We start from the raw sequence: 72,089 nt of genomic DNA on the forward strand, positions 1-72,089 counted from the left end.
AGAAGGATCATCTACTGCTTCAGCAAAAAAAAAAAAAAAACCTATTGGCGTATCCCAAAACCCTATTTTCGAGAGTCGTGTCTCATCTTAAACTTCTACTTTGTGAGTGGTGGACTGGGCATAAAAAGGTATTATTTAGAATAAAAAACTTAACCCATCTCTTAGCACATCATGTGGGTTGAAATCCAGGGCAGAACCAGTACCAACCAATAGAGACTATGGATAAGTTGGAACCATCCTCAGAGAACACATTACAACAACCACAAGATTTTTTTCACTCTATTTAGGGACATGTAGTTGCTGCTTTTAGATTTTGGGTTTCTTTTGATATTACTATTTCAGAATCACACTTTGTCGTAGCCAACAAACAAATCGAGGTAATAAGCTCCCAGTGGATAAAAGATGTTTGGCTTGCAAAAGAATAGATAGGGAGATTTCTGAACCAAACAAACCTGAGTGTGGTCAAGCGGCTGAGTTTCTGGCATCCTTCGTTGTTTCGTAACCTCATCTACTCAGTGGGCTTATCCATCCTTCTTTGCTTCAGAACTTCGTATACTCAGTGGGGATACCTTCTTAATGAGTTTTCCAATCTAACTTGCGGCAATAAATTATCTTGTAAGCTGACTGTATTGATATGCTAGATGATTGATTTCCTGTCACCATTGCTTGCTTGGATGAGATTATAAGAGCTAGATGAAGTATCGAGAAGGGGCACTTGGCTACATGCAAGTCTCACTTGGTAATTGGGACGTTCATTTTATTTTTTTTTAATTTTATTTAACGTTATTAATAAGTTAGTTTTTATTAATTAAAGTTTTCTAATTTAAATATATTAAAAAAATAAATACCAACAACTTTATTATGGCCCTGCATTACTCAATACGGCTTGCATGTCCCATGCATGTAGGAGACCTATCTATTGTTATGCTAAACTTTCAAAAAAAATTATTTTGAGCCATGTCTTAATAAATTTAATCTATTGGTTTCTTCACCTATTAGTTTATTTTAGAATTGCTTCATGTTGGTTCTTGCCTTTATGACTTGCAGAGGTCAAGTAACAACAAGAGAGCCACTGATTGGAATGGTGTCGGTTGTATGTCAAGGTGAATGGGACAAAATATTGTCTTTGTATCCATGAATCACTACTGAACAAATGTTAATTGTTGTTGTAATTTTTTTGTGTCTAGTTTTGTTTTTTACTGCTATGTGTAATAGATCCTTGCCTATGTTGGGATTGTGACTATTTTGTAAATGGTATAGAAATTTTAGTAGGGATTGTTAGATGCAATGATAAATTCTATCTCTGCATATAAGAAGCATTGCACTAAGAATTGTTATTTGTTGAACAATGTTTCAGATTTTTGTTACATTGATGGTGTGGTTCGTCTCTTTGTTTCATTTTCTTTCTTTTTGTAAACTTCTAAATGCAATCCTTTCCAATTTTTTGTATGACTCCATTATTTTCATGGGATTTTGGATATAGCAATGAATGGGAATATTTTGAAGGAAGTTTCTGCAATAATATTTTATTGATCTTCATTTTCTATGCAACTTTTTTGAAAAAATTTAAAACATGTGCACTTGGCTGCATATTTCTATGTAACTTCTTTGAAAAATTTTAAAAATATGTGCACCTCATTGCATACTACCAGATATGAATTTTATGGAAAAATATGTGTGAAACAAGGATTTCATATATTTCTGAGAGAGATGCATTTGAATACACGAATTAGCAGAATTTTCTACGATTTTTGTTATTTTCATCTACTCCAGGTGGGGAGATTTGGTTTTTAATGTTCTCATTGAGTTCTTGTTAAGTTTCCTCTAATTTGTAGAAGAATCATTGAAAATTATCTGATTTTCCACCTTCTCTCTGCTAGATTTATGGGGAATGCACATTGCTATACATGTTAGGGAGAACTTGGCTGGCATTTAATTTGCTTATTTTCACTTTATAATCTGTTATGGAAATCAAGAAAAATAATTGCAAATTTAACAGTTTTTGGTCAGAAGAGGGTGCCTTAAACAAGTCACAAGACGACATTTTAATTAATTTAATTTTTGTCTCCGTTGTGCTGTATTTACAAGGGCTTAATTTGTTGATTTCTCCCCAATGCCATAGAGATCTGTTTTCTTATGCTTGCTCCAGTTCTCGTTTAGTTTTCTCTGAGCATTGGTTTCTGAAAAAGAAGAGTCACTGATTTTTTTGGTTTCTCGCATTTAGATTTAGAGATCATGTGCATTGTTAGAGAAGTTCCAGAAATTTTAAATAGCATTTGATCCCAAGAACAATGACAACAATCTTAATCCACTGCATTTTTCTATTGTTTTTCTTGGAAATAACTCCCTAGGAAACTCAGGGTACTAAAACCTTCCCTAGGGAAACTCAGGGGCACTTCTTCCCTGTTCTGAGGATGGTACCCAGTCAAAAGTGGGTGGTGTAGACTAGTGCGCTTAGCCCCATGGGAATTGAACTAGGGGCCTGCACAACTTGCTGGATTATCAGCGACATCCTAGCAACAATGGCATCAACTATTTGAGCTAAGAAACATCTTAGAAACACTAGAATCAACAATTTTGATCTAAATCACCAAGACTTACTGTATTCTGGTAACAAGGAAAGCTTAAATTTAATGGTTTTTGGTTGATAGAAAGGGTTTTAACTTCTAAGTAATTTTTTCGCTGGAAATGAATTTAATTGTGAAACAAAATCTTACTGCCAAATTTGAATTGTAGGCTTTATTAAGTCAGGGAAAAATTAGTTAGTAGTTCATTCGCTTATTTCTAGCTCTTCACTCTGTTCTTGAAGTTGGGAAAAACAAGTATCTGATCCTATGAATTTTGATCCTAACTATCTGCAACATTATTTTGTGGCAACATTTATTGGACAACCATTTTTTTGCCTACATTAAGTAATCTACTTCCGTTCTTCCAATTGAAGATGACTCTGCATATTGAAAAAGACTCTAAGGGCAAGAGATAAATTGTTCCCGGATCTCGTATTTTTGGGATACAAGTCCGCTCAAGGCAGGGACTTGTTTCCTTGCAAATTCGTTGGTTAAGTATCAATCCATTTTGGCATACTGCAACATCAAATTCAAGATCATTAACGTCAAATCGAAAATCAATTATTGAGGAATCTCACAACTATATTTTCACAGAAAATAAAGCTGCTTGAGCGAAAATAGAATTGCATATCTAAATTCAAGGAATATATCAATTATATTCATTACAAATTTAATTCGAACTGTTTATACATCATGATCAGCGGTTGAACCAAACAATTCCTTCGAGGGCTTCACATCCTATGGACTACTGTCAACGTCTTCTTCATAAATGTCAACACCTCCCAAACTGCATAACCTTTTCTTCTTAGGAGAAGGGCCATAGCCCAGGGATGAAATTGAGCCACCATTAGCTTCTTTCTCAGGGATTATGTCTGGAGTACAACAAAAGCAATCATAACCTGATTCTCCAGCGAGGGATGAAACTCCGTCGAATGTAACAATAACTTATTTCTCATCGATTTCATTTGGACATCTGGGAAATGAAATTGAGTCATCAATAATGAGACCCACTTTCTCATGGATTTCGTTTGGACCACGAGCATGGATGGATGAAACTGATTCATTATTAACAATATTTTCATTCTCATGGATTTTTTCTGGACTACAAGGGCGGGAATGAGAGATTAGTTCATGATGGATCTCTTGGAACTTCTCCCTTCTGCCAACTAAAAATCGTTCGGCTGCCTCACTATTTCTAAAATAGTCAGTCGTAAAACTCCCAAGTTCCTCGTGAAAGTGTGGCAAATAACTGTATTTTGCTTTGGAAGGCCGACTTATAAGTTGCTCGCCTCTATTATAGGGATTTGATACACTACTCTAATGGCGTTTCTCATCGGCATGGTTTCTACGCATAATTTTGTGGGGTTCCTTGGCCTCATATGACCGTGAGATAGCAACGGTTTTCAACCCTACATCCGTCCTTTTCCATCTGTCACCATCAACCATCCTTCCTGGCATTTTCTGTGCAAATGTAATGATGCCATCATCGTTTCTGACACCATAAATCTCCTGAACGATCAAATTGCATCTTCTTCACTGTAAGACCCTTACAGTCTAAAACACAATTTACCTCATATCTATCATGATGGACTTCTTCCAAGGCTTCAACTATTTGTCTCTTCCTTTCTTTTCTTCTTTAGTTTCCTCTGGCGTGCCATTGTTTTCTTGTTTAATCATGTCCACTCTGAATCTCAATGCCTCTAGCCATTCGTTATAACTAACTATTCGCTCTTATTGACTCCTATCATTTCTTGGAAGGCCTTGAGGAAACACAATTTGAAGACATGTGCTTTCATTCTCCATGTCATTACCAAACAACTTGTGCTAAACCTTCCTCTTCTCCGGAGGACAGCTAGCGTGAACGGAGGAGACTGAGCCCGTTGGAAAATTAATCACACAATTTGAAGACATGTGCTTTCATTCTCCATGTCATTACCAAACAACTTGAGCTAAACCTTCCTTTTCTCTGGAGGACAGCTAGCGTGAACGGAGACTGACCCCGTTGGAAAATTAATCCCAAACACTGCATTAAACACACGGGCAACAACCATACTTGTGATATGGATTTGTTTGCAGGCTCAAGGACAAAAGTTTTGAGCAGGAGTACATGTTCTTCATTCCGCAACACACATCATATAACTAAATTCAAAAGGGTATTTAATATAGAGTTGGTAAATATGCATGGGAAAGATTTCACTCCGCAACTATTACTTACAATCTGTAACATCTACAAGTTCATAAATCATTCATTTTCTATAATCACCCATCCTGTGACTTAATGATTTTCTCTGACATAGATTAATGAGTTAAAAATGTATGTTTCAATAAAATTATTTTTGCATAATAGGGAAAGGGTCAAGGGTGTAAGTCTGATAGGTGAAGAGAGAAAATTGTGGAGCAAATATTGGTGGGTGCGTGAAAAAAGTTTCTTACGGACTTTTACATAGAGTTATATTGCAACCCTTGGTGAAGTGTAAATCACAATATGAATTTTGTTTAAATTGGAGCTGGAGCCTCCATTTATCAAAAGAATGTATTTTCATATCTTTTGATATCTTAATCTAAAGTATGGTTTGTTGGGATATGGCTTTTATCAAGAGAATGTATTTTCATATGTTTTGATATCTTAATCTAAAGTATCGTTTGTTGGGATATGGCTTTAAACTTTCACGTCTAGTTTTACCATAACCACTTTGTTTTACTCTGGTGTACAGTGAGTTATTTTTTGCGTTTTTACAAGCTCCTGTCTAGTTGCGATTTGCTTGCAGCAATTGAAGAATTTGATTTCCACAAGTGTTTTGTTGAAGCACAAACTCCTCTCTTATGCCTTGTAATTTCTTTCACATGGTATCAGAGCCACGTTAAACTTTGTTAGTGTAAAAACAAGTATTTTTACTAAGAATTAAAATAATTGTTTTGAGGGATGATTTTGTTTTGGAGCGTATTTCAGTGTAGTGAGAAATTTGTTTTACAGTGAGAAATGGCAACATCAAGCACAATCTTGAATAATTCTCAGACGCCTCAGTTTAATGGCAAAAATTATTACTACTAGGCTATAACAATGAGGGCTTTATTTTCTTCTCAATACATTTGAGATTTGGTGGAGAATGGTTTTCAAGAACTAGCATATGCAGCAGCATACAATGTCTGGACACAACCAGAAAGGGATTTGTTGAGGGACAACAAGAAGAAGGATGCAAAAGCCCTCTTCTACATCTTTGAAGGAGTCCATGAAAGTATTTTCCCAAAGATTGCAAGAACAACAAAATCAAAGCAAGCATGAGACACCCTCCAGACATCCTAGCAAAGCATGGCGAAAGTGAAGACAACAAAGCTACAAATGCTAAGGAGTGATTTTGAGACAATTTGTATGAAAGAGTGAGAATTTAGACTCATTTTTTACACATGTAATTGGTCTGGTTACTCAAATAATGTCTCATGGTGAGACACTAGGAAAGGAGAATGGTTGAGAAAGGTTTGAGAAGTCTGCTAGCAAGGTTTGATACAATTGTTGTGGCCATAAAATATACAAAGGATCTGTCACAATTTTCAGTGGATGAGCTTCATGCATCACTGATTTCTCATGAACATAGAATTAATAGAGCAACAAGATGCTGATTGGATCATTCCTTTAAGGCATAAGTTTCATTTAGTGGAGGTAGAGGTAGAGGAAGATCAAATGCTAGAGGAAGACGAAGAAGCCCACATAGAGGTGGAAGAGGCATCTCTTCAAGCTCAAATGGAAGGGGCAACAATCAAAATCCAAGTCAAGGCCCAAGCCAAAATCAAGCACAAGGTCAAAAGTATGATAAATCTCAAGTTCAATGTCATTATTGTAAGAAGTATGGTCATTATGCAAATGATTGTAGGAAGAAGCAATATGACATAAGTAATAAACCAAATGTAAATGTCACAAAGGAAAATCAAAACCATGATAGCGTGTTTTTAGATTGTAATGTAGCACAAGAAAAACAAAGTGATGTATGGTTTCTAGATTCAAGGTGTAGCAACCACATGACAAGGAACATAGAATTGTTTTCCAATCTAGATGAAAGTGTGAAATCTAAAGTGACATTAAGGACTGATAGCAAAGTCTCTGACAAGGGAAAAGGTAGAGTCAATATTCTAACAAAGAAGGGGGAGAAAAAATACATGTCAGATGTTTATTTTTTCCCTAGTTTGAAGGATAAGCTCATAAGAATTTAACAACTCATGCAAAAGCGATACAATGTATTTTTCAAAAATGATGAGTGCACAATTTTGGATAAGCCTCCAAGAAGACAGTTGATTGCAAAAGTTTAGATGACAAGCAATAGAATGTTTCCCTTAAAGATAAAATCAGATTTGAAGGACGAAGGTGCACAAGCACAAATGCCAATGAATTCACAAGAGGATGAAAGAAAAGTTGCAACTGTCACACAAGTTAACTATCAAGCAAAGGTCAAAGATGAAAATTGGTTATGGAATTTCAGATTTGGTCATCTCAACTTTGGAGGTTTGAATTTGCTGCATAGGAAAGGCATGGTGAAGGGATTTCCACTCATTGAAAAACTAGACAACCTATGTGAAGGATGTACCTTGAGCAAACAATATAGAGAGACATTTCTATCAAGAAAGTCAATAAGGGCAAAGGCGCCTTTGGATATTGTCCATTCAGATTTATGTGGACCAATGCAGACACCATCAATTGGTGTCAGCCATTATTTTTTTACTTTCGTAGATGATTATACAACAAAGACATGGGTCTACTTCCTAAAACAGAAAAGTGATGTGTTTGAACGCTTCCGTCAATACAAAACTCTTGTGGAAAAGAAATGTGGATACTACATCAAAGTCTTGAGGACTGACAAAGGTGAAAAATACATCTCAAATGACTTCCTTTGATTTTGTAGGGAGCATGGAATTCACAAGAAATTTACAACAAGGTATACACCTTAGTAAAATGGTGTCCAAGAAAGGAAGAATAGGACCATTATGGAAATGGCAAGGAGTATGTTGAAGGAAAAATATTTTCCAAATGATTATTGCGCTGAATTTGTCACTTGTGCAACATATATCATGAATAGGTGTCCAACCCAAAATGTCAGTAATGTAGTTCCTGAAGAGGCATGGATTGGAAGGAAGCATGGTGTCACTCACATGAGAGTGTTTGGATGTGTGGTGTATGCACATGTCCCAAATGGGTTGAGGAAGAAACTAGACAGAAAGGCGGAGAAATGCATATTTGTTGGATATAGTGATGAATCCAAGGCATACAAGCTCTACAATCCATAAACCAAGAAGGTCATAATCAGCAGAGATGTGTAGTTCATAGAAGAGGAAGCATGGGATGGAAGTTTAGAGAAGACAGTGAATGCGAAAACATATATACTATATGAGGAAAAAGAGGAATTGACAACAACAAGTAATTACTCAACCGTGACTCCCTCTATTCCTATTCAAGCGCAACAAAGCAGGCATCAAGTAACATCACCAGAAAATAATAGGACAACGTCGCGCAGTCAAGAAAGTGCTTCTCCAAGCATGCCACAAAGACCCACAATGGCATCTACTTCAAGCGCAACACCAAGTGACATGTGAATCCTATGTTACGCAAGGATAAGAAGACCGAAATTCATAAATTTAAATGAAATTTATGAGCAAGATCAAGTTGATAGTAGGATTGATTTGAATTCTTATTTGCATTGTTTATTTATGTATATGACCCAATCCATTTTGAGGATGTAGTCAAAGAATAAAAATGGGTTGCAGCAATGGACGAAGAAATAGAAGCAATAGAAGTCACAATGGAGGAAGAAATAGAAGCAATAGAAAAGAATGACACATGGGAGTTAGTGAACCTTCCGCAAGGAAAAGAAGTCATTGGAGTGAAGTGGGTCTATAAGACCAAGAGCAACGTTGACGGGAAGATCAAAAGGCATAAAGCAAGGCTAGTTGTCAAAGGATACAAGCAGCAACATGGAAGAAATTATGCAGAGACATTTGTGCCAGTCGCGAGGATGGAGACAGTGCGTACAGTCGTGTCTATTACAGTGCAACATATATTGAAAGTGTATCAAATGGACATAAAATCAACGCTCTTGAATGGCGTGTTTGAAAGAGGAAGTATATGTTGCACAACCACTTAGTTATGAGGTAGAAGGCCAAGAAGACAAGGTGTATAGGTTGAGGAAAGCTCTTTATGGGCTGAGGCAAGTACTTGTGCATGGTATAGTAGGATAGATGCTTACTTGTTGGACAATAGCTTCGAAAAATGTGATGGAGAGCCTATTCTCCACATCAAAGAGAGTAATGGTAAGTTTCTTATTGTTGTCTTACATGTAGATGATTTAATTTTTATAGGTAGTAATGATTTCCTCATCGTTGATTTCAAAAAAATCATGAAAAGTGAGTTTGAAATGACTCACTTGGGGCTGTTAAGATATTTTTTTGGCATAGAAGTGAAGCAAATAGAAAATGGTATTTTTATTTCCCAAGAAAAGTATGTAGCAGACATTTTGGAGAGGTTTAAAATACAGAACAACAAGCCTACACCAACTCCAACTATCATGGGGTTGAAGTTGAGCAAAGAAGATTGCAACAGCAATATCAATCCAACATTATACAAAAGTATGGTGGGAAGCTTGATGTATTTGACCACCAATAGGCTGGATATAATGTATGTAGTGAGTTTGGTGTTGAGGTTCATGGAGACACCTAAGGAGACGCATTGGCAACCAACAAAAAAGATTCTAAGGTATGTCAATGGGACAAAACAATATGGTATTTTATATACTGCTACAAATGATTTTATGCTGGTTGGTTACACCGATAGTGACTGGGCAGGAAGTGTAATTGACAGAAAGAGCACATCAGGATATGTTTTTCATTTGAGTTCTGGAACCATTTCATAGACTTCCAAGAAGCAGCCAATAGTGTCATTGTCAACAACAGAAGCTAAATATGTCGTCACAACAACAACGTGTTAGGCAATTTGGATTAGAAGAATGTTAAGGGATCTATGCCACGACCAAGAGGGAACACCAACTATTTTCCAGGACAACACTTCCACAATTGCACTATCAAAGAACTTTGTTTTTCATAAGAGGACCAAACGCATTGATGCTAAATATTATTTTATTAGAGAGTTAATTAACAATGGTGAAATTGGGTTGCAACAAGTTTGCTGATATTTTCACAAAGCCATTGACACGTGCAAATTTTGTTTATCTCAGAGACTGTTTGAGAGTCAATAGTGGTAGTTGTTATTAAAGGGGACTAATAGTAGCCATATTTTTCAAATAGATTTTTGCAGGTTGCAAATTTGTTTGCAGGCTGAAAGACAAAAGTTCTCGGCAGGAGTAGGAGTTCTTCATTCCGCAATACACATCAGATAATTAAAGTCAAAGGGGTATTTAATACAAAGTTGATAAATATATGTGGGAAAGCATTCACTCCACAACTATTACAAATCCCTCTGCAAGTTCAGAAAATCATTAATTTTGTATATTCGCTCATCCTATGTTTTAATGATTTGCTCTAGCATAAATTAATGAGTCAAAATATATTTAGATAAATATAAATGTAAAAATCCTTTTGCATAATAAAGAAAAAGTGGGTATAATCGTGGAGCAAATATTGGTTGGCTACTGAAAACCATTTCTTAAAGAATTTTACAAAAAATTACTCCGTTAGTTTTAGAGCAACCACTCTGTTCTACCGTGACTCATTTTATGTGTTTTTACAAGCTCCTGCCTAGTTGAGATTTGCTCGCCGAATAATTTGATTTCCGCAAGTGTTTTGCTCGCCGCATAATTTGATTTCCGCAAGTGTTTTGTTGAGGCGTAAACCCCTCTCCTCTGCCGTGTAATTTCTTTCACACATCCATCACTATCTTCTTCATTGGTTCTGTGTGGACTGCGGGGACGGAAGTAAGTACGGCATTCCATAAATATCTCTTCTAGCATTTGCTTTTTATTATCATACTGTTCCTGTTCCGCCAGTGGAGAAAATACATTTTGCTCATGTCTGTTTGCACCGTGAATTTCTTCACGGTACTCATCTCTGCTTGGATTGTAATTCTCCTCGGCTTGTCCAATAAACTCACGCTGCTGACCTCTGCTTGCGTCATCCTTCTTTTCTGGTAGCAATGTGATTTTTATTGTTTTCGGTTATTCTCTATTTTGGAATTGATAGGATCTCCTTCTGCGCTTGCAATTTCTGGGCTGTGAGTGTAACCAACGTCCACCTACACAGTCCAAAGATCCGGAAAGCGAGAAGCAACAAGCTTTGAAATGTTTTCACTAATGACAATGAGATATAAGCAGACGGATGGCCGTGGTTGTCTTCTTCATTTCTGTTATAAACCGTCAATTTCCAGCAAAGTCCGTTAATTCACTTTGGATTTCTAATAAGATGACTAACGGTTTAGTGTAAGAAGAAACATATACAAGGAAAAAATGGCGATGACCACATCCGACACAGTTTCTTAGATATTTTTAGAGAATACTACATTTTTAGGTCTTTACTATTACGCTTAATTTCCAGTTTAGCTATGCTTCATCCATTAATATCGAAAATTAAGTTCCATTCAATACCTGTTTGTGTTTTTGTCTTAGTATATAGTTATTTTTTATTTATAATTTAATTTAAATTTTAAAAATTCTGAAGTAAAAGAATTGAATATAAATTAACATATATCATTTCAAAAATATCTTAATCATAATAATAATAATAAATCAAATATAAATAATGTATTTTAAATGTAAATTATATTTAGTTTTAAGTGGGTAGGGGAAATGTTTTTATTTTCTTTCTTCTAATTTAATTTTAGCAAATAATATGTTAAATTCTTTATCTTAATTCAGTTTTAACAAATATTATGTTCAATTCTTTATCTTGATTCCATTCTAACTAGTAATATATTAAACTCTTACCAAATTTTAGCAAGTAATATAATTCTTTATCTTTATTCAATTTTAGCTAGTAATATATTAAACTCTTACCAACTTTTAGCAAATGATATATTAAAATCTTACCAAATACATTATTTTCTCATTTTAAATTTAATTAATAACTAATAGATTTCAATATCAATCTTTAATAAAATATTTCAGCTTCAACTTTTATATAAGATAATAATAGATTAATTTTTAAAATAAATATATTATTTTTTATTTAAAGTTTAATTATTAATTAATATATATCATAATTTTAAGGTTCGATAAAAACATTTAAAAATAATTTTATATATATATTTTTTAATTAAATTAAATGGGAAAAAATATTATTATATTTTGGAAGGATTTTATATATTTTAAATGAAAGATATTTATAATTTTATAAATTTTAATATAAACCAGCATAGATCTATTTTAAAAATGTATCTAATATAAATCCAAAGAAATCAAATTTCTTGAGGTACAACTTTTTTTTAGAGTGTAAAATACAATATGTTATTTTTCGTTATTTAAATTGTATTTTTGAATGCTATATAGAATATATATAAGACTAAATATAAAATTTAATAAATAATTTCTCCATGTACAAATTTCTTCTTTAGAGTGTAAAATACAATGCGTTATTTTTCATTGTTTAAATTGTATTTTTGAATTCTATATAGAATATATATAGAACAAAATGATATATAATATATACATATTTGACATTAAAATATTTTATATAATATTTACATGAGACATATTATACTGCAAATTTAAATAGTTTTCTATTATTAATATGTTTATGTATATGTCAATATTAATTTGTATTAAAGTAGTTTATTGATAACCCACATTGAATACTTTTTTATATACAACATTTAAATATTTTATTTTAACATATATATATATATATATATATATATATATATATATATATATATGTTGATATCCAAAAAAAGTAGTTAACATAGATCTTCAAAGAGTTTATTTAAATCTACTATTGAAATACTTTTGCAAAGTATAAGATTTAAACATTTTACTCAAACATTTATTTTATTTTATTTTATTCTAGCTGACATTATTTTTCTATTTAGAGCATAATTTTTATTTTTATTTGAAAGAGATAAATGTCAACTTCATTGGGCAGATTGATGTACAAAATTACACATCCCCTCATATTGGGTTGTAGAATGAGTCTCTCAGCTCAATAAGTATAATTTTAAAAAATTGGAAATTGGTAAAATTTGGCACTTGTAAAGAAATAATACATCAAATTCCCCACAATTCAAGGAAATTGATAAGATTTGGCACCTACAAATATAAAGGCCCATATGAGTCAAATATGTATCGTATTTTATTAGTTCAACTTCATGACTATCATGTAACAATTTTTTATTATGAATTGTGTTGTTCTAATCATAATGCACAATGCTTTAATGATATAACAATGTCTCTAGACACCACCTATCATATTTGAGTGTTATTTTATCATGTATTTATTTTCTAATTAGATTTTGTTGTCTAATTATATTGTATACCATAATATATAACATTGGTTTGTTGACTTCAAAGCATGTCCAAACAAGACATGTGGAAAAGAAGGGCCTTACAAGAAATATTATATGTCCATAATTGTAGAGAAATGGAAGGGTTTTTATAATGTTCTTCCATAGAAGAAAAAACTTTCTTAGTTGAAGGAGGAGATTTGTAATTAGATTCTTCAAGTACACATGTAGATCATGAGGTATGATTCACTGACTCATGGGAAACTTTTCATGTCAATCCACAAAGAGAGTGGTTTTTCAAGTATGAAAAATATGAATGCAGTGATGTTTTCTTCGGAGATGACTCAACAACTAGAATCATAAGATGAGAAAAAATCAATTTGAAAATCATTGGAAAGAGGATTAAGAAACTCCTTAGTGTTGTGAATATCGCAAAATTAGAAATAAATTTGAATTCTATAAGTACGATGAGTGTTGTAGGTGTAAAATTCGATTTCTATAAGTAAGATGAGTGATGTAGGTGTAAAATCAATGTTTTATAAGGGTACTTGCAACATGGTTCGACGACTGATAGTATCACTTAAGTGAGTTTGCATTTGAACTCTATAAAAGCTACTAGAAAGCACTTTTAGTGATGGGTGCAAAAGTTCCATGAGGTTGGGGATCTATTGGATTTCTTAGATAGAAGAAAGCCCTTTAGTACCAAATGTTTGTTTAATATTTTTAGTGCATAAAGAGAAGTGGAGAAATACAACTATTGGTTAATAGAGAAAGGTTGTTCCCGGTTAACTATTGGTTAATAGAGAAAGGTTGTTCCCGGGTAACCCAAATTAACTTTGAAAAACTTTTCTCTTTTTATCTGCTCTGGATACTTTTAATTTTGAAGTAGAACAGATGGACATGATGACAATTGTAGTATCCTTGGTTAAATATGTTCTAAAAATACTTTTATGATTCTATAAGTTTGAAATGTGGCTAAAAATATGAAAAAGTAAAGAGTGAATATTTTATGAAATTGTAAATATTTATTTCTATTCATAAATTATTATTTTTAGTTAATCTTATTTTTAGAAATACAATAGGAGTGGTCATGTGAGTAGTTATACTCCCAACTCATAGGAAATAATTAGAATAATTTATGGTCCAGGAAAGGAGAAAAATACAAAAAATAGAGAAATCCTCCATTTTGGAAATGAGAGTGACACTTTTTTTTATGTGGTGGATGATAAAGGTAATTGGAATTTAAAAACAAGGTACTAGCAGGAGATAAATATTATACCTATGCAAATAAATAATTTAGCCTAGATCTAGCAGGGTGTTGCTTGGGCTTGAGGAGGTGAGATTGTGAAAGATTGTTGGTTGGTTTCTTAGAAATAAAGAAGCCTAGAGCTCAGGGAAACTATTGAGATTATATTTCAATGGTTGGGAGGAACATGGTAGCATCTATTGTATTTTTAGAAATTTTAGATAAGTATTTGAGTTATTTGTATTTCTGAGCTAAATATATTAGGTTTGAGGAGTAGTTTATGATTGAAGTAAGAAAAAGGAAGAGAATTTTCACAAAAATATTTGGTTTACTTATGTTAGAATATGTATTATTAAAGTTGTTGTGTGTGCGTGTGTGTGTGTGTTTTACGCGGGTATATATATGCATAAATGAGGGAACGTATTCTTAGAATCATAGCAATATCTAAATGTCACATGAAACAAGCTGTAAATGTAGTATGTATTAGGACTTGAGAGAAGGTTAGCATGCCTATGGATTGGACGAAAAAAAGGTAAATGTAATATGTATTAGGGCTTGAGAGAAGGTTAGCATGCCTATGGTTTGGAAGGAAAAAAAGAGTTCCACACTGACATGTGAATGCATGCAGTCTTTATTCATATTTAATAGTGGTCTTGTAGTAACTACATGTAGAAACTCAATAGTAGAAGTATATAGTGTTACTGTAATGAACCCCATTTGACACATCTAATTTATTTTAATAATGATAATATGAAAAATACCCATATGACTATCCTGTAATTCTAAACTCAAGGTCTGTAATGAAACCAAATCAGAAAAAAGAAGAAAAGATAGATCAACAACTTGAAAGTAAGCCTACTCGAGGGGGAAGCCACCTTTTACATCACATAAATGAAAAAATCTTAGATGATTCAAATGATAAGAACTCATCTATATATATATATATATATATATATATATATATATATATATATATATATATATCTATATATATATATATATGTGTGTGTGTGTGTGTGACTGTAATGGGTCAAAATATAATTATGGCCTATATAATAATAATAATGTAAGCACTCAACAATAATAATAATGAACTTCTATGAGGAACAACAATAATAATATGGGGGCTAGACTTGTATTATAGGGACCTAACAAGGTCTTTTCTAATACCTTTCCTTGTTTTTATAAAAATAAACTCACCTTCCCATTTACATTCTCAAGCTCATGATTTATTGATATATCCATGTATACATTTAATATATTATCTACCTAAAAATTTCCTCTACTATTAAATATAACTTTTATAACTTTTAGTTTATCAAATTAGTATTCTAGTTATATACTATATCCATACCTGTCCCCTCTCCTATATCTATATATATATATATATATATATATATATATATATATATATATATATATATATATATATATAATATATATATATATATATATGTATATATATATATATATATATATATATATATATATATATATATATATATGTATATATATATATATATATATATATATATATATATATATATGTATATATATATATATTAATCCTTATTTATACAGAACTTCCATAGCAATCCATAACATTTTCCCTTTTGGTCCCTGTTGATGCCCCAAAAATCGTTGCATTAACATCGAGGGATAACCACTCGGTCTGGACCTTAATACAGCTCCTTTTCTGTTTGGGATGGTGGCTCCGACTGGATATAATGGGACCAGTTTCCCAATAACAAATAAAAAGGGGATGGATGAGTGGTTGGTTTTCTAATAAACAATAATGAGTGGATGACTTAATCTAACAACGAAAATACAAATGACTATTCTATCCCGGGAGGCTTCTATTCTTTTAAGTGCAACGCTTGATGATCTCTGTTCATCGATAGGCATATAGATGACTCTACTCAATAAACATAGACATTCATTCACTTAATGATTGCTTTGTTCAAATAGTTGAACAAAGTAATTAACAAAACATTGTTACACTTATCCTTTTATATTACCATGTATGATTAAAAGAAAAGCATGCTGTAAACATCCAATAGTGGAAAGTATAAAGAATGTTGTTAAAAACACATGCATATATCCGATAATAGCAAGAGCGATAAAACAACAATTCACATAAAAAGAATGAACTCAAACATAGATAGTAGTACCATATGAGCTGCAAATCATTTGCAACATCAATCGCTATTTTAATTCCTTCTTCTAACTCAGAACTAATTTTAAATAAAGGCAGTAGTGCTCATCTACATAAAAGCTTTGTTATCAAAATTGGAATAATTGGCCCAGTCTTTATAAAAATTATGCCTGAAGTACAGTAGTGCAACTTCGGGTTTAAGTCATATACAAAAAATTACGACCCTTTCCAATGCATTGAAAGGGTGTATAAATACTTGATTAAAAGTAACTAACTATAAAATTAAAATGCTACTTAATTGGTACAACTTGATCTGGAGTATCTTCCTCATAGCAATCTGGCAGTCGGCAGCATGATTCATCACTCTGGCTGTTTGCCTTTCGACCTGAGTTGGCATATTGCTAGCATTGGTTCCACTTCTTGAGGGTGGCTGAGACGAGAATTGAGTTGAGCAGCATAGGTGGCATCTTGTATATCGGGAATGATACACTCGATTACATCTGTTAGGCACTTGAGGGCGGCTCTCTGGCTGTATGGTTTTACTAGGAACAACCAATAGGTGTCCCAAGTTAAACTGTTAATACCTGCGATCAACCTCCCATTCTTTTCCAGCTCTTGATAACATGACTACTCCAATGTTTTAGCCGATAGTAATTTACCTGGTGTACATTGAGAGATCATATTAGATAAATAGAGTATCATTAATTAATTCAACCAAATTACTTGTGGTTAATTTGCATCTAGAAACTGCTCTCTCTGCCTTCATTAACTGGGACTGCCATTCCATAAATAGGATCTCTTTATGGGATTCTAAGATTTTTGGAAAATTAGCTGCCTGTCCCTCATCAGTGTCCTTCCAATCAAGAAAATTTGTCAAGGTCTCATCGGCCTGCTCCAAGTATGTTCTAGCGTCGACTGATTTATCGATTATTGACGCTATTATGTCACATAGGGGTTCCGCTTGAGCAATTTTCTGACATAATAGTCTTATTTGTGTTACCAATGCCTTGTTAATCTGTAGTGCTTCTGCTCTGAACTCGGCAGGCTGTGGAAGATTCTTGGACTTTTCTATTTGGCCTAATAATTGAGCAATTTGCTCATCTTTTGTCTTCACTATCTATTCATTTACTGCTTTCAATTTTGCCAATGCTTCCGACAGCTCTTTTTGCTTTTGAATTGCACTTGAATCAATCCTTTGTTTCTCGTCCTGCAACTGTTTATTCAATTGATTATTTATTTGTTGCTGTGTGGACAATTGTTGTTCGAGTTGTTCTGCTTTCTGTTGTGCCTCCGATAACTGTGCTTGTAGCGAAGCGATTGCTTGGTCCTTTTCTCTTAACAGATTACTCACTTCTGATGCTTTGTCCATGGTGGCCGCCGAATAGGCTCCAGCATATTGGGACAGTTTTTTTACGTCATCAGAAGGATCAAACTCCTCTTTCCAAACCACATTTGCTATCACTGTTTGTTCAGGGAATAGGGAAGGTTGATCAATCCTTCTCCTTTTCCGCTGTCGTTTTACTACAACCCTGTGCTTTGGGCTGTAAAAGACATCCAATGGAGGTATATCCTCCACTTGCAAAATTATCTGATCCGAAGGATCTTTTGGAATTATTTCTATTTCTCTAGAAGGGGGTAGGCCGCTGGTTCCACTTGGAACCTCTTTTAATGTTGTATCCTGTGTATCAGCCGCTTTGGATGTATCGACTTCCTTTGAGCTTTCAAGATTGCTTATGATTGAATCGAATTGCTGCCATTCCTGGAGCAACTTCGGGTCAATCTGGGCATTGACATTTACGTCTGTGCGGCTTTGCTCCTGCTCTTTCCTCTGCACTTCCTCCTACTCTTTCCTCTACACTTCCTCCTGCTCTTTCCTCTGCACTTCCTCCTGTTCTTTCCTCTGGAGTTCCTCCTGCTCTCTTGTTTGGATTTCTCCAACAATTTCTGATGTAGCAAGAGGTTCATTGGTAAGTCGCTGTTCAGGCTCGCTTGACTGTGTCATCAGGGCCGTTGCTAACAGATCTAGAGGCAGAGTTTGCAACCTCTGCTCTCTAAGTCTGTTAAATTTGACTAACCCGTCGTCGTGATATCTCATTCTGGCTAGCGTTTGAACCTGAAATAACGACTCGGCTGAGGAGAACAGGTCATCAAACTCATCATCTTTATGTTCAAATTTAGTGAGTTTTGCCTGTTCAAGTGCATTATAGGCGACTTTGTTTGGATCAAATCGCCTGTTAGGAAGAGTGGCAAGATTCAGTGTATTAATCTTTTCTGCTTCTTTCTCTGCATTTTTATAGTCATGCAGAGTGTAAACGCCACACCTTAGAGGAAAAGGAGGCCAAACATGCTTCTTTTTATTCCTTAGAGTCTGTGTAACTCCTTCGGATGTAAGCTGATAAGCTATCTCTCGGGCCAATAGTTTGTCAGGGGAGGACATGAGGCCTGGCATGACTGCCAAAAACTCTTACATATGTGAATTTTTCTTCTCCGAACCATCTTCCTGTGGCTGTCAAGTCAATCTCTACTTGTGAGGAAATCTTAGGAGCAGGTTTGTCAAAAATGGCATAGTGAATGGGTAACATAAATCCATTGCAAACTTGATATAGGTGGTGTTTATAGTGGGCTTTCCACAACTTCTGGTGGTATATATGAATGGGCATGGGGTCCTGTGGAGTCCATCTCCACCCCAGCACAGGAAATTTGGAATTAAAACAGAGAGTATCCAAGATGTAGGCACTATAGTAAAATAGAGGAATGAACCTTTCAGTAACGCGGGATTTGTTTCTGAATTCAAGAACAACTGTTGCTAACTTATCAGATAGTATATTCCCCCAATCCATTATTTCGCTATTGCATGCTGCTTCCATTAAAGGTACCATCTCTATAGTGAAGTTTGAGGAATCATGCAACCCCCAAATCCTACACATCATTACTCTGGCATAACAATAAGGAGAAGACAAGGAATCGATAGAGTACTTAGCCGAAGGCTCATGCTTGTGTTTCGCTGGGTTTTGTCTCCAATCTCGTATAGGTTCTGATTCAATGTCATTTTCATTTCTGAAATTCTCCAGAAATGCTTTGTTGTACTTCTTCTCCGGTGCAGGCAAATGGTACATTTGCCTCAAATCATTGGGTTGAAACGAGTCGAACACTCTCCCGTCGATGGTGAAAAATGTTCTGTTTGTAATTGGGATTTCCTCAATTGCCCATCTTACTACATCTGTATATGGAAGAATTTGCTCTCAAGCTGTTATCCGATGAAGGTAAGAGTTGGCCAAATCCTTTAGAGTAGCATCAGACTTCCGAGTTGGGTCTCCTGTGGCTTGCACTGTTGTTACCTGAGGCTCTTCGGCCTCAATCAGATTATAGATGCTTAGCCAAGTAGTTTTGCCGAGTCCTAGACATGTGGTGTCCGAGATCAATCCCTTTTTGCTTGGTCCCGGATCGGCAATGTGTTGTCCTGTTACTGGGGAAACTGAAGGTGTTCCAGTTTTCTTAGATTTCTTCCCCATTTGGCTTGAATTTGTTGCTTCGGAGGAGCTCTGCACAGGAGATAAAATGAACGTAATGAGGAGAATTGGTGGCGCAAACCAAATATGAACGAGATATATTAATCAATGAATAATGGAGGATTAACTTAAGGTGTCTGCGGATACAATCTCTGAAGATATTTTGGCCTTATTGTTCCATTAAATGGTCGTTTAAACCTGTCAATCCTTTAAATGCTCATCATATCGTTTATTGGCCAAATAATTCATTTAAGCGTGGCTTTGATGTTTTGGCGATTGAGCATAAGTGAATCACTATCGGGAAGAGAAGGTCCTTTAATACTAATTAACCATAATATATCCCGGCCTTATCAATCCTTTTTGAAATCTGTGCCTAGCTTTATCGCAATCGGCGATCGAGGAAATACTTAAGTTGCTATATTGGTGTGCTTTCGGAATCCCTGATCGCCGATAGCGATATCGCCAATTCACATCGGGAGTTTTTCAACAAGGGCTTTTAGATGCATGCATGCTACATTCCCCGATCGCCGATAGCGATATCGCATCGGAGCAAAGAGAGGGGCCTTTTGTTATGATCGCTTGTCTTTCCGATTCTGATAGTTATTCGTGCATTGTCGCATCGGGGGAAAACCAATAGGTATTTTTTCATGCCTCCTTTGTTATTGTGATATGCGATCTTCCAATTGCTTTATCGAAATAATAAAGGATTATTCATTTTTTCTTATTATAAGACCGATTATGTGTTTTCTCAAAAAGGTTTATAATGTTTTATTCCTTTTCGGACCTTTTGAGGAATGATAAGTTGATACCAATTTTAATCTAAAAGGGACCCATTTCATATTATAGTTTTTGAAAATAAAAATTTTATGAAATGGGGGGTTGTTGTACAGCACAACAATTGGCGATTCGCTGGGAGAAACAGTTATCTTTGAGAAATATTGAAATACTTAGACTTTCTTTGAATATGGATCTTATCAAAGAGGAAAATTCTAATATAACTAGGTATATATACATTCTGAATAAAATAAAAGCTATTTTTGCTAATTTCTTCTCTCGTTAAAATTAGATACATTCTAAGTTTTAAATTGGCCTCTATTGGTTGATAATGATAAAACAGAAAACCTTTCCAACTCAGCCTTTTTAATTGACTCCTTTGTCATAGGTAGAGCCTTTGCTGCCAGCAAACGTTCATAGTTTCGACAGGGATACCTTTTAACCATTTTACTATCCATTATCCCATCCATTTCAGAGTATGATTAAAAGAATGAATCCAAAACATGCTTTCATATTTTGTATCTCTTTTTGCTTTTCAACTATTTAGTAAGATAAAAAGCCATTGTCCTGGTTTGGTGGCCAGCTGTTTGACAATGCCATTCACTCGTAGTAATCTAACCAAACAAGCTGGCTCGTGATGAGACCCCTTGTCTTATGATTATAAGCCATTACCCTGTTTTGGTATGTAGTGTTGGTAATTTCGGTTAAACTATTTTCCAATGACCATGGTAAGCAGGCTTGTAATAAGACCCCTTATCTTTTATATCAAATATTTTAGAATTACACTCTGAGTAATCATAAACTTTGATGAATGGGATGGACAATTTTCTCCTTAAGAGTGAATGGATGACAGGGTAAGAGTTGAAGATGCTGAAGTTGAATTAGTTTCTATTTTGATATTGATAACCTTTTTGTAACCAATTTGAAAACCATAAAATGATTTACAATACTTCTAAATCTTGAGAAGATTTCACAAAAATTGAAATGGGGTTTCAGAATGTGAATATACCTAATTTCCTAGAAATTGTCCCTTTTGTTTAAGGCTTCTATTATTTAAAAGTAAATATCAAAACTACTTCTTTGAGCAACTTTTCAATACACAAAAGGCCAATGGAAGATACCTTACAACTTTATTTTCTAATGGTCCTACAAACTGCAAATTCTACTGAACTAAAAAGGGTGAAGGGGTTACCTCCTCAATTGAGGAATTTCTTTAACATGAGGCTGTTAACAGGAAGAGAATCTCTCTTACCTGATAAATCTTGTAATATGAATTTCGAATGGCCTATCTTTTCGCAGATCTGAAATGGTCCAAGCCACATTTTCTGGAACTTGGTGTGTTTTCCTTTATCCTCATGGGCTTTGTCCCATTTCAGAACTAGATCACCAACTTGCAACTGTTTTGAACTGGATGAAGTTGAATCAAAGGATGACTTGATAATTTGCTGATGTTTTGCATGAGTAATTTTGGTCTTTTCTCTTTCTTCCTCTAATTTTGAGATTTGATCATGTCTAAGTTGAATAGAAGAAGAGGGGCTTTCTTCAATAAACTGAACTAGGGCTAGAGAAGGAAGGACAAGATTCGTTGGTAGCACTGCTTCTTTCCCATATACAAGATTGAATGGAGAAGAACCTATGGAAGCCTTCTGTGTTATCCTATCAGCCCATAGTGCGAATATTAAAGATTTGTGCTAGTTTTTATGATTTTGTTCGATAGTTCACTTAATAATTTTAACTAGATTTTTATTGGTAGATTCTGCTAAACCATTACCCTGGGGATAGTAATTTGCAGAATATTTCAATTTAAACCATCTTTTAATAGCGAACTCAAACATAGCATTTCCAGAGAAATAAGATGCATTATCGAAAACAAGAGCATTTGGGACACCAAACCTGGTAATGATGAATTGATCTATGAATTCCATAATTGCCTCAGAATTTGTTGTCTTTAAAGGAATCACTTCAACCTACTTAGTAAAGTAATCAGTGGTAGTAAGGATATACTTATGCTGTTTGGATGAATGTGGAGTGATTTCTCCAATGATGTCTAATCCCCATTGCTCAAATGGTTTTTCAATGTTGATTGGTTGCAAAGGGAAAGTTGGCTTTCTTTGTCTTCCACTGGAAGTTGGACAACTACGGCATTTCCTTACATACTCATGAGCATCTTTGAACAAGGTGGGCCAATAGTATCCAGCATGAATGATTTTGTGGGCTGTTGTGTTAGCTCCAAAATGTCCCCCTGCTAGTCCATCATGTAGTTCCTGCAAAACCTTTTGTGCTTCAGGTTTTTCTAGGCATCTTAATAAAATTGAATCATAATTTTGCCTAAAAAGTATATCATCAATGATTGTGAAGTTTTTTGCTTTTAATCTAATGGCCCTTTTGTTTTTATAAGACAGGCTAGGAGGTGCATATCCATTTTTCAAATAAAAGATCATGTCTGCATATTGTGATTCAAAAGCAGTAATACTTATCTGGTTGATTTCTTCAATATGTTCTGTATCACCTGGTTCTTGAATGTTGGATGCTCCTGCTAATAACCTGCAAAAACCTTGGCCTCTAACAATCTTTGTTGGCTTGATTTCTAAGTCATATTCTTGAAGTGCTGTAACCCAGTTTGCCCTTTTTTCACCTAATTCCCTTTGGATTAGTAATTGCCTTAATGCAGGAAAAGGAACTATAACTTTTGTATGGGCTTTTAAAAGGAAGGGTCTGTAATGTTTGACAGCTATATACACAACAAAGTCTTGTTTTTCAACTTCAGAATAATTGAGTTCAGCACCCTGCAGGTTTGAACTATAAAATGAAATCGGTGCTTCCAAGTTGTGATCATTAATCTGAGTGAGTACTGTTGCATAAGATGAATCAGATGCGATAGTGTACAATGTGAAATGATTAGAAAAATTAGGAGTGTTCAAAGCGGGGGCATTGATTATTGATTGTTTGATTGAATCAAATGCTTCCTTTTCTGCAGATCCCCATCTAAACACTGAATTTTTCTTAATCATAGTTTGTAATGGTAAAATGATGTGAGAAAAGTCAGGAACAAATCTCTTGACAAAATTTATTTGGCCTAAAAATGACTGCATGGATTTTTTATTATGAGGAAAAGGAATTTCAGAGATTTCTTTAATCCTATCCGGATCAATATAAATGCCATCTTTGGAAACAATAAAGCCCAAGAGCTTTCCTTGATTAAGAGTGAAGAAGGATTTTTTGGGATTGAGTGAAATACCATACCTTCTGCAGCATTCAAAGATTTGATTTAAATCATGAAAATGATTAGATCTCTTCTTAGAAAATACAGTAATATCATCTAAGTAGACAACTACTGTTTTGTTGATCAATCCTTTGAAAGCTATATCCATCGCTCTTTGGAACGTGGCTCCTGCATTAATAAGTCCAAAAGGCATTTTCTAATAAGCATAAGTTCCCCATTTCGTTCTGAAGGTAGTTTTGAGTCTGTCATCAGGATGGACCAAAATTTGGTTATATCCTGAAAAACCATCTAAAAAGGACATTAACTCAGAACCTACTACTGAATGGAGTATCTGCTCCATAGTAGGTAATGGGAAATTATCTTTTTGGCTTGCCTTATTCAGATTTCTGAAATCTATACAAATCCTGATGTCACCATTTTTCTTCCTAATAGGCACCATATTGGAGACCCAGTTTGAGTGCCGAATGGGAAAAATAATCTTGGCTTTCAAGAGTTTATTGAGTTCTGATTTTATTTGACTCTCTAAGTTCGGATGTATTTTCCTCAACTTTTGTTGAACTGGTTTTTGTTCGGAAAGCATTGGAATGGTATGCTGGATGATAGATGCATCATATGTTTTTAAATCGTCATATTTCCAAGCGAAGACATGTTTATTTTTTCTTAATAATCTAATGAATGCTATCTTTTCTTCCACAGAAAGTCCTAATCCCAAATTAATGTTTTGAGGATTTTGCTCAGTGCCAAGATTTATCAATTCAAATCTTAAGGTGGAACTTTGGAGCTTTGTATTGGTCATTGGTTCAAATCTGTCTTTAATATCGTAAAGATCCTCAAGCTTAACCACAGGCTTTGGTATTGAGTTTTCCTCGTGCTTTTCTTTCATCTGAAGGTCATGCTCGCTTTCCTCAATGATCTGATCATCGTAGGACTTGTCGGAAGTCAAAAAGTGTAAGATGTCTTCATCGTGATTGAACACTCGCCAATTAGTGACATTGTCAAGAATTGATGGTCTAAAAAGTAACTCTACTGAAAATCTATCTGGGCTATAATCTTCAGAAGGTAGGAGTTTGGAAGCAACATTGGCTAGCAAGTCAGCTGCTGAATTTTGAGACCTAGGTATGGAAGAAATATTGAATGCTAAAAATTGAGAGGTGAGTTCTTGTACCAGCGACTGATAATGTTTGAGGTGGCTAGAAAGACAATGAATCGTATTTCTCACCTGTTTAATAATAATTTCTGAATCACCAAACACTTTCAAATATTGAACCTTGAGGCCAATCGCTTTGTATAGTCCTTGGACTAAGGCTTCGTACTCAGCTGTATTATTCGTGCATTCAAACTCCAACCTACAGGACAGCATCGTTTTTTCTCCCTGAGGGCTAACCAAAATACATCCTGCTCCCGAGCCTTCGCTAGACTTAGACCCATCAAAATATAGTGACCAAAATAAAGAATTATCAACAATTTTATTTACAGTTTCCTCAGTATTGTTAAAACATCTTGACCTATCTGTTTGTGAATAATTTTCGATCTGAGATGTAAAATTGTTTACTGAGAAAGGAGATGGTTGGGCTGTGAAGTTGCCAAAGAATGATTTAGATGAATAATTCCCCAAGATATTGTTATTAAATGCTATTGGTTGATTTTCCTGTTCAAATTCTGTAACAGTATGGGTCATGTGTTTCTCCCGATTGATTTTTATTTGATTTGGCTTTCCCTTGTAGGGTAGCCACATATGGGACCAATCGGTAGAAATATACCCATGGAGCTTCTCAGACCAATCCCTACTCAAGATTAAACCATAAAACTCAGGTATATCGGCGATTAAGATATCAATTCATTGAACTACTTGTGGATCAGCCGATAAGCTGATAGTTATAGAGTTAATTTCTCCTAAAACTTGGACCTTGGTTCTATCTAACTGCACAATGTGAATTGCGGACTTTTGGGGCTCAATGTTTAGTTTGGAACAAACTGAAGCTGGCATTATATTTGAGGATGCCCCTGAGTCAATCAAACAATTGTGTAGATTTCTATTATAAATCTCATAGGTTAAGAGAAGAGGAGGAGTATGGGAATTTGATCTGTCTCCAATCAGAATCATATCAGTAGCTTCAATCCTGCCAGAAGGTGATTGTCCTGAATCATTTGCAGCTTTAGCACTGGGAAGAGGTGAAGAAGGAACAACATTCAATTCCTTGAGAAACAATTTCTGTTGATGTTTTAGTTTGCTAAGTTCAAACATGGTAATGTTTGCCTTAGTCTTCTTCATATCATCAACAATATTGTAATCCATTAAATCCGATACTACCAATGTTTTAGATGTCAAAGGTATATTTGAGGATGAAGGTTGGTTTTGCAGTACTGTTGCAGTTAGCTTCTTTGTGGATACCTTTTCCTTTGTAGTAGTAGCACCTGCACTTATTTTCTTTGAACTTGCTTGGACAGGTTCAGGGGCACCTTTACTCCTAGTAGTGATAGGAAAAGCTTCTTGTTCATTTTCTGTATCGGAGTTAGGCAGTATGAAATCCCACATTCCATGGCATTCAACAACTTCCTCTTCTTCATCAATTGGTGAAATTGTTTCCTCTTCTCCTTCTTCTTCAGGATCTGAATCTGCATTAGATATAACATTTGGTGGTTTTGATTCGGTTTTCTTGAAATTTCTAAAGGGCCTTTTTGTTGAGGTTTCCGCTACTTGTTTTTTGATTTCAACCATTTCATTTGACAAAGTATTGAGGAATTTTTGTAGACCCTCCATATGATATGGATATTTAGGGGTTTTCTTCTTTGAATCATCTTTAAAAGAAACATTTTTGGATTTTCTATCTTCAAGAGCAGCTTTCTTTTCTAGAGCATTAATACGTTTCTCCACAGCAAGTGCTTCTTTCATGTTTTCAGCTAAAGTTGGTTTTCCGGCCTTGTCTACAAAGATTGCTACATTGGCAAGTAGGGCAGTTATATACCATTTGCTTTTGATTTTCTCACTTGGTTTGGATGCCGTTGGGATTTTATTCAAGAGTTTATTGAATTGCGCATTGAATTCTTTAATTGGTTCCCTATGCTCTATCCTAAGATTGGAGAGATCATTGATTAATGTGGCTAAAGATCTGTCATCACCATACTTAGTGAGAAACTGTTCTTGGCAAGTGGTCCAACTGGTAATGGATCCAAAAGGCAAGGAAAAATACCAGGATCCCACTGATCCTTGCAAAGTATAAGAGAAAAGCCTAATGGAAACATCTTCCTCTGTTACTCCTTTCAAATTAACTGATAACATGAAGTTATTAATATGTTCCTCAGCTTGTATTCCATCATCTGGGTTAAACTTGGGTAGCCATTTTTCAGGAGCATCAGGTAATGCATGTAATGGTGTAGGCATATTGACCGCACCAGGTCTATTCCATGGATTTGCCATTGAAACACTAGTAGTGGATGAGATGGCTGATGCAATTCCAGATGTTTGGGAAGGAATTGATATTGAGGATTGAGCCAGTTGGGATGTTGAAGTTCCTAATCCCTGATGAACAACAATGTGTAATGAGGGAGTGCATGGTTGACTTCGCACTGGGGAAGATGAGATGGAGGATGTGGATGAAAATGCTTCACTGTCAAATCCTTCAGTGTTCTTCTTTGCCCTTTTCCTTTTAGGTAAGGGCAGCTCAGTAGGTTCAATACTGAGCTATCCGCTCTGAAGTCTAGTGAGAGGATGAGGTAGATTGAATTGTGAAGTCTCACTGCTTTGAGATACTTCAGATTTCTGTGGTGTTAGCGAGAAGCCTTGAAGTTTATGGATGAGTAACTGAACTTCAGTGGACTCAGGACTTAATCGTTCTGGTGTGTTGTAGGTTTGAGCAGTGGTAGTTGATTCCCCTTCTTCTCGCTTGGATACTAGAGAACCAGCATGCAATTGGGAAGTATGAGGTGATGTGGAGGGAGATTTACTCTCAGAATGGTCTGGAGATTTGGATTTTCTCGCCATTCATAGTTTGGCCTCCTTCTAGCACCAAAAATGTTGATGCCCCGAAAATTGTTGCATCAACATCGGGGGATAACCACCCGGTCCGGACCTTAATACAGCTCCTTTTCCATTTGGGATGGTGGCTCCGACTGGATATAATGGGACCAGTTTCCCAATAATGAATAAAAAGGGGATGGATGAGTGATTGGTTTTCTAATAAATGATAATGAGTGGATGACTTAATCTAACAGCGAAAATACAAATGACTATTCTATCCCGGGAGGCTTCTATTCTTTTAAGTGCAACGCTTGATGATCTCTGTTCATCGATAGGCATATAGATGACTCTACTCAATAAACATAGACATTCATTCACTTAATGATTGCTTTGTTCAAATAGTTGAACAAAGTAATTAACAAAACATTGTTATCCTTTTATATTACCGATACATGTATGATTAAAAGAAAAGCATGATGTAAATATCCAGTAGTGGAAAGTATAAAGAATGTTGTTAAAAACACATGCATATATCCGATAATAGCAAGAGCGATCAAACAACAATTCACATAAAAATAATGAACTCAGACATAGATAGTAGTACCATATGAGCTGCAAATCATTCCCAACATCAATCGCTATTTGAATTCCTTCTTCTGACTCAGAACTACTTTTAAATAAAGGCAGTAGTGCTCATCCACATAAAAGCTTCGTTATCGAAATTGGAATAATTGGCCTAGTCTTTATAAAAAATATGCCTGAAGTACAATAGTGCAACTTCAGGTTTATGTCATATACAAAAACTTACGACCCATTCCAATGCATTGAAAGGGTCTATAAATGCTTGATTAAAAGTAACTAACTATAAAATTAAAATGCTACTTAATTGGTACAACTTGATCTAGAGTATCTTCCTCATAGCAATCTGGCAGTCAGCAGCATGATTCATCACTCTGGCTGTTTGCCTTTCGACCTGAGTTGGCATATTGCTAGCATTGGTTCCACTTCTTGAGGGCGGCTGAGACGAGAATTGAGTTGAGCAGCATAGGTGGCATCTTGTATATCGGGAATGATGCACCTGATTGCATCTGTTAAGCACTTGAGGGTGGCTCTCTGGCTGTATGGTTTTACTAGGAACAACCAATAAGTGTCCCAAGTTAAACTGTTAATACCTGCGATCAACCTCCCATTCTTTTCCAGCTCTTGATAACATGACTCCTCCAATGTTTTAGCTGATAGTAATTTACCTGGTGTACATTGAGAGATCATATTAGATAAATAGAGAGTATCATTAATTAATTCAACCAAATTACTTGTGGTTAATTTGCATCTAGAAGCTGCTCTCTCTGCCTTCATTAACTGGGACTGCCATTCCATAAATAGGATCTCTTTATGGGATTCTAAGATTTTTGGCAAATTAGCTGCCTGTCCCTCATCAGTGTCCTACCAATCAAGAAAATTTTTCAAGGTCTCATCGGCCTGCTCCAAGTCTGTTCTAGCGTCGATTGATTTATCAATTATTGATGTTGTTATGTCATATAGGGGTTCCGCTTGAGAAATTTTATGACATAATAGTTTTATTTGTGTTCCCAATGCCTTGTTAATCTGTAGTGCTTTTGCTCTGAACTTGGCAGGCTGTGGAAGATTCTTGGACTTTTCTGTTTGGCCTGATAATTGAGCAATTTGCTCATCTTTCATCTTCACCATCTGTTCATTTACTGCTTTCAATTTTGCCAATGCTTCCAACAGCTCTTTTTGCTTTTGAATTGCACTTGAATCAATCCTTCGTTTCTCTTCCTGCAACTGTTTATTCAATTGATTATTTATTTGTTGCTACGTCGACAATTACTGTTCGAGCTGTTCTGCTTTTTGCTATGCCTCCGATAACTGTGCTTGTAGCGAAGCGATTGCTTGGTCCTTTTCTCTTAACAGATTAGTCACTTCTGATGCCTTGTCCATGGTGGCCGCCGAATAGGCTCCAACATATTGGGACAGTTTTGTTAGGTCATCAGAAGGATCAAACTCCTCTTTCCAAACCACATTTGCTGTCGCTGTTTGTTCAGGGAATAGGGAAGGTTGATCAATCCTTCTCCTTTTCCGCTGTCGTTTTACTACAGCCCTGTGCTTTGGGCTGTAAAAGACATCCAATGGGGGTATATCATCCACTTGCAAAATGATCTGATCCGAAGGATCTTTGGGAATTATTTCTATGTTTGTAGAAGGGGGTAGGCCGCTGGTTCCACTTGGAACTTCTTTTGATGCTGTATCCTGTGTATCATCCGCTTTGGATGTATCAGATTCCTTTGAGCTTTCAAGATTGGTTATGATTGAATCGAATTGCTGCCATTCTTGGAGCAACTTCGAGTCAATCTGGGCATCTACATTTACGTTCGTGCGGCTTTTCTCCTGCTCTTTCCTCTGCACTTCCTCCTGCTCTTTCCTCTGCACTTCCTCCTGCTCTTTCCTCTGTAGTTCCTCCTGCTCTCTTGTTTGGATTTCTCCAACAATTTCTGATGTAGCAGGAGGTTCATTGGTAAGTCGTTGTTCAGGATCGTTTGACTGTGTCATCGGGGCCGTTCGTAACAGATCTAGAGGCAATGTTTGCAACCTCTGCTCTCTAGGTCTGTTAAATTCGAATAACCCGTTGTCGTGATATCTCATTTTCGCTAGTGTTTGAACCTGAAATAACGACTCGGCTGAGGAGAATAGGTCATCAAACTCATCATCTTTATGTTCAAATTTAGTGAGTTTTTCCTGTTCAAGTGCATTATAGGCGACTTTGTTTGGATCAAATCGCCTGTTAGGAAGAGTCGCAAGATTCAGAATATTGATCTTTTCTGCTTCTTTCTCTGCATGTTTATAGTCATGCAGAGCGTAAACGCTACACCTTAGAGGAAAAGGAGGCCAAATCTACTTCTTTTAATTCCTTAGAGTTTGTGTAACTCCTTCGGATGTAAGCTGATAAGCTATCTCTCGGGCCAATAGTTTGTCTGGTGTATATAAGGGGAGGACATGAAGCCTGGCATGACTGCCGAAAACTGTTACATATGTGAATTTTTCTTCTCCAAACCATCTTCCTATGGTTGTCAAGTCAATCTCTGCTTGTGAGGAAATCTTAGGAGCAGGTTTGTCAAAAATGGCATAGTGAATGGGTAACATAAATTCATTGCAAACTTGATATAGGTGGTGTTCATAGTGGGCTTTCCACAACTTCTGGTGGTATATATGAATGGGCATGGGGTCTTGTGGAGTCCATCTCCACCTGACCACAGGAAATTCGGAATTAAAATAGAGGGTATCCAAGATGTAGGCACTATAGTAAAATGGAGGAATGAACCTTTCGGTAACACGGGATTTGTTTCTAAATTCAAGAACAGTTGTTGCTAACTTATCAAACAGTATATTCCCCTAATCCATTATTTTGCTATTGCATGCTGCTTCCATTAAAGGTACCATCTCTATAGTGAAGTTTGAGGAATCATGCAACCCCCAAATCCTACAAATCATTACTCCAGCATAACAATAAGTAGAACACACGGAATCGACAGAGTACTTAACTAAAGACTCATGCTTGTGTTTCGCTGGGTTTTGTCTCCAATCCCGTAGAGGTTTTGATTCAATGTCATTTTCATTTCTGAACTTCTCCAGAAATGATTTGTTGTACTTCTTCTCCGGTGCAGGCAAATGGTACATTTGCCTCAAATCATCGGGTTGAAACGAGCCGAACACTCTCCCGTCGATGGTGCAAAATGTTCTATTTGTAATTGGGATTTCCTCAATTGCCCATCTTACTACATCTATATATGGAAGAATTTGCTCTCGGGCTGCTATCCGATGAAGGTAAGAGTTGGCCAAATCCTTTAGAGTAGCATCAGACTTCTGGGTTGGGTCTGCTGTGGCTTGCACTGTTGTTACCTGAGGCTCTTTGGCCTCAATCAGATTATAGATGCTCAGCCAAGTAGTTTTACCGAGTCCTAGACATGTGGTGTCCAAGATCAATCCCTTTTTGCTTGGTCCCGGATCGGCAATGTGTTGTCCTGTTACTGCGGAAGCTGAAGGTGTTCCAGTTTTCTTAGATTTCTTCCCCATTTGGCTTGAATTTGCTACTTCGGATGAGCTCTGCATAGGAGATAGAATGAACGTAATGCGGAGAATTGGTGGCGCAAACCAAATATGAACGAGATATATTAATCAATGAGTAATGGAGGATTAACTTAAGGTGTCCGCGGATACAATCTCTGAAGATATTTTGGCCTTATTGTTCCATTAAATGGCTGTTTAAACCTGTCAATCCTTTAAATGCTCATCATATCGTTTATTGGCTGAATAATTCATTTAAGCGTGGCTTTGATGTTTTGGCAGTTGAGCATAAGTGAATCACTATCGGGATGAGAAAGTCCTTTAATACTAATTAACCATAATATATCCCGGCCTTATCAATGCTTTTTGAAATCTGCGCCTAGCTTTATCACAATCGGCAATCGGGGAAATAGTTAAGTTGCTATATTGGTGTCCTTTCGGAATCCCCGATCGCCGATAGTGATATCGCCAATTCGCATCGGGAATTTTTCAACGAGGGCTTTTAGATGCATGCATGCTACATTCCCCGATCGCCGATAGCGATATCGCATCGGAGAAAAGAGAGGGGCCTTTTGTTATGATTGCTTGTCTTTCCGATTCCGATAGTTATTCATGCATTGTCGCATCGGGGGAAAACCAATGGATCTTTTTTCATGCCTCTATTGTTATTGCGATATGCGATCTTGTGATTGCTTTATCACAATAATAAAGGATTATTCATTTTTTCTTATTATAAGACAGATTATGTGTTTTCTCAAAAAGGTTTATAATGTTTTATTCATTTTCGGACCTTTTGAGGAATGATAAGTTGATACCAATTTTAATCTAAAAGGTACCCATTTTCATATTATAGTTTTTGAAAATAAATTTTTTATGAAATGGGGGGTTGTTGTACAACACAACAGTTCCTCAAGGTTATCTCTTTATAATAGTTATGTTTAAAATTATCCATTTGTATCCTGGACCTTGACATTCCTACCTTCAAGAGTTCCAAAGTTGATATAGTTCTCATGCCTCATTCTCGTTGGGGTTCTTTAAAATCTATACACTATCACATTGTTCTATTTACATACTCTATATATATTTCAACATTCCAATCATTCCCAACTAGTATTCTTAATAATAAGTGCCGCGACAAACATATGGTTAATTTAGTTATTTTAACTCTAGCAACGTGGATATGTTTGTGGAATTGTCTTAGCCTAATATAATTAGGTCGATAGGCTTTCTTATGCATCAACTTCTTCGTCAACACTTTTATCCTCCAATCACATGAAACACTTTTAACAGTTGATCTGAACCACAAAAGAAACAACAGAAAATCAAGAAAGCACGGAAAGTCAAGAAAGCACAAAAGCTCACAAGAAAGGATTCTATGCAGAAAATCAAGAAAGCCCGATCTTTTTCTAGTGGAAAAATTATCAATCCCATGCCTTTCCACCATGAAGCACTAAAGCTCGCCCTGCCCTATGTCAAAGCCACCTTTAAACACCATACTCCCACATTCTCCCACATTCGATTCCGCTCTGCAGTTTTCCTGCAATTGACGACATACTGGCTATAGCCGCCATGTAATAAGAGCCTTTTGAAGATCTGCCCTTAGATATTGAAAGTTCAGCCGAAAATGGCGGCCGTGTAATAAGAGCCTTTTGAAGATCCGCCGTTAGATATTCAAAGTTCAGCCAAAAATGGCTCTAAGCAGCGCTGCAGCTGATACGGATCCCGTTCATTCAACTTTTGCTTCAAGGTATGTTCAGGAATCCTTGCCTGGGTACGTCTTCCTTACTTCACCCCCATTCTTTGCTTTTTCCAAGGACCGTTTTAATTCCACTAGCAAATAATGGGTGCATTCAGGATCTTTGCCATCTGTCTAGTCTGGTTTGAATGTGTGTGTTCTCAGGTTTCGAATGCCGGATAGGTCCATTCCCAAAGATGCCGCGTATCAAATCATCAGTGACGACCTGATGCTGGATCAGAACCCCAGGCTCAATCTTGGCTCTCTCGTGACTACATGGATGGAACCTGAATGTGATAAGCTCATCATGTAGGCCATCAACAAGAACTATGGTTACATGGACGAGTATCCTATCACCACAGGATTGCAGGTAATGGCAGTTCTTGTGATAAACTTCTGATTTTATTATTTCTAGATCTGAAATGCGCTCTCAGATTTGTTTGATCACTGAGGCCCTCGAAATTTTCTGAAAGGTTTGGGTGCTTTCCTCTTTTTTTTTGGTTTGGAAAAAAAATCGATGCGTGAACATTATAGCCAATCTGTTTAATGCCCCACTCGGCCATGGAGAGGAAGCTATTGGAATGGGCACGGTCATGTCAGACAACGTTTTTGGATAAGTCACACAGGCTAGTTAACTCATCCCTATCCTCAAATTTATTTAACAGTTACATGCCAGTTTGCCACTCTCAGAAATTCAGACTAAGCATTAGCTATGGAGGAGCATCTTAATTTCTGTATTGTAATATATCTGAGTATGTTCCTAGTATTTTGTGAACCAAAGTTAACGTACGCAGAGATAAATGCCACAAAGCCTTTAGTATCAGCCTTGTACATATTTACAAATTCGGCTGTAGATCCCGGTAATGACAACGGACTTAATTTGAGAAAGGCTATCGACGTTCCCAGAATTTGAATAATGATGGGCGCATCAGGGCCAAGTTTAGGGATCAAACATTGCATATCTCCTTGCCTTTGCATCACATCTCCGAATAACTGAAGCAAGAGACGATTCCTGCCACAGTCAAAACAAGATTCAATTCAGGAACAATCTAGGGCGTTAAAGCGCAAGGCGTCCGGAGGCGATTCGACAAAATGATGAAAACGCAAAAGGAATTGGTGGAAGGGAGAAAAACAGAAGCGGGGCTAAGCTTGGCCAATACTCTTCTCCCAGGAAACCACCAATATCGAAAGACACGTAGGCAGGCAGTATGTGCAAACGCTGGTGCTTGAGAGGAATCTCAATTTATAGAATCGAAATCCAAGCAAGCCGAGGAAGAAGAAACCGCTGAAAGCAAAGAAGTTCCGGACAAACAATTTCAAATTTTCCTTTCACAGCATCGACTGCGGTCGTTTGTACTTCTGTCAGATATTATGTCTCCCACCAAAAATTGAAAAGCTTTATATATGTATTAGTGTCCAAAGAGAAAGAGCATTTAGTTCAGCGTATGTACACGACATTCGGAGGATGCTTTTCAACTCGATTTTTATCTCTGCCCTTGACAGAACTAGAGAAATATTCATGTATTGGCTAATAAACTTTAACCGCTCTGGTGGTGTCGCTTAATATTTTAATATGAAAAAAAATAATTTATTAATGAAAATTAGATTTATTTTAAAAATTTTATATAACTAATTGTTAGATTGTTAAGTCTTCTTATACGGTCTAAGAATTTACTTGGACCAACATCTCTTCTACAGAAATTCAACAATTCTAATTTAATAATTTTATCAACCTCTTTTTGTACTTTTTGGGACAATTGCTAATTATTTCTTACTTGCATAAGTTGTGCTATGTAGAAAGTTTTGGGTCATATTTACGACGTGATTTTCATGGTTTACATGCCTTGGTACCAATAGTCCTTGAATCACCTGGTTCACGCGATTCACTACACACTTGGCAGTGAGGAAATTTTTCCACCTCACAACGACCATATGGGTTTCACCCAACGTTCTGACAATCGTCGCCGACGATTGGAATTTCATGATGAAATCCAACAGTGGGAGGGTATAGGTTACGTTCACATAATGTTAAACCCTAATCTCCCTTTAGCACCCTTCCTGTATAGAATCTCTCTCTGCCTCGGTGTCTGTGTATAGAATCTCCTTGGTGTCTCTGCAAAAATAGAAGCGTGACATTTTTCATGCCATTTCTTTCCATCTATTGTGCATAAACTTGTACAAGTATAACCTTAACTTTGTTTTGTTGATAGCTTGATTTATACCCTTATCATTGTGTTGAATTCGTAATTTCCTAGTTATTTTACATTTAAACTGATTCTCCATCTGTGCGTATGGACGTAACCCGTCTTGGTTTTAGGTTTCAGAAATCTTAGATGTTAGGGTTTCCAAAATTGGACACCTTGCAGGTATAGTGCTCTTGAGTGATTATTCTATTTCTTTTCCCTTTCAGGCATCCTAGATTATTTTCGTTAATGGAACTTTTCCAAATTTTCTTTTCTTCTCAGAGGGGTTATACCAGGTTCTTTATCCGAGGGCTTGACACATTTCTCCAGGCATTCACTCAATTTTCCTCAGCTAAGCAGTATGTTCCAACACTCCATTTTTCTTAATTTATTCTTTTCAGTATTCGAATTAGAATTTTCTTCTTCTTTTGCTCTCATAATTACATATTTTCAGCCCTTCCTTCGTCTGCGGTTAGGATTTGGGCCAATGGGCGAAATGATGACCTAAAGAGGATGGTAATTAGAAAACTTTCTATCCTGTACATTTTGTTTTCATGCTCGAATTTGTTGAAATATAATTTCAACTACAACAAACTTTTTTTTTCTTATCCTTGCGATGCGATGAGATCGCAGATCGCAAATCGCAAGTATGCTTGGAGCCTTCGTTTGTTCACTTGATTTCCCCGATTGCGATGGTGCGATGTGATCTGATCGCATATCGCAGATCGCACCATATGTGTGTGCTCCAATTTTTGTGTTCCGCCAAATGGGATTCTGCGATGCGATCTAAATGAAGTCAATGGTTGAAGTACAGGCTAGCAACAAAATAAATTTGACGTGATGTAAAAGTTTCTTTACCACCAGTAAATGTCAGTAAAACAGTAAATGCAATTTACTGTGGGTTGGTAAGTTTTGATGAAGTTTTTAATTTTATTCCAGCGGGAGTATGGGCACAAGTAAAAGCCGGTAAAATCATTTAATTTTCATTATTTCTTTTACGGAAGAATGGCAAGTGAAAATGTGAAGTAAGTTCCTTTTGTTGTCATATATATATATGTATGTAATGTTTTTTTTTGTAAGTTAGTGTGTGAAGAAGGGAGACGCAGCAGCGCCCATGTAAGAGAATAGTAATGCACAGCAGTGCGAAGTAGAATTAGATCGCAGCAGCGCAAGTGATGTTCAAAAAATATACGCAGCAGCGTAGTATAGCAATGTGAGAGGAATGCACAGTAGTGAAGAAATGTTCTCTGTTTGTGCAGATTTCTAACAGTTTGAATGTTTTGCTTTTGGAACTGCATTTGAAGCAGTCTCTTGGTAAATCCCTCTGAGTGTAAGAGGATGAATTTTGTATCAGTTTATTTTGAATACAAATCCTTTATATGTGATTTCAATACTCTGTTCTCAGTAATTTGTTTTAAAGCTTCCCTGTGCTAAGATCCTGTGTGTGAAAATCAGAGCATTGTTCTACTCTGTTCAGTTTGGTTGTTTGTTTTTGGGATTTTAATAGAAAAATCCCCAACAGTGGTATCAGAGCGTTGCTCTCTGGTCTTTTGAGTTTGAAATCACCTGAAATTTCCAACAACTGGTATCAGAGCTAATCCAGGCTCTTTGAAGGGTTCAAAGAAGCTGAAGGAAGGATTCTTATTGCAGCAACTTCTCCAGCAGTGTGAAGACTCAGGCAAAAGAATCCAAGGTATTTCTCAAGTTTGTTTTGTGTGTTGCTGTTGAAGACAGTCTGTTATTTTAAATACACAGTGAAGTATTTGAAGCATAGTTAAGAGTGCAAGAATGGCTGGCACAAGCACCAGCAATAGCATGGGTATGCAGCTCCCACTATTTGATGGCAAAAACTATGACTATTGGGCAATAACAATGAAAGCCTTGTTTGCTTCCCAAGACTTATGGGAAATAGTTGAGGATGGTTTTGAACAACCAGCAGATGAAAATGAGTTTAATAATCTAACTCAGGGAGAGAAGGATCTGTTAAAGAGCCACAAGAAGAAGGACTCAAAAGCCCTCTTCTTCTTGTATCAGGCAGTGCATGGAAGCGTGTTTCCAAGGTTAGCAGCAGCTAAGACATCCAAAGATGCATGGAAAACTCTCAAGACAGCCTATCAAGGCATGGAGAAAGTGAAGACAACAAAACTACAGTTGCTGAGGAAAGATTTTGAGAACCTGTGCATGAAGGAGTCAGACAATATTGACTCATTCTTCACTCAAGTAATTGGCCTGGTCACACAAATAAGATCTCATGGAGAGATACTTGAAGAAAGGAGGATTGTGGAGAAACTATTGAGGTGCCTACCCTCAAGGTTCCATGTAATTGTCACCACCATAGAAGAGACAAAGGATCTCTCAAACTTTTCAGTTGATGAGCTTCATGCATCACTGATCACACATGAGCAGAGGTTGAGTAGAAATGAAAAATCATCTCTAGAGCAAGCCTTCAAGACCTAGATGTCCTTTGGAAGAGGAAGAGGTCAAGGCAGAGGAAACAAGAGAGGAAGAGGTAGAAGCCAGAACAAAGGTGGAAGGAACAGTCCAGCGAATGCTCAAGGAAGAGGCAGTAATCCAAATCAGAACCAAGGTCAAGGCAGCAGCCAACAAAGTGGACAGCATCATGCTCAAGGACAAAGGTATGAAAAATCCAATGTCCAATGTTATTATTGTAAAAAATATGGGCATTATGCCAGTGAATGTAGGAAGAAGCAGCATGATGTGAGTAATAGCTCTAGTGCAAATATTACTAGAGAAAATGTCAACCAAGATAATGTATTGTTAGCTTGTAACATGGCTGAAACAAATAGTGAAGATATATGGTTTCTAGACTCCGGTTGCAGCAACCATATGACAGGAAACATAGCTTTGTTTTCTGCTTTAGATCAAAGTGTGAAGTCACAAGTCACACTTGGGACTGATAGCAAAATTTCTGTTATGGGTAAAGGAGAAGTTAAAATATTTACAAAGCAAGGTGAAAGGAAAACCATAGCAGATGTCTATTATGTTCCTGGAATGAGATGTAACCTCTTGAGTATTGGACAGCTTGTTCAAAAGGGTTACAATGTTTTCTTTGTAAATGATGTATGCACCATCATGGATATTCCACCCAGCAAAAGATGTATTGCTGAAGTGAGGATGACGAGGAACAGGATGTTCCCTCTCAGAATAAGAGCAGAATTGAAAAACAAAGAAGTAATTGCAGCAGTTTCCCAAGAGGCTTTCCAAAGTATGCCAAAAGATGAAAATTGGTTGTGGCACTTGAGATTTGGACATCTCAACTTTGGAGGTCTTAACTTATTGAGCAGAAAAGGAATGGTAAGAGGATTACCATTGATAGAGAAACCTGACAGCCTTTGTGAAGGCTGCATATTGGGAAAGCAAGACAGAGAAAGTTTTCCAAGTGGGAAAAGCATAAGGGAAAAAGCACCCTTAGAGATTGTCCACTCAGATTTATGTGGACCAATGCAAACCCCATCTTTAGCAGGCAGCCAATATTTTCTGACATTCATTGATGATTTTACAAGAAAATCTTGGGTCTATTTCTTGAAGAACAAATTGGAAGTGTTTGAAAAATTCCGAAATTTCAAAGCACTTGTGGAAAATCAAAGTGGGCTGCGCATCAAAGTTTTGAGAACTGACAGAGGAGGTGAGTATATCTCCAAAGAATTTTTATGTTTTTGCAGAGAAAATGGAATACACAAGCAGTTTACAGCCAGGTATACCCCGCAGCAAAATGGAGTTGCTGAAAGGAAGAATAGGACCATTATGGATATGGCGAGGAGCATGTTGAAGGCAAAGCATTTGCCAAATGATTATTGGGCTGAAGCTGTAAATTGTGTTGTATATATCTTGAATAGGTGTCCTACAAAAGTTGTGATGAACAAAGTGCCTGAAGAAGCATGGAGTGGGAGAAAGCAAGGAGTCACCCACGTGAAAGTTTTTGGATGTGTAGCTTATGCACACATTCCAGATCAGCTAAGGAAGAAGTTGGACAGCAAAGGGGAGAAATGTATCTTCATTGGATACAGTGAGGAATCCAAGGCTTACAGGTTGTATATCCCATCTACCAAGAAGTTCTTTGTGAGCCGAGATGTTCAGTTCATTGAGGAGGAAGCTTGGGATGGAAGCATAGAGAAAACAGTTAATGTTAAAAACTGTTTGTCTCATGATGAAGATGATGAAGATATGGTTGAAGTGCATCCCCATACAGCATCGCCAACACAAGGAAAGCAAGGAACACCTTTGAGGAGAAATGAGAGTGCTTCTCCAAGCACACCACAAGGAGGAGATTCAAGTGCATCTTCAAGCACTTGCACACCAAGTGAAAGAGGTAAGAAATTTAAAAATCTAAGTGACATTTATAATGAAGGAATGAATTCTTTGTTTGCATTATATTGTCATGTTGATGACCCTATTCATTTCGAAGATGCTATTAAAGATAAGAAATGAATAGAAGCTATGGATGAGGAGATGAAAGCCATAGAAAGAAACAAGACATGGGATTTGGTTGAACTCCCAAAAGGTAAAGAAGTCATTGGAGTCAAATGGGTCTATAAGACCAAGTGCAATGCTGAAGGCAAAATTGAAAGACACAAGGCAAGGTTGGTTGTCAAGGGATACAAGCAACAATATGGAAGAGACTATGAGGAGACTGTCGCACCGGTTGCAAGAATGGAAACCGTGAGAGCAGTGTTGTCCATAGCAGCACAAAACAAATGGAAAGTCTACCAAATGGATGTGAAGTCGGCATTCCTAAATGGAGTGTTAAAGGAGGAGGTTTACATTGAACAACCACTAGGCTATGAGAAGAAAGGCCAAGAGCACAAAGTGTGCAGACTGAAGAAAGCTCTTTATGGGCTGAAGTAAGCGCCAAGAGTGTGGTACAGTAGAATAGACTCGTATCTACTAGAAAATGAATTTGACAAATGTGAGGGAGAACCCACTGTCTACATCAAAGAAAAGAATGGCAAGATTTTAATTGTTGTCTTGTATGTTGATGACGTGATTTTTACAGGCAATGATGACTACCTCATTGAAAACTTCAAATCAGTCATGAAAGAAGAATTTGAGATGACTGACATGGGTTTGCTGAGATACTTCTTAGGAATAAAAGTAGATCAAAATGAAAATGGAATTTTTATCTCTCAAGCAAGATATGTAAATGAAGTGTTGAGCATATTTAATATGCAAGAGTGCAAGGCAGCAATCACTCCCACGGTAATGGGATTAAAACTCAGCAAAGAGGACAGCAGCAAGGATTTTGATCCTAGCTTGTACAAGAGAATAGTTGGCAGCCTTATGTATTTAACTGCAACTAGGCCGGATATAATGCATGTTGTTAGTTTAATTTCCAGATTCATGGAGAAGCCAAAAGAAGCACATTGGCAGGCAGCAAAAAGAATTCTGAGGTATGTCAAAGGCACAAAAAGATTTGGCATTTTATATACTTTTTCAGAAAGCTCAGATTTAGTTGGCTACACCGACAGTGATTGGGCTGGAAATGTGGATGATCGAAAAAGCACATCCGGTTATCTCTTTCATATGGGTTCAGGAGCCATTTCATGGGCTTCTAAGAAGCAGTCCATTGTAGCATTGTCTACAGCAGAGGCTGAATATGTGGCAGCTACAGCAGCAGCATGTCAAGGAGTGTGGATGAGAAGAATGTTGAGGAGCTTAGGCCAAGAGCAGGCAAAAGCAACAGTGATTTATTGTGACAATAGCTCAGCTATTGCGTTGTCCAAGAATTCTGTGTTTCACAAGCGAACGAAACACATTGATACAAGGTTTCACTACATCAGAGAATTGGTGAACAACGGAGAAATTGTTTTACAACATTGCAGCACTCAAGAACAGGTAGCAGACATTCTGACAAAGCCATTGAATCAGAAGAGCTTTGAATTTTTGAGGAAACGTCTGGGTATGATTGATAACCCAGCAGTTGAAATTAAAGGGGAGTGTTGAAATATAATTTCAACTGCAACAAACTTTTTTTTTCTTATCCTTGCGATGCGATGAGATCGCAGATCGCAAATCGCAAGTATGCTTGGAGCCTTCGTTTGTTCACTTGATTTCCCCGATTGCGATGGTGCGATGCGATCCGATCGCATATCGCAGATCGCACCATATGTGTGTGCTCCAATTTTTGTGTTCCACCAAATGGGATTCTGCGATGCGATCTAAATGAAGTCAATGGTTGAAGTACAGGCCAGCAGCAAAATAAATTTGACGTGATGTAAAAGTTTCTTTACCGCCAGTAAATGTCAGTAAAACAGTAAATGCAATTTACTGTGGGTTGGTAAGTTTTGATGAAGTTTTTAATTTTATTCCAGCGGGAGTATGGGCACAAGTAAAAGCCGGTAAAATCATTTAATTTTCATTATTTCTTTTACAGAAGCATGGCAAGTGAAAATGTGACGTAAGTTCCTTTTGTTGTCATATATATATGTATGTAATGTTTTTTTTTGTAAGTTAGTGTGTGAAGAAGGGAGACGCAGCAGCGCCCATGTAAGAGAATAGTAATGCACAGAAGTGTGAAGTAGAATTAGATCGCAGCAACGCAAGTGATGTTCAAAAAATATACGCAGCAGCGTAGTATACCAGTGTGAGAGGAATGCACAGTAGTGCAGAAATGTTCTCTGTTTGTGCAGATTTGTAACAGTTTGAATGTTTTTCTTTTGGAACTGCATTTGAAGCAGTCTCTTGGTAAATCCCTCTGAGTGTAAGAGGATGAATTTTGTATCAGTTTATTTTGAATACAAATCCTTTATATGTGAGTTCAATACTCTGTTCTCAGTAATTTGTTTTAAAGCTTCCCTGTGCTAACATCCTGTGTGTGAAAATCAGAGCATTGTTCTGCTCTGTTCAGTTTGGTTGTTTGTTTTTGGGATTTTAACAGAAAAATTCCCAACAGTGGTATCAGAGCGTTGCTCTCTGGTCTTTTGAGTTTGAAATCACTTGAAATTTCCAACAGAATTCTGGGCCCGAGTGTGGAAATTCCGCTATAACCCTTCTCTCATATTCTTAGAGTATAGAAGGATAATCTCGCTTCAATTCAGTAAAATCACAACCTTGAGAACTTAATATTAGTCTATGTTTCCTTTCATTGCAAATTTTACACACTGAACTTACTGATGTTCATGTATTTACTAAACGACATGAACTTTAGCTAGGAAGGAGATAGGTTGAGAGGATGCACAGGTAACAGGTTTACAATTACTTTGAGAGGGTGCTCATCCATATATGACTTCGTACTCTTGCTCCATTTCCCCTTAATTAGTTTGTCGCAGGTACAAGGGAAGGAATGTGTTTCGTGTTAGGCACATAGGGGTTTATTATCTTAGCTCTCATCATTAACTTTGGTTCTTCTTCTTGATGAATTGGATTTCAAGTCGGCATCTTGAAACAACAATACCCCTACCTGTTGATACTATCACGCTTCTTTTCTGGTTGCTAGTCCTATTGGTACCTTTCATAGTGATGTTTTTAAATTGTGATTATAAAATTTGAACTTGCTACTGTACTTAATGAAATCGTAATGGATGGACGCAAATCCTAATCATTTCTGAAGTAGCTTATTGGGAATTTACATACCTATTGTTTTATATCTTGCTTACTCAATCATAATGTTATTCCTTATGAGAACTATTAAATTGGTTCCCTATTTGTCCTTACGCATTCTTGGTTACCACTTAGATGAATTTTATAACTCTGGAAATGAAATAAAGGTTTTTTTATAGCATACCTAGTTTACGGACCGAGAGACGAGTTTCTCATTTTTTTTTTACCATTTAATTTCACGGATACCCCTTCCAGTACATGCTGGTATTAATTAGAAGAAATATGTTTTCCCTCATAGGGTTGAATTATAATCTAGCTCTTTTCACGTGCATAGTCACTAAATAGCTAGTCCCCAGATATGCATGTAGAATAATTACTTGTCCAACCTTTCTAACTACATAATTTCAGAGCTTATCAATTCCTTTAAAAAATATTACTATTCATCTTTCCTAATTATGTAAATATAATATAGAACATGTCGATTCCTTTCAAACAAAAAAAGAAATTTTCTTCACTTTTCTTCTTCTAGATATACAAGAGATCATACATACAATTTCTGGTTTATAAGATTCCTTGTTCACGCATGCAACTAGTTTAGCCTACCCCTAACCATATGTGTTGTAATTTGTATTTACATATATGTATATATTCACATGTAGGGATAAATCGTCAATGCATCCATCAAACATTAGTTCTTCCCAATAAAAAACAACTACATATCAAAATTCGTTCCATTTATAACACAAATCTAAGAGTCGAGCACTTCCTCCTCACCATGAATTATCTGCACTAGTCCCCTTCGAGCTGAGATATGTTTTCCATCAGGATCAATAACCCCGTTGATTCCTTGGTGGTTTTTTTATAAGTTTCCTTCCTAGTAGATTGTAGCAAGGTCTCGCCTTTGGGTCTGCCAACCCATTTACCTAGGTCCTTTTTTTTTAAAGGTTCTTTCTTTTTCCTTAAAGCATTTTTTTTCTCTCACAACACTTTATTTCATCCAAATTGAGTATCTTTCTCTACCTAAGTGATTTAGTGTGATCTTTCTCTCCCATCATAGTAAATTCATTTATCTTTTTAATTATTTTCTCTTACGGAATTTTTTTAACAATATTTTGAGGAAAGGTTCATCTTGGATTTATCGACCAACAATTGTTTGCAATTGGCAAGAAATCTTTTGAATCTGTTGACACCTAATCCTCAACGGATGGGTGAACTGGAACGTGAACAGTCATCAAGAAGATGAACTGTTCTGTCTCCTTTTTGTATATAAGCAATAGTTCTCTAATGAAATAACATATCAGTTTTTCTTCTGCTTATTCTGGAGTTACCCTGGCCTGACATGGTATCAGAGCACAGGTCCCAGGTTCTAAAAATAGTTGTAACTCCTGCCTCTGTCCTGAGCGCTGCTCAGTCCTGAGCGCTGCTCTCTCCTGAGCGCTGCTCTGCCCTGAGTGTCATTGATTCTCTGCGCATCATTGATTGTCTGCGCCTCTGTCCTGCGTCTCAATGATGATTCTCTGCGCTCTCTGACTAACATGAACGCCAGAGACTGCGCATTGTTTTTATGAACGTATCTTACCGTTTTAGCATCCATAAGCACTGAGCTATTCAAACGTTACACATACAATCGCCTCAATTGTTTAGCTGAAACATTGGGCGGATATCTTTGTGAAAAACGTATTGCAGGACGATCTCTTGATCTCCTCCAAACGATTACACACCTTGTATTTCCATCTGATCATCTTTTCGCAAGACACCTTCTACCAATCCGCTCTGCGCCTCGGTACTGGTCTTCACACTCGTAGGTTTTGAATAGCACAGAGTCTCCGCGTCCATGAAGCACTCAAGAACCAGTTTCGATAAACTGTAACCCTGAGCTTGTGATGGACTGTATCCATGTCCGAACCACCCAAGAGCGTGTTGAAATTCGTATTGGAAAGCAGAGAGTTGGAGATGGTCACATTGGTGGAGCCCAGAATTACGCTGTGGACCGAGGCGTGAATGGGAAGTTGAGTATAGAGATTGCAGACATTTTGGAGTCCAAACTATCAGTGGACAAGTCACACTGGTATATCAGTGGACAAGTCACACTTTTATATCAAGTTTTATGATGCAAAATCTCAAGTTTTACTTTTCAGAGGCTCCACATTTTAGAAATTTGCGTGGCAGAAGGTTTCGGCTATAGAGAATTTCATATAATCATAGATGGTTGATGCAAAATAGATCACATGGACTGGACATGGAAAGCATTTATAAGTTTCATAACATTTTAGCATAGCTTATTTAGTCCACGTTGCATCTTGTTATAAATAATGTTTCATATACTTAGAAACTTTTGCACCAGATTCATATTGCAAGACTTGTGAAATGAATAGAAGTGGAATTCGTAGATGGTTTTCGAAAGGCTCAGTAGTAAATGTCTTATTAGATAGCCAATTTAAAAATATGGCGACATGAGAGCACTGTAATTTAATTGAGAACAGTTTTGTCATCATTTATTATTTGAGAGCAGTTCGGATTCTGTTTGTCATCACTCATGACCGCAAGGATATGAGTGTGAATGTCCAAATGGAGTCAAGTATTGCGCAGTTTATGTAAGCAGTCTTTCAAAGCAGTCAAAGTATTGTGCAGTTTTCAAAGGGTGTATTTATCATTCTGAGTATTGCGTTGTTCTTCAAAGTATTTATATATATCAATCAAAGTGTTTGATATTACACAATTTATTACACAGTTTTCTTTTGAATGATAATGCTGCATTGAAAAGTTACCATTTCAATGCTGACGCTTCTAGCAAACATTAGAGGGATTTGAAGGCTGTAACGTAAGGAAAGTTTTTTTTTATCAGCAGAGATTTTTTTTTACAGAATGCATTCAATCATCTCTATGGTCGGAATAGTTCTCACTGGCAAGGAGAACTATTCTAAATGGTCTCGGATGGTAAAACACACCCTCATCTACAATGAGTTGTGGAAAGGAGTGTGTGTCGGAGAAGAAGACAAAGACCCTGTGCAGCCTACATCAGATAAAGAACTTGTCATTTGGGAAAACAAGAACAGCAAAGCCTATGCATTGATCACAGCATCTGTAAATGAAGAAGTAAGTCGTCATATTTCATCCTATTCCACTGCCTTTGAAGCTTTACAAAAGCTGAAAGAACTCTATGATTCACATTCTGCACTTGAAGTTGTTCAATTCATGATTAAACTCTTCACTCTTGAACTGAAAAATAATGATCCCCTTGCTCTTGCATCTGAAATAAAGTCTATAATGCATGATATTAAATCCACTAAGGTTGAGCTGGATATCTCTCTTATTTCCTTTCTCAAAGCACTCAATCCTACCTACTCCAATTATCTTGAGTCTTTACAAGCAAATGGAAATCTTAAAGACATAACCTTTGAGTCTCTTGTGAAAAAGTTTGCTGAAAGAGAGAAAGCCTTTGGAAAGAAAACAGTCCCTGAATCTTCTGAAGAGACTGTTTGCCTTGCAAATAAAGAAAAGCATCCTGCTCAAGATTCTACAAGAGGAAGAGGTGGACGAAGAGGAAGAGGAAGATACTTCAGAGGCAGGGGGGGCAGACATTCTCAAGGAGAAAAGGCAGATCTGCATTGCATTCACTGCAAACGAAATGGATCACATGTTGCTTCTACATGCAAGCTACCATGGGACAAAATTGAGCAGAGAAGAAACCAGCAGAAAGGTAAAACTGATGACACAGACAAAGGTAAAGCACCTGAATCCGCTCACTATATTGAGGCACAATGTAACATTGGAGTAAATGAAGATTTGTTTAATGCTTCACTTGCTTCTTTGAAAAATGATTGGCTGCTTGATTCAGGAGCAACCTGTCATATGACTCATAGGAAAGATTTTTTTGAAGATTTCACTGACAATGTTGATGGAGCAGTATACTTTGCAAATCAGTCAAAAATCAAGCCATCAGGGCTTGGCACAATCTGGCTTAAACTGCCTGGTGTTCCAGACTTTCTTCTGGATCATGTTCTATATCTCCCACAGCTCAAGAGAAACTTGTTGTCCCTGGTCCACATCCGCCAGCAAGGTCACTCCATTCATATGTTTGATGGCAAGCTTGAGGTAAGAAAGGCATCTGACCACTCACTTGTCATGAGGGGTATAGAAGAAGAAAGACTTCTTAAACTGCAAGGAACTTCTGCTCATGCACAAAATTTCTCATATATTTCTCATCATGAAGAAGGTACACTTCCATCAAGTTTATTATGGCATGCTAGATTTGGACATTTAAACTATGACAGTCTCCGCTTATTAAAGAAAAATGGTGTTGCTGGTTTGCCTACAATTCCTAGAAAACATAAGCAATGTGATGCTTGCATTCTAGGAAAGCATAGCAAACAGTATTTTCATGATTCACATTCAAGAGCACATAGGAAGCTTGAACTCATTCATTCAGATTTATGTGGTCCAATGCCTGTTCCTTTTGCAAATGGAAATAAATATATCATGACATTTATTGATGATTACACCAGAATGTGTTGGGTTTATTTATTGAAGAACAAATCTGATGCTTTTCAAACATTCAAGAATTTTCATAAGTGGATTGAAAATGAAGCACAATCTCATATTGGGTCTATTCGCACTGATAATGGAAAAGAATATAAATCAAATGAATTTGAAAACTATCTTCGCCAACATGGGATCAAACATCAAACAACTGTACCTTATAATCCCCAACAGAATGGTGTAGCAGAAAGAATGAATAGAACAATCTTGAATATGGTACGATCCATGCTTTTCTTCAAAAATGTAAAGATAATGTTTTGGGCTGATGCTGTTCTATGTGCTGCATATATAAAGAATAGATGTCCATCTAGTGCTATAAGAAACAAGACTCCTTATGAATTGTGGTATGGACATGTTCCTTCGGTAAAAAATCTCAGGATCTTTGGTTCCACCTGTTATGCTTTAATACCAAAGGTACATAGAAACAAACTTGGTGCTAGAAGTCATAAGTGTATCTTCCTGGGGTATTCAAACACCTCTAAAGCATACCATCTCTATGATGAAGTAAATAAAAAGTTTGTTGTATCTAGAGATGTCATTTTTCTTGAATCATCCAAATCTGACAGTGTTGTTGAGCGGCAACTTGATCGCTTGGATAGATTCACAAAAACGAAATCATTTCAAGAGTTTGAGAATCAGATTCCACATCTTGAAAGGGGGATTCCTATACTAGATCAACATATGGAATCTTCTTCTGAAGAACAATCTCACTTGCATGAAACTCCAACACTGGATGATCCTTTAAGTGATGTAATTGATAGAATTGGGAGACTCAATCTTGATTCAGTCCCAACTCAATCAACAGAGCAGCCTGGACCATCTCAGAAAGGTCCCCCAAAGTGGCTGACAAAGACACTTGAAAGTGTTCATCCTGATGAAATTGGAAAAACAGGAACCAGAAATACAAACCGACAAGATGGAGGTGATGTAGATAACTCTAATTCACCTGTTGATATGGATGTTACTTATGATTGTGAATTGAACTTGTCTACAGATTTTGAACCAACTTCCTTCAAAGAAGCTTCTTCTCATGATGAATGGAAAGAAGCGATGCAGAAGGAGTATGATGCCCTCATAAAGAATGGCACTTGGAAGCTGGTTGATCCTCCATTTGGAACCAAACCAATTGGCTGCAAGTGGGTCTACAAGAACAAGTACAAAGCTGATGGCTCACTTGACAAGCACAAAGCTAGGCTTGTGGCAAAAGGTTTTGCACAGAAGGAAGGGGTCGATTATGAGGAAAATTTTGCCCCTACAGCAAAATGGCCCACCATCCGGACACTCTTTGCACTAGCTGCTCAGAACGGTTGGAAAGTCCATCAAATGGATGTAAAAACTACATTCTTGAATGGAGATCTAAAAGAGAATGTTTTTATGTCCCAGCTTGAAAGATTTGCTGTGAAAGGACATGAACACAAAGTATGCAAACTTGCAAAGTCCTTGTATGGCCTCAAATAAGCACCACGAGCCTGGTATGAAAAACTAACTGAGCATCTTCTGAAACTCAACTTCAAACATTTTGATCTTGATGATGCAACTTTATTTGTCAAGAAAGTTGGCAAAACAGTTGTATATCTTGTGGTATATGTAGATGATCTTTTAATGACAGGGAACAATGAAAGCTATATTGCATCCATAAAGAAAGAATTAGGAAAAAGTTTTGAAATGACTGATTTGGGCTATGTTCATTACTATCTTGGCATTGAAGTAACCCAACATCCAAAATCCATATTTCTTTCTCAAAAGAAATACATTGGAGATTTGTTAAACAGATTTGGCATGACAAAGTGCAATCCTCTTTCTACTCCAATGGAACAAAACTTGAAGCTCACATCTATTGAAGGAAAGGAATTTGAGGATGCAACAAAGTATAGACAGCTTGTAGGAAGTCTCATCTACCTCACTACTACCAGACCAGACATTTCATTTGCTGTTGGAATCCTCTCCAGGTTTATGGAAAAGCCTTGTGAGGGACATTGATCTGCTGCAAAAAGAGTTCTAAGGTACTTGAAGGGAACTCAAGACCTTGGAATCAAGTATACACAGGTGGACGACTTCAACTTGATTGGATACTCTGATTCAGACTACGATGGAGACAAAGAAACTGGGGTATCTACTTCAGGATATGCTATGAGTCTTGGATCAGGAGCTATCTCCTGGAGATCGCGCAAACAATCAGTACCAGCAGATTCCACAACAGAAGCAGAATACGTGGCAGCAGCTGAAGCAACGAAAGAAATTGTGTGGCTCAGGAAAATTCTTGAAGATTTGCAGGTAAAACAAATACAATCAACTCCACTCATGATTGATAACACCTCTGCAATAAAGTTGGCCAAGAACCCAAAGTTCCATGATCGTACTAAGCACATCAATACTAAATATCATCTGATCTGACATCATGTTGAGGCCAAAACAATCCATCTCCGTCATTGTTCCACAAACGAGCAAATTGCAGACATCTTCACCAAAGCGCTTGGAAGAGAAAAGCTTGAAAGATTCAGAACGATGCTTGGACTCACCAACATCCCTTCAGATTAAGGGGGGAATGTTGACACCTAATCCTCAACGGATGGGTGAACTGGAATGTGAACAGTCATCAAGAAGATGAACTGTTCCATCTCCTTTTTGTATATAAACAATAGTTCTCTAATGAAATAACATATCAGTTTTTCTTCTGCTTATTCTGGAGTTACCCTGGCCTGACAGAATCTAGTTCTCTTTCTATGAGTAATTTTCACATTTGATTTACTAATAATAACTAACCGATTGCATCACAATAATTTAATTGATCACACCATCATAGAAGCTTAACCATGGCTTCCCTCACCGTCTAGTCTCAAAATAGTCTATACCTAAAAATAGTCAACATTAATATAGAAAACAAAGGGGTTTTAAATATTCCCCCTCCTTTTATTTAACATTGCCCTCAATGTTGGATGTCCAATTCTCTTCCTTCTAGAAAATCGCTGGAAAGGCCTCCCATATTTTTCTCTCCATCTCCTAGGTGGCCTCCTCAGGTGTGAAGTGCTTCCAGTTCACTTTAACCTAAGTGATGGCTCAATTTCATAGCAAGATATCTCTTTGACCTAATATGCGAAGTGGTTGTGCTAGGAAATCTCCTTCTAGTTCTGCTTGTATCAAGTTTCAATCAAGTATATGATAATTATCATCGACATATTCTTTTAACAAAGATACACGAAAAACATTCTGTAATTTTATGTGGCCAAGGAAAATTTTAGCGGCTAATATTCATAGGTGGGCTAATTTTCCTTGGTTTTTCCCAAAAAATATTCACCAATTTCCATTTTTTTCTAAAAGTGATTTGACCAAATTTTATAGTATAAAATTAGGTTATCCTAATAATTGCCAAAATTCTATAGAGACTATTGAAAACAACCCGATTGGATATTTAAATCTTTTACATCAATCCTCTTAAGATATTTTGGATTTATTGTAGTTTTGTAATATCACTCCCAAAATTGAAAATATCCTTATTTACTGGCGGGCTCATAATTTTCTCCGGTGGTAGGTGGAGTTAACAGGTTACCTGCCTAGAGGGAGAGCCAACCACCTTTTATTGACCAAATTTATGATGCGAACAAGCTTATCATCATTATGAATGTTGCAGAACATAATATGGTGTCTAGAAATGACTGTTCTAAATATGCTATGGAGAATCTGAATTAGATGGAGATTTCTCCTCTTCTGGTCGATCATCTCACATCATGTAAAATCCCATCTACGAAGGATGACTAGAAATATAATACAAGGTGTATGAATAAGATTTCGATGAAAGAAGAAAATGATGGGAGTTAGACGATTCAAATTCAAAATTAATTACATATAGCACAGACAAAAGAAAAACAAACAATGAAGAAGAAATCACACTTAACGTTACATGATAGGCTTTGCCTTGCTTTCATGGTTAGGATGAGGCAAATTACAAATTTATAGAAGGTGGACAAATCTCTAGAATTATATACATGTGTTTTTCATGAGTTACACGGTGATTTCTAAAAGTAAAGGGTTGTGTAATTGGTTGGCGGGAGTGGAGTTGGTTTGCGTCGACATGGGCGGTGCTGTCGACGTCTTTGTTTGGTTTCACATTTAGAATTCTCCCACTTGAAAACGAATGAAGAGTCTTGAATTAAGTCACACCGAGTCCTACCATGCCTCTACACAACTCATAATTATTTCTTGGTAGAATCTTAGTGAGCATATCAGTAGGGTTCTTATCATAAGGATCTTTTCCAAGGGTAATTGTCCTTCCTCCAACACATGTCAAACCCAATGGAACCTTCATTCAATGTGCTTGGTTTTTTAGTGAAATGTTGAGTTTTTCTCAAATGAATGACATTCGAACTATCACAATATAATACATACTTGTCCTACTTTATTCCTATCTCTGATAGGAATCGATGCATCCATAACATCTCTTTACAAGCTTCTGTTGCGACTATGTACTCTGTCTCTCTTGTATATAGAGCTACTATTTTTTGTAGTCTTGGCACCCAAGATACTATTTCTCCTGCAAATGTATACAAATAACTTGTAGTGTACTTTTTGGTGTCCATATCTCCTGCCATATCTGCGTCTGTAAAACCTTCAAGCATAGTATAATTATGACCAAAACATAAACAATAATTACTTGTACCCTTGATATACCTCAAAATCCATTTTACTACTTGTCAATGTTGTTTTCCTGGATTGGGAAGGAACCTCCCCACAACTCCCACTGAATATGCAATGTCTCATTGTGCATATACCATGGCATTAATCAAGCTCCCAACTGCTAAAGGATAAGTAATCTTGCTCATTTCTACCTTCTCCTTTTCACCATTAGGACATAACTTAGTACTTAACTTAAAGCGTGTTGTAAGGGGTGTACCAACTAGCTTGACATCCTTCCTATTAAACATGTCAAGCACTTTCTTGATATATTTTTCTTGTGACAACCACAACCTTTTGTTTTTTTGGCCACACATAATCCTCATGCCCAATATCTATTTTGTTGGACCCAAATCCTTCATTTCAAATATGTTGCTGAAATATTTCTTCAACCTATTGATCATACTCTTATCATGCCCAATAATCAGCATGTCATCAACATATAATAGCAATATGATATACCTTCATTTAGAATACCTCTTGATATAGACACAATGGTCAACTTCCAATCTGTGAAAACCATGTTCCAACATGAATGAATCAAATTTCTTATACCGCTTCCGAGGTGCATGTTTCAACCCATAGAGGCTCTTATTAAACTTGCAAACAAGGTCTTCCTGGCCTCTTTCTATGAAGCCTTTTGATTTCTCCATTTAAATTTCTTCGTCCACTTCACAATGAAGGAAAGCGTTTTCTACATCTAACTTTTCACACTATAAGTCTAATGCAACAACAAGACCAAGAATGACTCTAATGGATGACATTTTGACAATAGGTGAGAAAATCTCAGTGACGTCAAGACCTTCTTTTTTGGAAAATCCTTTCACCACTAGCCTTTCTTTATACCTCTCCTTATTTTTGTCACCTTCATACTTAATCCTGTATGCCCATTTGTTTCGTAGATCCTTTCTACATTTTGGGAGATTTATTAATTCCCAAGTTTTATTTTCCAGCAGAGAGTTCATTTCTTCCTCATTTTCTTTCATCCATTCTTTATTGTGGTCATCTTTGCAAGCCTCTTGAAAATAATTAGGCTCACCTTCATCAGTTAATAAAATACAGTTTGAAGGTGGATACCTTTATGAAGGCTTATGAAGCCTAGAAGATCCTCAAACTAACTGTGGTGGTGCATTATCAGGTTGAATCTCTTGTAAAGGTTTCTGCAATGTTCCGTCTTCTTGATGTTCATCATTTTCCACTTACATTATATTAATTTATTGTATGTTCTATGCTTAATGTATTTTACCTCAATTTCTTCTTATTAGCCACTGATTAGAAATCACATTAACATACAGTAAAATGCAGATAGAACATTAATAGTTCAATAGAAAACAAGCCAAGACAAGAGACACTAGATGTGGCGGCTAGCCAGGGATAAAACTCAATGCAGGGAAACCCTTTGATTAATTCTTCTATAATCTTCAATAGTTCAGCAGAGAGAGAAATAGTACAATTGTACAGATCTGTAATTTTATGTCAACAGTAATAGAAACCCTAACCAACACTTGCAAAGTATATCGAATGGTCCAAAAATGACCTCAAGTCAACCTTTGTCAACTCAGCCTTCAATAGTAACGAAGGTTAGCCCAAAATAAATGGTCAAAATAGGTCAATGTATTAGCAGCCCTCCAGTCAGCCCTAACCAATTAGCACTGGTCACTTCGTGAGTCAAATCAGGTCAATGGATGGCAGATGAGAATTGTGGCTTGCTTGAGGGAGACTCCCCACACTAGGCCATAGTCAAAATACCTCCCTCGCTAGTCAACACAGTCATCCCTTGGTTGTTGCACCTAGGTCAACCAAGGTCAATGCTAGAATAGTCCTACGTCCTACTCCTTGTTTTGTCTGTCTTCCTTGTTGTGTCCTTCTTCTCCAACGTGAGGGATTCTCCTTGCTAACCCAATCAAGTAAGGAGAGAGAGAAAAATGTATGATGAGATGAGATGATGAATAGTGCCTCCACCTATCTTTTATTTATATGAAATGTTGTGCATGTGTGCCACACATTTAGCTAGTGATCGAGCTTGACAATTTGTCAAGTAATTACAAATAAATTCATATCTCCATAAATACTTGTCAGAATCAGATGATCGTTAGATCAATCCTACACCTCTTGACGAGAGGAATCCAAGAAAAATATCAGCTACCATAAATGATATGACCCACATGGAGTTTGGCCCTAGTTTCCAAATTTAACACTCCCTCTCAACTAGGGAGAACTCCATCTGCTAATCCATCTGACTGTCGGTATTATCTCTGCCATCAAATGCACTTCCCCTCACTGGTCCACTCTGCTCTGTTGAAATATGAAGAAGAAGAAATGATCAAGGATGTATCATACCATCCTCCACTAAACCGAAGTCAGTCCTAGAGAATGTGTCATACAACTCTTACTGATCCGAGATCAATGGAGGTCATCCTAGCATATGGAGTACAGTAGATACAATGATGCATCCATCGATAGTACTACTATGGTACCTAACCCCATTTCCCTACTCATTGGCTAGATGAGAGGTACTTCCCATGAATGCCAGACTGCATGGGTAGGATGCCTCGACAGGAGAACCAATCATCATGTCCCTGAGTCGCCATGGGGTATGAAAAGGGAAGGATAAACCTTTCACCCTTTACATAGTGCACCAATTGGGGACGGTGAGTCTCCCTGTGGTCACATGTCGCTCCAAGAAGTACCCCATACCCTCGAAGCTCGCAGAGCTCAGTGCATCCATCATGAAAGACCCTGATAAGAGGGTCTCTCAACAAATCGAAGTCGTTCTTGGAAAGTCAAGAATTTGGCCTTTCCCAAGGGCTTCGTCAGAATGTCAGTGAGCTGCTCATCTGTACCGATATATTAGAGCCTTATTTCTCCTCATTGCACCATATCCTAGATATAGTGGTACCTGATATTGATATTCTTAGAGCGATCATGAAATACAAGATTCTCTGATAAACGAATCTCGCTCTGGTTGTCACACAGGATCACAGTAGTATCCAATGTAAATCCAAACAGCTCACTCAAGAGCTTCCATAACCAGACATCCTCACAAAAGGCCATACTTGTAGCAATGTACTCTACCTCAGCAGTGCTCAAAGACACCGACTTTTGCTTCTTGCTCATCCAGGATATCAAGGCAGATCCCAAAGAGAAATAGCACCAAGAAGTGCTCTTTCGGTCCACCACAATGCTTTCCCAATCAACATCGGTATATCCATATAGTATCACATCTCGGGCAATGTATCTCAACCTATGAGTCATTGTGCCACGAAGGTATCGCAACAAATTCTTGGCACCAATCCAATGTGTGTGGTGAGGCTCAACCATATGTTGACTCAACTTGTTGACTACAAAACATATATCTAGATAGGAGTTCACCAAGAACATCAATGCTCTGATGAGTTGATGATACTCGATAGCATTTTGCAAAACAGGTCCTGCAGCACTACCGCTTAACTTCTTGAAGTCAAGATCCATCGGGGTAGTCACAGGCTTGCAGTCCACCATATCAAATCTCTCCAATATCTTCACCACATATTTTCCTTGAGATAGGAAAATCTCCCCTGGCTTCTGCCAGACTTCCAGTCCTAGGTCCTTCATCTCAAACTCAGAAGCTAACTCCCTCTTACATTTGTGAATGAGAGGGTCTGCACCTATCAGAAAGAGGTCGTCAATGTACAACACCAGTATGAGAGGTTTATCATCTTAAACCTTAGAGTAAAGGTTAGGGTCGACTTCACTCCTAGTGAATCCCAGCTTCATCAAGTAGCTATTGATTCTCTCATACCAAGCTCAGGGTGCTTGCTTCAGCCCATACAGGGCTTTCTTCAACCTAGATACGTGAGATTCTCGATCATGAATCTCAAATCCTTCGAGGTGTTCCACATAGAATTCCTCTTTGATCAAACCATACAATAATGTGGTCTTGACATCCATCTCATGTAGGTTCCATCCTTGCGAAGAAGCAAGGGCTATGATCGAGCAGATTGTGGTATATCGGGCAACAGGTGAAAATATCTCATCATAGTCTATACCTTCCTTTTGAGAGAAGCCACGAGCAACAAAATGAGCCTTATACTTTTCAGCACTTCCATCAACTCCATGCTTTATCTTGTAAATCCATTTCGAAGTGACAACAATTTTGTCCTGAGGTATGAGGATCACATCCTAGACATCATTCTTCATGATGGAATCATATTCCTCAGTCATATCATCCTTACATACATGACTCTTCATAGCTTTAGAAAATAATGAGGGTCATTTTAAATGATCGTGATCATAATGGTCAAGTATCCATGATACCTGGTCAACTTCTTGCTTTCTCGGAAAGTCCCTATGTCTGCAATGTGTCCTTCAACATCATCAAGTGTCCCCCTAAGCCATGAGGGCCTCTTCCTAGAAGAGGAAGGCTCTTGCAGAAGGGGATCAATAGGATCCATGGATTCTTCAACTTCAGGCATCTTTTCATCTTGCTTTTCCTCTGGTTTGCTGGTGTGAGCGTCTCCATATTTCCGTAGTATGGGAAGACTATCAACTTTGCTAAGAGCCATATCTTCATCAAAGATGACATCATGGCTAATCTCAACTTCCCTTTGACTAGCCACATATATTCTATAGCCCTTAGTATTTTCGCTATAGCCCACGAAGATTCCCTTCTTTCGAGATGCACCCAATTTATTCCTTTTCTCTTTCAGCACAAGAAAATAAATAGGACTTCCAAAAATTCTAAAATGAGATACATCAGGTTTCTTACCAGTGAACATCTCTTTGGGATATTAGAATCCAATGCTTGATGAGGGCATCGGTTTTGAACATATATGGTGGTATTTGCAACTTTCGCCCAAAGAAACTTCGGAAGCCTTTGATCATGGAGCATGGAACAAACAACTTCCATAATCACATGATTCTTCCTTTCCGCCACACCATTTTACTCAGGAGTGTATGGTGTTGTGGTGTCCCTCTTAATACCTGCTTCCTTACAAAAGTCATGGAACTCATTAGATTCATACTCAGTCCCATTATTAGTCCTTAAGATCTTGATCTTCTTCTCAGTTTGATTCTCAATCAAGGCTTTGAAGTGACGGAACCAGGAGAACACTTCATCCTTCTTTTTCAAGAAGCATATCCAAGTCTTATGAGGATAATTATATGTAAAAGTGAGGTGATATAAATATCCTCCCAAGGAGTTCACAACCATCATACTAGATATGTCGGAGTGAACCAATTGTAATATGCTAGAGGTCTTGCTATGGCTTGAGGGGAATGGTCCCCTTTTGAGATTTCCTTCAACACATCTAGGACATACACCTTCTTTCCCTACTTTAAACTTGGGCATCCCTATCACCATTTGTCTCACATCGAGTAGAGCTTTATAATGAAGGTGGGCGAACCTCTGATGCCATAGTTTAGACTGAAGAGACGTGTCTCAAGACATGAAACCTAACAGACTTCCTCCAACATGATATAGAGAGTCAAACCAAAACCCAAGAGTGAAATCATCTTTAAAATTCTTTTTCCATACACATACATTGCCATCGATGAAGGCCACCTTGTATCCTTTATCTTCCATTTCTGAAATGGACACAAGGTACTTTTTTAGATCAAGTACATATAGGACTTCTTGCAAATGAATTGTATTACCCTGATTCAATTAAAGAGAGACATTCCCTACACCTTTTACGGGATATTTGGAGTTGTCCTCAAGAATAATTTCTAGGTTGGTCTCCTTATCTATCAGATTAGAGAGAGATTCTTTATAATCAGTGAAGTGCCTTGATGCGCCACTATCAATAAGCTAATTTTCTAACAAGTTTGAAGGAGAAGTAGTAGAGTCCTGGATGATCTTCTTTGCTTTGAATTCTCCCCTGGTCCACTTGTTCCTTACAACAATAGATGCATTTGAAGGAGGCTCAATGATTCTACCTCTCACATGGTCCAACACTTCCTACTCTTCCAATGTCATATCAAGAGACATCTTCCATCTGTGATAGTCAGACTTCTCACAGAGCTTGTCTTCAATGGGGAAGTGCGATGAGGACCCCATGAAGTCTTTAAGATTTCTTCAATAGCCTTCGATGATTGATATTGCTCTTGCTCTTTCTTGGGCTTTGTCTTCACCTCAGCTCTGATACCACGTTAATTTATGGTATGTTCTATGCTCAGTGCAGTTTACTTCAATTTCTTCTTATTAGCCACTAATTAGCAATCACATTAACATACAGTAAAATGCAGATATAACATTAATAGTTCAATAAAAATCAAGCCAAGACAAGAGACACCAGATGTGGCAGCTAGCCAGGGACAAACCCCAATGCGGGGAAACCCTTTGATCAATTCTTCTATGATCTTCAATAGTTCAGCAAATAGAGAAATAGTACAATTGTACAGATCTATAATTTTATGATAGTAGTAATAGAAACCCTAACTAGCACTTCCAAAGTAGATCAAATGGTCCACAAATGAGCTTGAGTCAATCTTGGTAAACGCAGACTTCAACAACAATGAAGGTCAGCCAAAAACAGTCCAAAACAAATGGTCAAAACAGGTCAATGAAGTGGCAGCCCTAACTAGTCGGCGCTGGTCACTTCATGAGTCAAATCAAGTCCATATATGGCCGATCAGAATTGTGGCTTGCTTGAGGGATACTCCCCACACTAAGCTGTAGTAAAAATACCTCCCTCACTGGTCAATGTAGACATCCCTTGCTTGTTGCACCTGTTGGAAATAGCAACAAGAAATGCTAAATATAGAAGTGCTAAATTTAGTACTTCTATAAATAGCATTTCAAGATAACTTCCTATTTTAGTCAGTCCCTAAAACTGAAATAGTGAAGTAAAATTCGAATTTCATCTTAGCAGTTGTTTGTAAAATAATTAATTAATTCACCATGAGTTAATTAGTTAAGGAAAATCAAACATGAAGTCTATGTGGGGACATGCAACAGTTTCTCCATTAATTGAGGAATTTATCCATCAGTTAAAGAGATAAGGATGAGTTGTAATATTGAGTTGTAATTGTTTGGCTCAGTTAACTGAGTCAAGTCCAGTTAGATTAATTCAAACAGTTTGTTGAATTAATGTAAGTTCAATTAGTTAATGTTGCATGCATGTAACTGCTGCACTTCAGATAACTGGATATTCTCTCATAAATAACTCGTGCATGTCAGTTCAAATAGAGACCCAGTTGAGATAAGATGGAGGGACAATGTACTATCAGTTGCTAGAATATTCCATTGTGAATATCCCTTGCATGCAGAAGGAATTCTTTCCTTGAGAATTGTGCAGTTACTTCTTCAGGTTTTGTGAGTGTGATGAGGCCAATTCACACATGTGGCTTCGCTGGACCCCAAGAAAAACTGCACAACAAAATAGGAGGCTTGGACGACTTGAGGAGGACATATACTATGTCTATTCAGTCTGTGAGCTATATTGTTTGATTGCAGAGAGAGTAGGATAGCTTGAGAGCTGATTCTTTTTGTAACTTGAATAAGATTTCCACTTGTATGATAATAAAGAGATTGGGGTTTTAAGCTGAGGCTTTCCCTGTGTTGTTTCTTGTGTATTATGTGTGATTGATTTCTCATTCTCGGTTATATGTGTTCTCTTGATCTTGCTCAATTTGATTAAGATTCCGCAAAGTGTTGTAGAAGTATATCTTGTATTTTGCTTTAGTCTATTGCATAATCTATTGATCTACAGTTGGGAATTTCTACATGGTATCAGAGCGAAGGTGATCAAGGCAAAGAATAGTATACAAGAATGGAGAAGTTGAAAGTTTTAGGTTCCTGAATATAGAAATCGAGTTCTTATCACATCTCAATTTCACCAATGGCGTTCAACAGTTTAAGACTCAAGTATGCCCTTTATGGTAGCTCAAATTATAAAACCTAGAGGGATCGCATGGAGGCAGTATTAGAGGATAATGGTCTAAAGGACTTCATTGATTAAGAAGTTCCCAAGCCGACTGATGCTACTCAATTAGCAGAATGGAAGAAATGTGTGGCTAGAGCAAGGAGAGTCCTCCTAGAGGTAGTTTGAGACCACATTGTCTCGAGCCTCCATGGGAAGGAGACACCATTTTCAATGTGGAAAACATTGAGAGATGTATATCATAACAACAGTGATCAGAGGAAGGTGGTGCTAAAAGACAAGCTTTGTAAGATCAAGTGTGAAAAGGGCAACATGATCTCTACATATCTAAACAAGCTCACCACCTAGATCACGACCGCTGATGATGACATGGTGAATCTTGCAGTCCTCGGTCTTCCTAAGAGCTGGCATAGCTACCAAGACTCGGTTAATGGAAGAGAAACACTGGTAGATTGGGAACGACTTTGGTCAGATTTAATGCAAGAGGAAATAAGAAGAAGCACTAGAGATGGATCCTCATCGAAGCAAGATGATGAGGAAAATCTAGCCTTGGCAAGTAAGGCGAGGAAATGGAAAGGGAAGGCATCCCATACCAAATCTGGTTCTTCCCATGGTGGGAATAAGTTTGACAAATAGAAAGTGCAATGCTTTCATTGTCATGAAGTGGGCCATTATGCTACAAATTATCCATAGAAGAAATCCAAGAAGGGTTCCTCGAAGGGATCTAATGGTGAGGCACTGGCCTCACAGTTTGAGTTGGATTTCTCACTTATCACATGCATGGTTTCATCCATCGTGGCTTGTGTGTGGTACCTAGACAATGGAGCTTCAATCCACATGTCAGGTGACAAGAATCTATTTAGTACCTTGGAGGAGAAGGATCTCTAGATGTGGATCAAGATGGGCGATGATGAAAAGTACCGTGTTTCAGGTGAAGGTACGGTTCTGTTTGAGAGGGAGCATGGAGCTCCCCTTACCCTGATTGATGTAAAGTATGTACCAGGTCTGAAGAAGAATATTTTGTTTGTCGCTATGTTAGAAGATAAAGTCTATGATGTAGTATTTAGGAAAGGAAAGGTATTCTTGAGGCATATCGGTACTAGACAGTAAAAGCGAATTGGGATTCAAGTAAAGAATCTCTACAAGCTGGAGGTAAACGACTGTGTTGCATTGAGTTCTAAAGCAGAGATGGTGCAGAGTTGAGATGTTGGTGAGCTATGGCATAGAAGACTGGGCCACTTGCACCATGGAGCCCTGAAGATCATGTAGCAGATTTCTACTAGATTACCCAAGGGAAAACTTGAGTAGACAAATACATGCAAAGGTTGTACCTTGGGTAAGTATGTGAAATATTCCTTTCCAAATCGAGATAGTAGAGCTAGAGCAATCCTAGAGCGAGTTCACTCAGATGTTTATGGACCATTCTCTACAGCCTCCACCGCTAAACAATGGTACTATGTTATTTTTATTGATGATTTTTCTCGGAGATGCTGGATCTACTTTATGCAAAAGAAGGATCAGACCTTCTTGAGGTTTTGTGAGTTTAACACCTTGGCAGAGAAAGAATCTGGAAAGGAAACAAAAGCCTTGTGTAGCAACAATTGTGGAGAGTATGTCTCCCAATAGTTTAAAGACTTCTGTGCTGCAGAAGGAATTAAACAGGAATTGATAGCACCCCATAACCCACAGTAAAATGGGGTAGCCGAAAGGAAGAATAGATCAATTGTGGGAGCAACTCGAGTGATGTTGCATGACTAAATCCTACCACTACATCTGTGGGTTGAGGCATGCAATACAACAATATACTTTCATAACAGAAGCCCGCACCGTATACTGGGGATGAAGACACCTATGGAGGCCTTTTCTGGGAAGCGACCTGATGTAAGTCACTTCCGAATCTTTGGATCATCAGTTTATTTTCATGTGACCAAAGATGCCAGGATGAAGCTAGACCCAACAACTGAGTTGGGAATACTTGTGGGGTACACAGATACACCCCACAACTATCGGGTGTACCTACCTTCCACTAAAAGGACAGTGGTACACAGGGATCTGAAGTTCGATGAGAAAAAAGCTATGCACTTATCACTTGAGAGGGAGATCAAGTTGTATGTAGAGGAGGAACTTTTAATTCCTAAGGAGGAGGAGCCTCAGATTGATGCGAAGCAGCTGCATGCAGAGGATCTGGGAGTGGAGACATCCACTCATGTTGATACTTCCAGAGATGGGCAAAACGATCAAGGGAAGCTAATAGGTTGATGCTAGATGCATGGGACAATGTGGGACAACTATCTTCTCAGCGCAGACAGAGGAGGTCACCCAAGCAATACACTGGGTACATGGCCTTGGTTGGGGAGTGTGTAGATACCGAACCTTCTTCATTCGAGGAGGCAGTGTAGCAACCAATCTGGGTTGATGCAATGGGAGAGGAGTATGACTCCATCATTCGGAACAATGAGTGGGATTTTGTCCCAAGACCTCAGGGCAAGTTAGTGGTGGGTTCTGGATGGCTTTACAAGGTAAAACAGGCAGCTGATGGTAGTGTTGAGAAACATAAGGTAAGGTTTGTTGCACGAGGTTTCACATAGGTTGAGGGGATTGACTACGATGAGACTTTTTCTCCTGTATCAAGGTACTCATTGATTAGATCGATGTTGGCACTATCATCTTAGATGGGGTGGAAGATCCACCAGATGGACGTGAAGACAACATTCCTCAATGGGAAGATTGAGGAAGAGGTGTACATTGAGCAGCTAGAAGGTTTCGAAACCTTTGATCATGAGTTGCATGTGTGCAGACTCAAAAGGGCTCTATATGGGCTGAAGCAAGCACCTCATGCTTGGTACACCAGGATTGACAGTTATTTCACCGGGTTGGGCTTCACCAAGAGTGAAGCAGATGCGAATCTTTACCACATCATGATAGAAGGTAAACCATTCATAATTTTTCTTTATGTCGATGATCTGATTTTGACTGGTGATGATCAGTTGATACAATCTTGCAAGGAGGACCTTGAAAGAGAGTTTGAAATGAAAGACATGGGTTGTATGCACTAATTTCTAGGCATGGAGGTGTGGCAGAAAGATGGTGAAGTATTTGTGTCTCAAGGCAAGTATGCCAATGAGATACTGAGGCACTTTCACATGGAGAAGTGAAAACCCATGCAGACTCCTCTAGCTAGGAACTAGAGGAAGGAGGATGCTACTTCAGGTGAGGTAGTAGCTGCTACTATTTATCGGTAGCTGGTGGATTAACTTATGTATCTGATGAACACATGACCCAACTTATGCTTTGCGATGAACCAGCTGAGTCAAACTATGGTTCAACCTACCAAGTTGTTTTGGAAGGTAGCGAAGCATGTGCTGAGATACCTCAGAGGCACATCTCAGTTCGGATTGTGGTATATACGACCAGAGGGAGTGAAGCTTCAGGGCTTCACAAATGCGGATTGGGCTAGGAGTCCATCAGACGGGAAGAGCACTTCTAGAGGAATCTTCAACCTTGGTTCCGCTGTAGTTTGCTGGTACAGCAGGAAATAGAGATTAGTTGCACTTAGCTCAGCAGAGGCTGAATACATGGCTGCTAGTTAGGTTGCATGTGAGGCCATTTGGATGCAGAAGATTCTAGTAGGACTGTTTGGTTAGAGGATGGATCATACAGTGATCTATTGTGATAACCGGAGTTGTATCAAACTCTCTGAGAATCCAGTTTTTCATGACAGGTACAAGCACATTGATATTCGATATCACCATCTTCGAGACTGTGTGGTTAAGAGGATCATGTTATTGCTGTATGTTTCGACCGAGGAATGAGATGCAGATATTTTGACTAAGGAGTTATCAAAATGCAAGTTTGAATTCCACAAAGACAGGATTGGGGTTATTGATAATTCATTTCTTTTTGAGAGGGAGTGTTGAAAATATCGAAAAGAAATGCTAAATATAGAAGTGCTAAATTTAGTACTACTATAAATAGCATTTCAGGATACCTTCCTATTTTAGTTAGTCCCTAAAGCTAAAATAGTTAAGTAAAATTCGAATTTGATCTTAGCAGCTGTTTGTAAAATAATTAATTAATTCACCATGACTTAATTAGTTAAGGAAAATCAAACATGAAGTCTATGTGGGGACATGCAACAGTTTCTCCATTAATTGAGGAATTTATCCATCAGTTAAAGAGATAAGGATGAGTTGTAATATTGAGTTGTAATTAGTTGGCTCAGTTAACTAAGTCAAGTCCAGTTAGATTAATACAAACAGTTTGTTGAACTAATGTACAAGTTCAGTTAGTTAAGCATGCATGCATGTAACTGCTGCACTTCAGATAACTGAATATTCTCTCATAAATAGCTCATGCATGTCAGTTTAGATAGAGACCCAATTGAGATAAGATGGAGGGACAGTGTACTATCAGTTGCTAGAATATTCCATTGTGAATATCCCTTGCATGTAGAAGGAATTCTTTCCTTAAGGATTGCACATTTACTTTTTCAGGTTTTGTGAGTGTGATGAGGCCAATTCACACATGTGGCTTCACTAGACCCCAAGAAAAACTATGCAAGGAAATAGGAGGCTTGGAGGGCTTGAGGAGGACATATACTATGTCTATTTAGTCTATGAGTTGTATTGTTTAATTGTAGAGAGAGCAGGATAGGTTGAGAGCTGATTCTTTTTGTAACTTGAACAAGATTTCCACTTGTATGATAATACAGAGATTGGGGTTTTAGGTTGAGGCTTTCCTCGAGTTATTTCTTCTGTGTTATGTGTGATTGATTTCTCATTCTCAGTTATATGTGTTCTCTTGATCTTGCTCAATTCGATTAAGCTTCCACAAAGTGTTGTAGAAGTAGATCTTGTATTTTGCTTTAGTCTATTGCATACTCTATTGATCTACAGTCGGGAATTTCTACAGCACCTAGTTCAACCACAGCCAACGCTGGAACAAACCTACGTCCTCCTCCTTGTTGCTTCTATCTTCCTTACTGCATCCTTCTTCTCTCACGTGAGAGTTGCTCCTTGTTAACCCAATGAAGGAAGGAGAGAGAGAGAAGAATATAAGATGAGATGAGATGATGGAATAATGCCTCCACCTATCTTGTATTTATATGAAACGTTGTGCATATGTGCCACACATTTAGTTGCTCGCCGACCTTGACAATTTGTCGAGTAATTACAAATAAATTCATATCTCCATAAATACTTGTCAGAATCGGATGATCATTAGATCAATCCTAAACCTCTCGACGAGAGGAATGAAATAAAAATATCAACTACGTTAAATAAGATAACTCACATGGAGTTTGGCCCTAGTTTCCAAATTTAACACTTTACCTCTCGCTCTTTAATTTGCTATCCATTTTCTTGCATTGGTGGGATATTTTCTTATTTTTCTTCAAACCTGTCAATAACTTTCTTGACCTCCAACTCACTGATATCCATCTTAAACGTTTTTGACTCATTAAATATAACATCCCTGCTTCTAACAACTTTATGTTTGACTCGATCCATAAATGATAACCAAATTCTCCATCTGCATATCCAAAAATAATTCGTTTCATAGGTCTATCATCTAGATTAGTTCCATTTTCTTTGGGAATATGTACAAATGATTCACATCCAAATATTTTCAAATGAGAATAATTCAAATTCTTACCAGTCCAAACTTCTTTAGGAATGCCACCATCCAAGGTTGTAGTAGGAAATCGATTTATAAGATACAAAGTTGTCCTTACTCCTCCTACCAATTTTTTTTTCTCCAAACTAGAATTTGACAATGTTTTCCTCACTTCCTCCATAATCGTGTGATTCATCATTTTTTCAACACCATTCTATTGAGGAGCACAAGGCACAATATTCTCATTATTTATGCCAAAATTCCTACAATATTCCATGAATTCTTTCGAGAAATATTCTCCATCATTATCTGTTCTTAAAAACTTGAGTAATTTGTTAGTTTCTCTTTCAACAACAACACAGAATTTTTGAAATATTTCAAAAACTTCATTTTTAATTTTCATAGGGTAGGCCGAAACCTTCTTGGATTCATCATCTATAAATGTTACAAAATATGATGATCCTCCTAATAACTTAATTTTAAAAGGCTCAAAGACATCTGAGTGTATTAATTCTACCAATTTTTTCTTTCGTTAATGGTCACCTCTAAAGAATGAAACCCTTCTTTGGGTACCATATATACAATTCTCATAAAGATCAATATTATAGGATTTCAAACCTGGCAGTAAATTTTTACAAACAAGGATTTTAAAGAACTTCTCGCTTATGTGACCCAAGCGCTTATACCACAGATCTATTGAATTTAATTCATTTGTGACAACAACCAAATATGATTTTCTGACCATTTCCTTCAATGTATGTAATGTTCTTTTCTTGGGTCCTCTAGCCACGACTAATGCTCCTTTGCTAATTTTCAAGCCTCCTTTTTTCAAAGATTGTGAAATATCCTTCATAATCTAGTTGTCCCATAGAGATAAAGCTCGTGCAGATTTCTAGTACATTCCTAACTTGTTTCAACAATGTATCTTGTCTATCCTTCATCTTGATCTGTACATCTCCCACTCCAACAATACTACAAAAATGATTATTCCCCAAATGCACTCTATGATAATTACCAAGATTATATGCAACAAAACTATCTTTGCATGGGGTTATATGGTGAGAGTCTCCAAAGTCAATGATCCAATCAAAGTTATTGCTAGATGTATATAAGAATGTATCCTCTATTGAAAGAGTAAATAACACATAACAATTTGTGACTACAATAGTAGTCTCACCTTCATTTATGTTGGATGACTTGTGATTTGTAATGGTTGGTTTCTGATCCTTTTGTCCTTTCTTCTTGACTCAACACTCTTTCTTCATGTGTCTTGGTCTACCACATTGAAAGAAAATGAGCTTGGCCCTCCTTGATTTTGATCGACCTCTGAATATTAAATGCCCTTGTCGGCCTCGATTAATTATCCTACCAAGATAAACTATAGCTAGAGATTATCCTCCCTGGTTTTCCACAATTGACTTGTGTCACAATTCCTCATTCATTAAACTGTTTCTCACATCATAAAACTTCACAGTCCCTGCAAGTGTTGAAGTGTTCATAGCGACAATTAGTTTTCTGGACTGACTCCCATAGAACACATTAACAATATAGCTCTAATTTCATCATCTAGAATTATTGCACCGAGAGGCGCTCTAAAACCCAGTATAGAGTAGATGTGTAAGTGTAATGTAAGTATGTAAACAATTCTAAATGTTCGTTTAATTAAAAAATAATAAAAATAATAAAAACAAAAAAAAAGTCAAAAGTTATACATCTAAATGTTGACTCAATTAATTATAAAAATTTAAAGTAATAAAAATAATAAAATTCAATTTGCTATGTTTTTTATTTTTTTTATTAACTTGTGAATAGGTTCTGTTACAATACCATGAGCTAATAACATGGATTATCAATACCACAAGCCCAAAAACCATATCTTAGTTCACAACCAAAACATTTTATAACAATATGACAAGATTATTAACTATGGATATTCATCCTGACTTTAAAGTGGATATTATTAACTTGTAAAAATTTGTATTTGTTACAATACCATGGCTTATCAATACCACATGGCCAAAAAACATAACTTATTTCACAATAAAAATATTTTACAACAATATGACAAGATTCTTAATCATGGATATTCACCCCCACTTTGTCATTGATATTATGAACTTGTGAATAAGCTAACATTTTTTTGATTGAATATAATAGGAAAAGGGTTATAATTAGCTTTGAGATATATCTAAACCTGAGGACTACTAAAAATATTCCCATAGAAATTAAATTAAGGTTTTAATAAAATTAAAAATAAGAATAGTATTATAATAAAAGATGTGAAATTTATATAATACAAAAATTAGTAAGAACCAATATAGATCCATATTAACTAAGGATCCAAGTAATGACAACAAGAAAAGTTAAGGGAAGAGAGGGGGAGTGAGTGAGAGGGAGGGAGATAGTGACAAAGATGGAGGGTGAAGAGAGAGAGAGAGAGAGAAAGTGATGGGGGGATACTGGGGGGGGGATTGGGAGAGAGAGGAAAGAAGAGAGAGAGAGGAGGGGAAAGAGAAGAAGAGAGGGGGAGGGAGAGAGATGGAGTACGAGGGGGAGAGAGAGGGAGGAAAGAATAAATACATAGGGAGATAGAGGTGGAGAGAGAGGGGGGAGTAGCAAGGGAGAAATGGAGACAAAGAGAGGGACAGAGGAGAGGAGGGAAGAGAGAGAAGAGGTGGGGAGAGAGACAGGGAGAGAAGGGAAAGAGAGAAAGAGGGAGGTAGTGAGAGAGAGAGAGAGATGCAGGGGGGAGCGGGTGGAGGGACATAGGTGTTGTTGGGAAAAGTATCCAATACGGAATGACCCTATCCCACTCTAAGGGTGATAGTACCTCAACAACAACCGAATGCAAAGCTATTCAAGATTACTTCTTTATGAGATGTAAGAGAGGGGAGAAAGAGATCCACTAACCGTTGTCTTCCGCTAATGTTTGATCCAATCTTCTCTCCTCGCTGCTTGCTCCCAGCTCCTTGCTCTTTCACTGGCCCAGCTACACAAAGATCCTGCAAAAGCACAAGAAAGGGAAACTACAAGAAGCATACATCCATAATTGATTCAAGGATTAGAATAAATCAAATATACAAGCATCAATACGCCACAGAGACACATGCATATAGAAGAACCTCAAATGCTTTATTAATGGAAGAAGTAAAGTTCTGAGAGTGTTACAACCATAATAGGCCCAATCCAGCAACACCTCCCAGCAGAAAGAAATCTCCTCTTCACCTCCTTCAAAGCAATCACCCAATAGTTCTATACTCAAACCAACAGCACTTCCTTACATTCACAAGATTCCAGCCTCCATAGACCTCATGAGAGAGCTCTATATATAGGAGATTTGGAGAAAGGATGAGTCAGCTTGAGTTTGGCATGAAGCTGACTAGTGTCCTCTCCCACTTCAGTTATACTTCAGTTCTTGAGTCCACTTGGAGTTTCTTGCTTCCACTTGGAGATCTAGATCCTCTTACTCATCACAAGGCGAATTCCCTGATCCAAGTGTCATTTTGGAAGCTTGCTGGGCATTTGACACCTTGCAGAATGACTGTGCCACTTGGCCAATCTCGCCCAGCACAGGTAGCCTTCATTAGTTTTGACATTCAGCGCAGGTACAGAGTGGAGTTGTTGACATTCAGCGCAGATGCTCAATGGAGCAGCTGACATGATCCAGAATTAGCTTGTTTTTGAGTGTTTTCAGGTGGAGAACTGATTTTTAGTGCTGTGGTTTGCTGACCTTGTTCCTCTAGGGGTAGGAACAACATGTTTAGGGACTTTGGATCCCTCAGATTATTGACATTTCATACTTCATGCTGTAAGGCACAAAAATGTCTATAACAGTTGCCCCCTAAAGTATGAGGTCGTTTATCGGGTGAAATGCTTTATCAGGAGGATCCGAAGTTCATTCAATCGCTGAGAGGTGTCCTGTAATAAAATACAATACAATACATTATTTTTCATTCTGCTTTCATGATCTAGCTGAGGCGGGCATTCCCATGCTCAGCTTTATAAATTCATTTTGGTACATAGAACAGACGACCGTCTGATGGTAGACTGATAATTCTCTGCTGAAATTATCATCCTTTGAGTAGGATGATCATCTGCTGCGATGATGTACATATCAAATGTCTTTATATTTCCTGAATATATATCGCAGCCCAGATGGATGAAACTAGATCTGGGGTCTTCAAACTCGTTCGATCTTCACTCTAAGTACAAGTCGATCCATGTGAGAATTGCGCTGAAGTCGAACATGGAAAGACATCGCTTGATTACCGGTCAATAATGTAAACCGTTAACAAGCGCGAGAGGAATAACCAATAATGACAATGACCCTCAAGGTACTGCAGTACAATTCACGTGGTGTGAATAAAGGACTTGGCGTCGAACACCACGCAAAATCTTCTGGTCGAATGTCATTGATGTATACATGTCGCCGGAAGTGAGAAACTTGCCATTGAGGCATGCAAGCTTCAAAGTACTGAGGGGGGTTGTTCCTAGATCAACTTCTTGGATAATGAGCTGAAGTCGACAAGAAGCGATCCGTCAAAGGAGGGCCTTAATGAATCCCACATCAGTGACACGGAACAGAGCTAATGATTTTAGTGGAGGTGAAAACAATCTGTGAAATATGATTCAGGGTGGCGATCATGGGTGGATGAAGGATAATGTATGGCAGTGGATGGGACACGGTTGACTCTTTCTGAACAACATCTCTTGAACATATAACGACACTGATGTGATGGATCGGTAGCATTACCCAAAATGTGGATGGTTTGGCGAGGACCATGGTGATGAGACCGGTGAATCAAAACAACCCAACCTGATGTGATACGGAGGACAAAGTGTCATGTTCAAGAGCGACTTGCTACCATTAAAGCTTTGAGGTTCTCCCAATTTTTCCCCAGTCATTTCTGACCAGTACCTCTTTATTTTTGTCAAGCTTAAGGAGGATAACATATGCTTGTTCTATAACCTGCCCTTCGGGCAAGCCCATCGCTATGTTTTAACGAGCTTAGCGATAGGGAAACTCGTTCTCGTCTAAAGACAAGTTTGTCGCTATTTAATCATTTTAACGAGTCTAACGACAAGGAAAACTCGGTCCTTTTCATTTTTAGAGAGTCTGAAAAGGTACAGAAAGTTAACTCCAAAATTCCTTTTTCGTCATCTAATCCCTTAAGTCCGAAAAAGTATAAAACAATACAGAAGGGATGAGTTTTCGATAACTTTAACGAGCCGAATAAAACAAGCGCTCGACCTTTTTGTGCAATAATCCCTCAGGTCCAAAAAGATTAAAATCTAGAGGAGGGATAGCTATTCCGGTCAATTTAACGAGCTGGAAGACCAAAACTCGGCAAACTTTTCATATTTTACGAGTCAGATGAAAAGAGCTCAAAGAAGACTCGTCTTTTGAGGAACGAGTGATAAACAGGGATAGCAGCAGATTCCAGGTACAGGTTGGAATTTTCCAATCATGGCAGTGTCACAAGGATGGCTAGGTGAAATCACTCTTCGCAGCTGTTCCTCAAAATAGGTAAACAATCATATGGAGGGTAAACGATCGGCCAAATGAACGGTGGAGGTGATGGCTGCAGCAAAACACGACCAAGGTCTTTTTACGGTTGATCAGGGTACATTCTTAATGGTTATTTACCGGGAAGTTCATTTTTTAACGAGCTTAAATTTGCTCAAAAGCTTATGTTTATTTTTTAACGAGCATGAACTATGACGCTAAAACTGCTCGGATCTCGCTTTTCTATTTTTTAACGAGCATAAATTCCGCGGTAAAACTGCTCGATATACCAGTCATAAGATAAGAAATGTCTCTTGTGAGATAGCTATTTTTTATGGAGCTTTATCTCACGAAGCTATGCTCCTCATATCCTTTCTTTATGCAAGTTTGGAAACAGCTAATCCTACGAGTTTAAAGGGTTAGACCTACAGGTTTAAAGGGAGGACCTAAAAATTTAAAAAATAAATAGTCGTCCCTTGCTTGCACTC

The sequence above is a fragment of the Pinus tabuliformis genome, chromosome 1_1, assembly GCF_031772625.1.
Source record: "Pinus tabuliformis cultivar Carrire ecotype Pingquan chromosome 1_1, CPIR1, whole genome shotgun sequence".
NCBI lineage: Eukaryota > Viridiplantae > Streptophyta > Pinopsida > Pinales > Pinaceae > Pinus > Pinus tabuliformis.